Source organism: Humulus lupulus, chromosome 6 (assembly GCF_963169125.1).
Source record: "Humulus lupulus chromosome 6, drHumLupu1.1, whole genome shotgun sequence".
Taxonomy (NCBI): domain Eukaryota; kingdom Viridiplantae; phylum Streptophyta; class Magnoliopsida; order Rosales; family Cannabaceae; genus Humulus; species Humulus lupulus.
This window is the reverse complement of record NC_084798.1, coordinates 138,847,735-138,919,823: the sequence shown is the minus strand read 5'-3', so window position 1 is coordinate 138,919,823 and position 72,089 is coordinate 138,847,735.

Genomic DNA, 72,089 nt, shown 5'->3' with positions numbered 1-72,089 from the left:
TAGCCAGATCATTCTGACAAACCTTAATGCATGAATCAAAGGATTAGATGACATATATATGAGTTCATAGTAACCTCAAAATTAAGATCATCGTTTGATGTGTTTGATTAATACTATGAAACAATGTTTAAACAAGTATTAACAAATAACTTTTGGTCCAGTTCTATATATCACTATATATAAAGTACCTTCATTAAAGTGTCCTACTATACTAGTGACCCGGATCTAGGTCACTTGTATTCATAATACTAGCGAACCGTACTACCAATAATTAATCTAAAGATTCCATAACTTTATTTTACTGCAAACTGTTTTGAAGTTTATTAGAATAATTTCGATCCCCTCATACCAAAATGAGATTAAGACCACATAGATAAACTTTGAAATTTTCTAATATTTACTTAATATTATCAACATAATATCGGACATATTCTATATATACATAATAATTCAATTCAATTATTTATTTCATTTAAAACATTTGTCAACTGCAATTGTTTTAAGGGCACTATTCCCAACACCCCGAAGCCACAGGGCCTGGCGTTGTCAAAGTGGGAAAGGTGATAGGCCCCACAAATGCTTCGATCTAGACATCTTCCCAACAAATATACTCTTGTGCTCGATGAATGAAGTCGTCGAGCCTTCGGTATCCTCTCCGCTGGAGGTCATCCCACAACGGGGACCCCGCACAGATGCCCGCCTGTAAGGCCATTAATTGTTGGCCATCTTTGACTCTCTTGGTCCTCGCAGCTTCCTCCTTGAAGCGCTTGATGTAAGCTTTGAGATTCTTAAAGGGTCCCTGCTTTATGTTGACCAAAGCATTGACCTCAAAGCTCACCTTTCGAGAACTATGAATTATCTTCAAAATGAAGACAACAACTAATGCCATGAATGAATGGATCTCGGCCTGTGTTTCTTGAACCATTCATCTGTTGGTCCAGTCAAGGTAATTGGGAACATATGAAGCAGTTAATGTAAGTTTTGAGAGTCTCGAAGGGTCCCTGCTTTATGTTGACTAAAGCGTTGACCTCAAAGCTCACCTTCCGAGCTGCTATAAATTATCTTGGTCCTCGCAGCTTCCTCCTTGAAGTGCTTGATGTAAGCTTTGAGAGTGTCGAAGGGTCCCTGCTTTATGTTGACAAAAGTGTTGACCTCAAAGCTCACCTTCCGAGCAGCTATGAATTATCTTTAGAATGAAGACGAAAACTGATGCCATGAATGAATGGACCCCGACCAGTGTTTCTCGAACCATTCATTTGCAGTTCCAATCAAGGTAATTGGGAACACATGAAATTTGGCGTCTTCGGAGACACGATGCACTGACATCTATTTGTTGAACTTCGAGAGGTGGTCGGTGGGATCCGTACTGCCACTATAGGACGTAATGGCATGAATCTTAAACCTCGCGGTAATGAGGCTTCCACAATGTGAGGAGCACATGGCTCCCCGTCCTCCGAGTCGGAGTCATGGCCCTACCGTCGGGCCATTATGACCAATATCCTCTTCAAGCTCTCTAACTCCGCACGGAGGGGGCACAATCTAGGTTGGCACTTTTTGCTGGGTTATCCCTCTTTTGGGCGTTGAGGCTGTCCCGAAGGTCTGACTAGTCCTTCCTCCCGAGTTTGCGCTCAAAAGCCTTGTTACTCCTACGAGCATTCCAGCCTTTTCGTAGGTTAGTTTTGCCTCAGAATGCACCACTTTCCTCGAGATATGCTACTTCTGTTTCCCCGTTGGACTCAATGTTTTAATTGTTAACTAAGATATTGATGTCGCTTTCTCGGTTAATGGAGATGTTCTGCCAGTTGGCTCCTTGGCCATTGTTCTTGTGATGTTGACGAAGTGCTGGGGGGACAACACCTCCAGGCCTCACGCGTTCCGTATTGGTGCGCTAGGGCAGAACGCCCTGGGCTCCATCGACGCTGATGGCCTAGTGGTGTCTTCGGGGTCCTAGTCCTTTACCATTACTAGCTGGTCTCGGGGCTTGGTTATCTTCGGGGTTCCAACTAGCCTTCTTTTGCTTGAGAGCATGGTTGTTGTCGACCTTACCCTTGCCACAATCTTTGTGGCACAAGTGAGGCTCCAACTCCAGTTGGGTACACGAGGGACACGCCAGTTGGAGGATCTCACGCCACATTAGCGGGGTGCTCGGCAGGCACACCGGCTAGGTCGACAGGTGGCACTCCAACTGGGTGGGCAGGTGGCACATCAACTGGCTTCCTAGTTGGTACTTCTCCATGGAGGTCCACTCGCAACCTTTGGCCCGCCGGAGTAGCCCTCATGATGTTAACCATCTCATGTAGGGCGACGATATTACCCCCCTGGGTGTCGAGTTTCTGCTATTGAGTGGCCACCTGATCGCGAAGAGCCATCACTTTTGGTGTCTCCTCCGTGTCCATGGGCTAAAGATATTCCTCCTCATAATACTTGTCGTCTACACCGTCATACTCGGTGTTTTCATCGTATTCTTCCATCATCTCAAGGAGGTCCTGGGGTGGTGGATGATTATTTTCTCCTCCCTCAACCCCGGTTGGAGGAGCATCATCTGGTGCGTTTCTCCAAGTGGTCACCATGGCTATGTTCTTCAAGCTTTCTTCGCGCTCTCAATGAAAGCATCAAAATGTTGACTGTCTTTTTCGCTATCAACCTAATCTAAGAGTTTAAAGAAAATAATATAAAAGAACACAAGGAATTTACGTGGTTCAAGCTATAAAAGAGCCCTAGTCCACGAGTTTCTGATATTTAGTGAGCTTGAAGCTTGTTTGAACAAGTTTTAATGGTGGTTCTCAGGCAACGTATATATTGCACTGAGCTACATAGTTTCTCTTCTCAAAATCCGAACCTTAAACAAGGAGATACCCCAGCTCTATTTATAGAGGCTGAGGTCATTACTGTTAATCATCTATCATCAATACAAATTCCTCCATTCTTTGGTATTAATTCTAAATTAATACAAAAAGGGTTGCACTAATTAGAGCCTACAGCACAGGCGGATTGCACAGGGCCATTATAGAAAGTTGCGTACCAACTTTATGGGGAACATGTCTCTGACTGTTAGGGTGCAGCGAACGTTTGCCCATGTCAGGAGGCGTTGTGGGAAATATCGATTGTCGAGGGTACGATCTCGATACCACTAATCGAGGCTCACCAAAAGTTGTTAGAAGGACTTCTGGTGGCCCATGCCCGCAGTGAATGACACATGACAGCTACAACAGGTCCTAGGACAAGAATCCTAGACCTGGGAGATGGGCGAGTGAACAGAGCTTCTTGGGACGTGACTTCATATGGAGACATCCTCGCCTCAACGACAAGCCTGGGGGCGTGGCCTCACTTGGAGACATCCATGACTTGGAGATTGGTTCGGGACGTGCCCGAGACGTGACCTCACTTGGAGACATCCTTGCCACGAGGACAGACCTTGGGGTGCAGCCTCACTTGGAGACGTCCATGACTTGGCTAGATTGGGTTTCCTCAAGGAGTTCACACCCTGAGAACCTCATGACTTTCCATGTCGTTAATTACTCCTAATTGTCATGTATCTGATGGTGAAAACACGGACAACAATAACAGTTTACGGAGTATTTATTATTTATTTTTACAGTAACAATGTGAATTAACTAAGTTCTTAAACAATTGTAATTAAAAAGAAGGAAATACTTTGCATTAGATCAAGAAGTCATCATATCATTACCTTAACTCCGATAAGAGGTACACTTAAGGTAAGCATAATTAGTTTTTTAAAGGAAGTTTATATGAAATATCGAAAAGTGACCATTGGATCTATAAAACATTGCATATAAAATTTGGGAAGTATAACATAATTAATTTATTGGAGGATGTGTTAAGAATCAAGGAATATCCACAATCATATTCATAAGTCATAATATGAAAACATTGGATAAGAATTTCACTTAAAACTTATTTTATTTTTTTAAGTAATGAAAATATTTACATTTTTAAAAAAAAGCTAACACACTTACAATAGTTCTATTACTATTAAAATAGAAGATGGAACTCTATATATTTATTTTGTATTAATTCTCTATAGTACAATATATTGTAAATGATTTTTTTTTCTCTTTATAATTTTTTTTTTTCATTTTTAATATTAAGTATTTTTATACTTAGAAATTATTAAAACTTGATTGTATATCTTGATAAAAATAATATTCTTTGATCATTTGTAGTCCAATAAATTACTTGACATTTAATACTTATAAGTTATAATTTTGAAGCAAAAGAAAATCTATTTTGGAAACATATTTAGATTGATTTCTAATTATATGAGATTCAAAATATTAGTAATTTTTTATTATTTACACATGAGTGGATTCTAAATTTTATGTTAAGTGAAACTTTCATTATGTTTTGTGAATTTAAATTTAATGTTTGAAATGTTAATATTACTAATTGAAATAGTAACCAAACTATTTCGAAACTAAGTAACCAAATTAGAAATCATATTCTCAAGTTAGTAGCTTATGTGAGTAGGGTTAGTACCAAACAAAATATATTTAGTCATACTAGGATTTAATGGATTTCAAGATTTTTATCTAAGCATAACTCAATTTTCTTATAAAAACTTTTTATGATCAAAACTCGAGTAACTAAAATTCTTTTTTTAGCTGATTAAACTGTGTTAAAATAAGTGTTTAAATTTCTTAAAATATATTGATAAAGTGTTTTCAATGTCTTAAATTATATATCTTTTATTGGAAATTAAATTAATAAATCTTTATTAAGAAAAAGTGGCATTTATATAAGAAAGTGATATTTTTGTAAATAAAAATTAGCATACTTCAATGGACTGATATATATGTATTAGTAACCAATTGACAGGCATGCATCTTGAACTGCTTTCTCGGTTTAAAAATATGATTACATTAGAGTACCGAAAATGCTATTTTTCCAATAAAATTAACTCAAAACTAGAATATTTTCAAATAAATAAAAATCATATTTGAAAATATTAGTGAAAATAAATTTTATTTTGAATTTTTAGAATAATAAATATACATTTTCGAGCACTTATCATTTTTTGTAAAACGAAATTAATACCTTCATTTTTTATGTATACCTTAATTTTATTAATACCTTAATTTACTCAGCTTTAATTGTCGAACTTTAAAGAAGTAGTTGTTCTTTGTTAAATATAATATTTCATGTTACTAAATTATTAATTGTTAAAAAATTATTTATTTTTTTTATAGCTAATAACTAGTTGTAAATATGCATGTCCTAGCTAGAGAACGCTATTTGAATGAGTATATTACTGTTTTTTCTAATGACTAAATTGAATATTTTCAAATTTTAATCCTGCTATTTTATTTCGATAAAATTTGGACATTAATAATCATATTTTATTTCGTTATTTTGGTGATTCGGGACGCACATAGGTGATATGTTATAAGTAATTGTAATTTTTTTATTAATTTCTTTATTAGTAATTTTTTTGTAGTTTGTATAGTACGAGTGTGTTCGTTTGCTCATTCTATATATTTTATGTTTGATAATATACTATAGATACATATTAGCTATAAATATATTGATATTGGTTCTCTTATTCTTTCCATTTCTTATTTACATAGATCATGGTGAGATAGTTGCTGCAGAAATAAAAAGGAACGAAATTACCAAATAATAATCTGGGTTGAGTCGCGGACTAAGTCGCTCTCTTTAAGACGTTCGCGCCATTGCCCAGAGATGTGCAAGCAAACTATCAGCCCCGTCGTCCCCAGGATAAAACAGCCCAGTCAATACTGTATCGGACCTCCACTGCACCGTAGAGAACCGTCGTTTACCACACCCTTAATAATGCTACTGCTCGGAATAAACTCAGTGCAATTTTTTCAGATCGATAAATATACTGAGAGTGTTTTTTTTCTTCTGAAAAGTAATCGCTCTATTTTAAAGAAAAGGTGGATCTTTATTAACGGGAAAAAAACGTTTTATTAAAACGTGGGAGAGGAAGTTGGAATCCTGAAAAAGCTGAAGAGAAAAGGTCTTCAGTTTTACCAAATATTAATCATGTTTTTATTAAATAAAATAATACTTAATAAATAAATTTTTTCAAAAAAAATAATAAGGTGCACACCACACCAACCAGCCAGCTCAGCTCGGCTCAGTCGGACGGATGGCGGCGGCGGCGCGCGCGCGTGTGTGGTGGTCAGGTGATCCTTTGTGTGACTCCTCCCTCTTCCACAAAAGTGTGTTCCCCTTGGGACACAACCCCAATGCTCAAGTCCACTATCTATATACCCTTACAAATGAGTATTCTAAAACAATGTGGGACTCTTCCTCTAGGGAGTCATTAAAGCACATTTTCTATTTTTTAACAATTCATACTTATATAGATAAGTTCCAACAATCCTTCACTTGAATTATTTAAAAAATAATATTCATCGAGCAATAACCTAAGAACAATAAGATTGAACATAAACAAATATATCTTTCGACTTGAACCTTTGCATAGTGAATGCAATTTAGAATATACTAGAGTGACATGTAGTCTTGAACTCTATCTCTAACATTGCACCACGCACAATCTATCTAGGGTGTAGTCCAAAAGTCCGTGCTTTAATGGCCATGCACGTCTATCACAGTATAGTGAACGCTCTAGAAATTTGCAAAAAATTTCATAGGAAGCGGCCCCACTTCCACATTCACGTAGGTGAGTCTATCAAGAGTACTCCTGTAGCTCGGCACTCCACTCCACATAGAGTATAGATCTCATTAAGAGTTTCTATTAACTCATCCTTATGTCGCTTCAGGAATTCATGCTTCAAGTTAACTTTAAGTAATAGGATGATCTATCTCATGTCACATCATAACTTGTTATTATCCATTGAACCTATTTCTTAGGATCTCCAGTCTATAGGTCGGGTTACCATCACTTGTGATTCATCATTCTAAGGGCAATAGTCCCATTCCTTTTGATGTTTTAAGGACTTTCTCTCTAGCTAATCCTTTCGTCAAAGGATCAGCTAAATTTTCATCAGTGCGTATATGATCCACTCTTACAGCTCCAGTAGAGAGGAACTCTGTAACAGTACTGTGCTTACGTTGTATCTGACGTCTTTTACTGTTGTAATAACGGTTCTGAATTTTTACAATAGCCGCGGTACTATCACAATGGATCAACACAGCTGGTATCGGTTTTTCCCATAAAGGGATCTCAGCTAGCAGGCCTCTCAACCATCCTACTTCTTCACTAGCAGTAGCTAATGCTATCATTTCTGACTCCATTGTAGATTACGCCAGAATAGTCTGTTTTTTAGACTTCCATGAAACAGCTCCACCAGCTATGCTAAAAATATTGCCGCTGGTTGCCTAGGAGTCATCTGACAAGGTGTTCCAGTCAGCATCGCTGTATCCTTCAAGGAGAGCAGAAAACTTATGATAATGCAAGCCAAGGTTCATAGTTCTCTTAAGGTACCTCATGACCCTTTCTATAGCATGCCAATGCTCAACACTAGGTCTACTAGTAAACCTACACAGTAGTCCCACAACATAGGCAATGTCGGGTCTAGTACAATCAGTGGCATACCTAAGACTGCCAATGATGCTCGCATACTGTGTTTGTCTTACACCATCACCAATGTTCTTAAATAGCTTTACACTGGGATCATAGGGTGTACACGCAGGTTTACAGTTAAACTAATTGTTTTTCTTTAAAATCTTCTCAATGTAATAAGATTGATCCAAAGAAATTCTCTTTTCAGACCTAGTGATCTTTATACCAAGGATCACACTTGCTTCTCCTAGATCTTTCATGTCAAAGTTTTCACATAGCACAGATTTCACATCATTTATGACATGCAAGTTCGAACAAAAAATAAGCAAGTCATCCACATATAAACATATGATGGTGCAAATGTCGTTCTCAGATTTATAATAAATGCATTTGTCACTTTCATTCACTTTAAAACCATGTGAGATAACTAGATTGTCAAACTTTTCATGCCATTGCTTGGGTTCCTGTTTCAAACCATACAAAGATTTATCTAATTTGCAACTTTATGTTCTTGACCATGGATCACAAATCCCTCAGGTTGGTCCATGTAAATCTCTTCTTCTAATTCACCATTTGAAAAAGCAGTTTTAACATCCATTTGGTGCACAACAAGATCATGTAAAGAAGCTAAAGAATTAAGCACACGAATAGATGTTATTCTTGTGACAGGTGAGTATGTGTCAAAGAAATCGACATTTTCTCTCTGTCTAAAACCTTTGGCAACAAGACGTGCCTTGTACCATCAGGTTTCAATTTCTTTTTCAGAATCCATTTACATCCAATTGTCTTACATCGTGGAAGCAAATCAACCAAATGCCAGGCTTTGTTAGACTCAAGAGAGTCCATTTCATCATTAATGGGTTCTTGCCACAGGTCAACATCTAATGAGGTCAAAGCTTCTTGGAGGTTCGAAGGATCCTCCTCTAAAGTATATGCACAAAAATCAGAACCAAAGTCTTTAGAGACTCTAGCTCTTTTACTTCTTCTAGGTTCAGTTTCATTCCCTTCATGATGCTTAATGTCCCTAATCACAGGTATGTTACTAGATGATTCACCCCCACTATTTCTCAATTTAAATGGAAATCTATGTTCATAAAAATCAACATAATTTGATTCCAAAATAACATGGTCTTTCAAATCAAAAAATCGATATGCTTTACTATTAACAGCATAGCCAATAAACACACATTCATATGCTCTACTAGCCAATTTTATCCTTTTAGGATCAGGAATTCTAACATATGCCAAAAAACCCCAAGTATTAAAATAAGAGATGTTTGTTTGTTTATTTTTCAAGATTTCATAAGGAGAAATTTTGCTTTTAGATTTTGGAACTCTATTAAGCACATAGCATACAGTCAATAATATTTCTCCCCACCAATAATATGCAGCACCAGAATTAAGCAAAATAGCAACAATTGATTCAGTAAAAGTTCTATTATTCCTTTCGGCTTTGCCATTCATTTCATGTGAGTATGGTGCAGTTCCTTCATGTATAATTCCATGTGTGTTATAAAAATCAACAAGCATGCTAGAATCATATTCAACCTCTATCACTACGAAATCTCTTTATCTTTCTATTAAATTGATTTTCAATTTCAGTCACAAAAGATTTAAACATATCAAGAACATCACTTTTATTTTTCATTAAGTACACATATGTAAAATCAGAACAGTCATCAATAAAAGTGATAAAATAACGTTTTCCATTTCTGGTCAACGTTCCATCAAGTTCACAGATATTCTAATGAATTAAATCTAGAGGCTCAGTTTCCCTAGTCACAGATTTATGCGGTGTTTTTGTGATCTTAGCTTGGCTACAATAGTCACATTTTTCAAATTTATTTAAAGATAATTTAGGAATTCAGCCTAAACTACTCATATTCTTGATTATGCACTTGTTAACATGACAGAGTCTAGCATGCCAAGTATTAAAATTACACAACATATAAGCAGAAGCATTCACTTTATTAACATCAACATTCAATTTAAACATTCCCTCAGTTGCATACCCTTTCCCTACAAATATCCCATTCTTAGTTAAAGTAAACAAATCAGCCCCTATAGTCTGTGTAAACCCTGCCTTGTTGAGAAGGTAGCCCGAGACCAGATTCTTTCTCATCTCTGGAGTGTGCATGACTTCCTTAAGAATCACAGTTCTTCCAGAGGTAAACTTTAATTCCACATCTCCAATACGAGCAACAATCGTAGTGTGTGAATCTCCCAGCAACACTTTCTTATCCTCAGTAGCAGCAGTATATGTCTTAAACATATTTCGATCATAGCAAACATGGCGAGAAGCGCCAGTGTCTACCCACCACCCTTCTGATCAACCAACAATGTTGATCTCAGATATCATAGCCGTGAAAGGCTCTTCAGTTGTCAGGTTAGCCTGCGGAGCAGAGCTTGGGCTGAACCTGCACTTGCGTGCAATATGACCTGGTCTGTTGCAAACAAAGCACAGAAATGGAGCAGGTTCATTCTTCTTCTTCTTATTATTATTATTATTATTAGGGGGGTGTTGCTGCTGCCTGTTTTGGTTCCTTTGATGGTTCCAATTCTGATTCTTGTTCTGAGGTTGATTGTTGCGATTTGAGTTCTGCTTTCGATTCTGATTCTTGAAGTTTTTCCCATTGGGTTTCAGAACCGCAGTGGACTTTTTGTTAGTGTTGTTGTTGCTGGATACAACAAGCACTTCTTCTTTCTTGTCTTGTTTACGAGCTTCCTCCTCAATACGAAGGCAAGTGATCAGACTTTCTAGTGAAAATTCTTTTGTTTTGTGCCTGAGAAATTTTTTAAAATCTTTCCACGCAGGGGGCAGTTTGTCAATAATCACAGCAACTTGAAATTGTTCATCTAAAGACATACCTTCAGAAATTATTTCATGAGCGATTTTCTGAAGTTCATGAGATTGGGCTTCCACTGACTTGTCATCAGTCATCTGAAATTTGAGGTAGCGACTGACATCGTACTTCTTGGTTCCAGCCTCCTCAGTGTCATACTTCTTTTGCAGTGCATCCCAGATTTCCTTTGCATTTTTGTCAGAATTATAATAATCATACAAGTCATCAGATAAACCATTGAGAATGAAATTTTTGCATAAAAAATCATTTTCGACCCAAGCCTCTAATGCCTTAGTTTGTTTGTCCTTTTCGTCGTTGTCATCTTTTTCAGAGACAATAGACTTATCAGTAGTCAGAGCAGTGTTAACCTTTTTCATTGTGAGAAAAAATAACATCTTCTGTTTCCATCTTTTAAAATGGTTACCCTCAAAATGAAATGGTTTATTTAAGTCAACAACACCAGAGTTATCATCGGTAGTCATGGCAGAAACTTAAACATCTCAAAATTGTTGATAGTTGCTGCAGAAATAAAAAGGAACGAAATTACCGAATAATAATCTGGATTGAGTCGCGGACTAGGTCGCTCTCTTTAAGACGTTCGCGTCATTGCCTAGAGATGTGCAAGTAGACTATCAGCCCCGTCGTCCTCAGGATAAAACAGCCCAGTCAATACTGTATCGAACATCCACTGCACCATAGAGAACCGTCGTTTACCACACCCTTAATAATGCTACTGCTCGGAATAAACTCAGTGCAATTTTTTTTTGATCGATAAATATATTGAGAGTGTTTTTTTTTCTGAAAAGTAATCGCTCTATTTTAAAGAAAAGGTGGATCTTTATTAACGGGAAAAAAACGTTTTATTAAAACGTGGGAGAGGAAGTTGGAATCCTGAAAAAGCTGAAGAGAAAATGTCTTCAGTTTTACCAAATATTAATCACGTTTTTATTAAATAAAATAGTACTTAATAAATAAAAAATTTCAAAAAAAATAATAAGGTACACACCAACCAGCCAGGACGGCGACGGCGACATGCGCGTGGTGGTCATGTGAGCCTTTGTGTGACTCCTCCCTCTTCCACAAAAGTGGGTACCCATTGGGGCACAACCCCAATGCTCAAGTCCACTATCTATATACATTTACAAAGGAATATTCTAAAATAACGTGGGACTCTTCCTCTAGGGAGTCATTAAAGCACCTTTTCTATTTTTTAACAATTCATACTTATATAGATAAGTTCCAATAAATCATATATAAAAGATATATATGTATCGCAGGGAATACTTATCTCCAAGAGAATGTCTATTTTTTCAAGTTAACTACTTGAATACCATCTCCAAGAGTCGTGATCCTTTATATGTCATTGTTGTTGAGACTTGGAGAAGATGGTTGTTTCTCTCTCTAGGTGCCACTAATGTTTTTATCTCCGTCACATTGATGGGAAATCATTTCCAGCAAAAATATAATATTACTCACACTCATAATTACAACATTTTAATTGTTGTTGTTGTTTTTTTTTTATATATACATATATATATATATATTTATATATTTAATACTTTTCACTAGTAGTATGCATTGATTAATCAAAAGACCCTATTTATAAACATACTTAATAAATTATTATACACATATAAATCGATTCCAACCAAAAGAAGTTAATGAAATGATCATTTATCCATCTTGAAGGTGATGGGCGATCAAATTATTGGGGTTTGTAAACTTCTACTTTTACAAGTTTCAGAAGGGAAATTTGACTTTTTATGCTTAATATGGGGTTGTAATACAAAATAATGCTAGAAATTTTTAACATTACAAAATAATGCCAATTTATTTTATGATACCCAAAATACCCTCCTCATTTGTCGCTTCAGTTTCCCTCTCTCTTTTTCTCTCGAATTCCCTCCGCCTACACAGTTCCCTCTCTATCTTTCAGACGAAACCATCGACCACTCCCCACCGACGTCGATTCTGACGAGTCCCACACAACAATCGTCGCTCCACCGAGACCGCACGACAACCGTCGATCCCCGAGACCCGCACGGCGTCGATTCCCCCGAAAAGTAAACCCAAATCCCCGAGACCTCCCTCCTTCGCCTCCGTCCTCCCTGACCCACTATGGTCGATCTCCCTATATGTTTTTATGTATATATTTTTTTTGAATTTTCTGTTGTATATATATGTTTATATGTATATATTTTTTTTGAATTTTTTGTGTGAATGTTGTGACTTTTTTCGTTTATTGCATAGTTTACGAATTGTTTTGAGCATATTGATATGCTTTGTTTTAGTATTTTGGAATGGGTACGTTGAAAGACAACTGTGAGTTTTTGCCTGGTTTTATTATGTTGCTCGATGGTTCGATGGTGGGTTCGATGTTATTCGATGGGGGGTTCGATGGGCATTGATGTGCAGACATTTAGAGGGTTCGATGCACACTCGATAGGGGTTTGATGCATACTCGAACCCCTATCGAGTACTCATGCATACTCGATAGGGGTTCGATGGGTAGGCATTTCTTAGGTTTAAGGTTTGTGCTTCTGTGATTTGGTACATGCTCAATCATGCTTCGATGCATGCTCGATGGAGTGGTTTTTATGTTGGGTTCGACGATGGTTCAATGCAGGCTATACGGTTGTTCGATAGTGGTTCAATGGGTGTTCAGTGGGTACTCGATTGGGGTTCGATGGGTGTTCGATGCATGCTCGATGGTCATTAGATGCATGCTCGATGTGGGTTCGATGCATGCTCGATGCATTGGGTTTCTTGTTGGTTTTGATGGTGGTTCGATGCATGCTCTAGGGTTGTTCGATAGGGGTTCGATGGGTGTTCGGTGGGTACTCGATAGGCGTTCGATAGTGGTTCGATGCATGTTCGAAAGGGGTTCGATGGTTGCATGTATGTTTATTGATGGATTTTTCACGCGACTTTGTTTAACTATATTATTTTTATCTTTATTTTTTGCAGATGCCAAAGTTTATTTTACCTTTGACAGATCACTTTCCTGGACGAGTCACATATAGGGGCAATGGTTACTTTAAAACAACCAAGGACAAGTTTGAGGAGCTCGGGTTGATAGAAAGGGTGAAGGAATCCCCATTCAAACAATTTTTCATGGCTGAGAAGTTAGACTTCTCTGCATCTCTCATACATCAATTAATGTTGCGCAAGATCCAGTGCATCAAAGAGGATGAGTTGCATTTACATTTGGGATCTAGACCCTGCAGATTTGGTAGAGGCAAGTTTTCTTTGGTTACGGGGTTGAACTTCAATTCCGGGCCATCTAAGACTGATTTGAAGAAACACTTGACTAGTGACCGCTTAATCAAGGAGTACTTTAATGATGAAGAAACAGTGAAGATAATGCATTTGGAGGCTGCTTTAAAAAACTGCACTGTAGTTGAAGATGCCTACAATTTGGGCTTATGTTTCTTTGTTGAGGGGGTTTTACTTGCACGAGAAGGCAAGTTAAATGTCTAGATAGATTCGCTGAAGATGGTGGAGGACACTGAGTACTTCTTTACTTACCCATGGGGGAAGGTGTCTTTTAACAAGCTTATGGATTCATGTAAGAAAGACATGCATCATCAGAAGAGGAACTATGAGAAGAAGAAGGAAGTTAAGGGGAAACAGAAAGAAGCAAAATACAGTTTGTATGGTTATGTCCCTGCATTGCAGTATTGGGCATACAAAGCCATCCAGCAGATTGCATGTGAGTATGGTATTAACCATGGAAACCAGTTTCCGAGGATGCTCAGTTGGTCGAGCAATAAGGAGCGTCCTATTTCGAAGGCCGACCTTGCACCGATGTTCAAGAAGACGAGTGTATGTTCTGTTATATTATGTCAAAATAGAGTATTCTTTGGTGGTTTCAAACTAACTTAATGCTTTGTATTTGATGCAGTTGATTGTGTTGTCCATGTTGAAGCTCCGGCCTTCGGAGATAGATTATTATAGCGCTCTGACGGAGGGTGATGCTCCCTTGTATCCCGGGTTGGGCCAAGAAGAAGAGGTAGAAACTCCCACTGATTTTGAGAAGGTGGCGGAGATAGCTGCTGAGGTTGCGAAGGCAGCAAATATTTTTGTTGATGGCCCTAATGATGAGGATACCCTAGTCCCCATCGGCCCCACACCCTCGGCCCGAGCCCCATCGGTACACCCCAGTCCTGATCAACCTGATTTACGGGAGGTGTTGGAGAGGTTGGAACGAGTCGAGAGTCGTCAGGATACCATCCTAGAGAACCAGGCGGTCATCATGGATGCTGTCAATAAGATCTTGACATTCGTACAAGATCTTCCAAATGATTCTGATTTTGATTCCGACTCACTTGACCTCCCAGATGATTTTGTCTCACATGACATAGGCACTCCTCCCCCGATAGTACTCACAACAAATCCTGAGACCCCAGGTGTTGCTATTATAGAACCTGGGGATGTTGCTGGTGTAGAGCTTCAATTGGCCAAGAGGAAAAGACGCAAACCTAAGAAATTTGAAGACTACACCGACCCAACCAGAAAGAAAGCTCGTTTGGATGCGATTGATGATGTGCCATTAGTCCTCGACCCTCTAAAGAAGCCACTTGCTACACAGTACAAGACGGTCGGCAAGTGGTTGCTTGGAGATATTCCGAACAAGACGAAGAGGGATGTCCAAATTGGTGTGTATTGGCCGAGTTGGTTTCTGACGATGAAGACACCACAGTTTTGGATCGATGATGGGGTAAGTAATTTTATTAAATTTATTAATATTTGTTATTTGGTATAAATAGTGGGTTCAATAGGGATTTCGATAGGTTGATTAATTGCTTTCCTATCATTTTTGCAGCATATTGATGCGGCCAAGCATATGCTACGTAGGCTTCGACAGTTCTATCCCGGGGCGTATCGGCAAGATGCTGTTGTGATGAATATTATGTTCTCACAAGTGGTACCGGCCCGTTATGATGCATATCAGAATGCCAAGGAAGCGGATAAGAAAAGGTTTTTGTGGGATTCAGATGTGATATCAATGATTACGGGAATTGACAATCAATTTCTGGCATCGTGGAAGGGAGTAGACACTGTATATTGGTGCCAAAACTACCTACAAATGCATTGGTTTGCAGTTGAAGCCTCCATTTCTACTTGGACTCTGAATGTTTATGATTCGGATGTTACCGTGATAAGTGATAAACAACTGTAATCGTTTATGAAGTCATGGTCTACTTTTTTCCCATCGTTGTTATTGCAGTCACAACTTTTCAAGGACGACCCTCGGTTGACGATTCCACCTGGAGCTAAAAGATGCAAAGAGTTCAATGTGCACCGCATGCCAGTTGATTCAGTACCGCAAACCAAAGTCAGGTAAACAAAAGTCTATTTTTTATTCAAGTTTTTTAAATTAAATTCTATGTTGATTTTATTACTAATGCAATTTATGTTTTGGTTACAGTGGAGATTGTGGTGTGTACACCATCAAGCACATCGAACACTTATTGGGTAGGCTACCACTTGACACGATTTGCGATGACAACATGGAGTTGTTCAGAAACAAATGGACAGTTGACTTATGGTATCAGAATGTTAGACATTGAACATTCTCTTGTTATATTTATTTGCTTAAAATGTAGATTTTTAAGAAATTTTTTTGAATCGAGCATCTTTTTATTAACTACAATTAACGACCAAAATTCATTAACGACAATAAAAAAAGAAAACGACAAATAACCTTCAACTTCAAGTTTAAATAAAATACAACAAAAAATAAACTCAAAGTCGAGCTTTGCATGAGGATTTGTTGTGGCCATGACCACCACATCTACTGCACTTACGCATTGTAACTGGTTTTTCTCTGCCAGATGGCCAACGATTTGTCCTTGGTCTTCCTAGCTTTGGCTTTTTTGGCCGACCAACTTGTTGTTTCTCTATGGGTACACCAACTACCATATTCTTAATGTCATCTGGAAGTATCCAGTCATCCTCGTTCCCAGTTGGGTAAATGGTTTCTTTGTACGAATTCCTCCATGACTCAATGGTGTAAAACGGTGAACACAAAGAGTAAAGGTTCACTCCACGCTCTATAGCTGCTGCAGCTGCATGGGGACAAGGTGTGCCTATGAGCTGGAATACCCCACATGAGCATGATTTCGTCATCAAATTCACCTCAGCATCGCTGTCTGCACCAGTTACATGAAACTCGAATTTACCAAGGGCATAGACATTCATGAACCTTCCTTTGTTAGCATTGCTCGATACATCTGCCTCCATCAGGGTGGATAATTTGGTGGTAGTCTTCTCTGTCACACTACGTCGTTCAAAAAACCAAGACTGTAGTGTGAATCGAATGAATTCTAAAAAAATTGTAACTGGAAAGGTTCTTGCATCCTTGGTCTTGTTGTTGAAGCTTTCAGCGTAGTTGCTTGTCATTATATTGTATCGTTTTCCAGGAAAGAAAGGACGAGACCACTTATCGAAACCAATTCCCTCCAAATAGGCAGCTATAGGAGGATCCATTCGCTTAATATTTTCAAAATGCTTTAGAAATTCGGTCTTCTTCCATGCATAGGCTGCTGCCCACATCTCACTGTGACAGTGATCAGTCTTGAACTTGGCTTTCACATTCATACTGATGTGATGGTAGCATGCGCCGTGGTAGGCATCAGGAAAGACAGCCTCTAGAGCAAGAATAATACTCGCATGCCTATCTGACACGAAAGCCAAGCATCAACGTCCCCAATGGCTTCCTTCAACTTCGTCATGAAATATTTCCACGAGTTATGGTTCTCACTATCCACCAACCCGAACGCAATTGGATATAAATGACTATTCGCATCCAAAGCAATGACACATAGCATGTGGCCACCGTACTTATTCTTCAAGAACGTGCCATCCACACATATCACAGGACGACAAAATCTGAATCCTCTCCTACAAACTCCAAGGGCAAAGAAGCAATATAGGAAACGACCATCTTCAGTGACAAAATCAGTAATTGTACCTGGATTCTTTTACTGCAACATGTGTAAGTAGGATGGCAACTTGCAATACGAATCCTCATATGTCCCCCTAACATATGTAAGTGCCTTCTCTCTACATCTCCATGCCTTTTCATAACTCATATCAATACCAAAATTTTTCTTCATATCCTCCTTTATGTTGTTTTCCATGTAACTGGTCCCATCAACTGCGTATTTGTTCTTTATGAGGTGTCCAACAACCCACGGTGCAGCTTGACGATGACCTTTTTGTCGCACTTTTAGTGAGCATGTGTGTACGCTCTTGTATACCGTGATCTCAAACATGGGGGACATTGGTTGTTTTTTCCCTCTCAGTCTCCAACAACAGTCAGGATCTTTGCATGTGATATACCACACGTCAGTACCATTGGGGCACTCCATCTTGTGTGATCTTCTCTTGATACAATTGTCTCCCTCCACCCAATGTTATCTTCTGTCCTAGCAGGTTGATTACTGCTTCGAGCAGGTGCTCGGCGTCCTTGAGTTGGGAGGTGTGCCTGTGCAAGAGGCAGTCCTGACTCTTCTTCTACTTGTTGGGCTTGGGAAATGTCTAACTCCTCATTTGAAACATCTGCACTATAATACGAGTCATCCTCAGAACCATCATCATTATCTTCAAAGCAATTACCAACTGGATCATCATTCACATAGGGATCGTACTCATATGCCTCAAGCACACCTGTGGGACCTCCTTGTGGTATATCAAGCTGAATAGTAGCCATCAGATCAGTAACTGGAACAAAAGTGCCCACCTTGCTAAGATGCTTGTAACTGCTACCTGCAGGAGATGGATCGATACAGGTCGTGTCTTTTATGTTCACACTAGGAGAAGGATCTGATATGACATTCTTCTTAACTGGAGTCACACATAAGACTACCCGTTCATTCAAGCTTATTCCTAAGAATACACGAACTTGACGATCATTCTTCAATTGAACCGGTGCAAATGGTTGCTCGCCGCATACGTATGGCACCTCGAGTTTCAATTCATACACCTCTCTATCCACCTGAAATGTCTCGTGCAGTATGTCAAGTAGTTGCAAGTAAGTGACATCATTCTCTACTGGTATCACTTCACCTTCAGCATCCTTAAAATACCATTTCCTACCATGCATTTCCCAAACACCGTTGTAAGAAACAAATACGTAAACAGTAGAACCTGAAATAAAAAAACACAAATACCGTTAGCTGAAAAACAGATGGTAGGAAATGGTATTTTAACGATGCTGAAAAACATGACCATCGAGCCTGCATCGAGCATGCACGAAATAGTGAGAATGCACATTACCATCGAGCTTGCATCGAGTAGCTATCGAGTAACCATTGAGCACAACATGCAACGTAAAAAATGATGTGCCATCGAGCTTGCATCGAGCAGGCATCGAACATCCATCGAGCATGAATGAAATAGTGATAATGCACATTACCATCGAGAACCCATCGAGTAGGTATCGAGTACCCATCGAGTACAACATACAACGTAAAAAATGATGTGCCATCGAGCTTGCATCGAGCAGGCATCGAGCATGCATGAAATAGTGAGAATGCACATTACCATCGAGTACCCATCGAGTACAACATGCAACGTAAAAAATGGTGTGCCATCGAGCTTGCATCGAGCAGGCATCGAGCATCTATCGAGCATGCATGAAATAGTGAGAATGCACGTTACCATCGAGTAGGTATCGAGTACCCATCGAGCAGAACATGCAACGCTAAAATTGTTGTGTCATCGAGCCTGCATCGAGCACCCATCGAGCACAACACAAACCCAGAAAATTCCCAGAAAACGCAGATCGACAAAAAACCAGAAAAAAAACCCAAAAAAATGTACAAATATTGCCCAGATCTATTCGAAATGCTCAAAAAGTTTAAAGGAAACATCACTAATCCAAGTAGTTAAGAAAAAATTGCTTACCCATTAAATTCTTCTCCAAGATTTCTCAACCCTTACTTTGGTCTTGATCCCCCTCTACAAATGGCTTTCTTAGTGGGGATCCCAAGCTCGATGGGGTTCTACCGTGGTGCTCTTAGTGGTGGTGTGAGGTGAGGTGAGGTGAGTGAGAGTGAGAAAGAAACAAGAAGAAGGAAGAGAGGAGGAGGGAAGAGAGGAGATAGTTGTTTTTAGGGGTATTTTGGGTACTAGCAAAACTTTTGGTATTATTTTGTAATGTTAAAAATGCATAGCATTATTTTGTATTACACCATACTATTAAGCATAAAAAGTCAAATTTCCCTTTCAGAAACTATTGAGAAAATCACAATTGATATTTTGCTTAACTAACTCTACATTGGTTTAGACGATTAAAATATGTTAAACAATATGTAAAACAAAAATTAGTTTTCAAGTCTTAAAAATGACTTCATAAAGTATTTTCAATGTAAATAACATTACTTTTATTATATATCAATTTAATTAGCATGAGTAAGAAAAAGTAGTACTTTTGTAACAAGAAACTGTTATTTTTGTAAATCAAAATTAAGATATTTCAGTAGATTGACATACATGTGCATTTTTCACTACTTTGTTTAAAAATATGATTATTGGTTTCACTGTAGTGCTTGGTGATCAACTATATGCGGACTTGCATCTTGTGAGCTGCACTTGGGGGCGACGAGGTCCTTCTTATTTTCAAATTTGGGATAGTAACATAACTAATTTGGGAAATAAATAACCAAATTAGATATCCAGTTTATAAGTTAGTAACTTATTTGTGTGGGATCTAGTCAGTAATGTTATTTAACCTTACATAAAATCCTTTTTATGATTGGTAATACAGTTAAACTGAGTTTTTTTTTCTTTTCAAAAGTTTAAAAAGTTGATTTGATAAACTATTCTCCAAATTTTTAAATCCTATAATTTTATTATTAGATATCAATTTAATTAACACAACTACGAAAACAAAAAAGATTTTCGTAACCACAAAGCAATATTTTTATAAATCAAAGTTAAGATATTTTAGATGATTGGTGTATAAAGAAAGGTTAATGGATATGCATTTTTTATTGCCTTCTCTATTTAAATATATAATCATTAGCTGCTTTATACATTAGAAAATGTGAAGCAGAAAGTCTAAACGTTCACAAATAGCTATTTCTTATTCTAGTTAATTTTTAAATTAGAAATCAAATTTTGAACTTACTAGCTTAGCTAATTTGGAAACTAAGTAACTATATGAATTAGACATCTAATCCTCAAGTTAATAGCTTATTTATGTGCAATTATTTGATTGTTGGGAAAATCTTCAAATGAATTTGGCTTTTCAAAGTAAAATCTTGACTCTGGTGGTGGTGCTCTGGTAGTTTGATGTTGACGAATTCGAGGGGACAGTGGTGTCTTTTCTTTTGATTGCACCTATAATATCCCTTTTCAATAATGTACCATGAGAGTGCCTCCAATATTGTCCAACCCATGTTCTATAATTAGTAACTTTGCAGATGGACTAACTCGTTTAACAAATGTTTTCTGTGCTCCAGTTTCTTTCCTAACATCATGATGGGTCGACTTTTCTTCTTTTACAGATGAACAACTATTTATAGAATTTTTTAGTTTCCAAATCAGCTAGATCCTCAACCTGACCAAAGAACCAAAAGTAGTTTTTATGTGACTTGCATTATACAATTCTAATAAATGACTCAAACAATATGAGTAGAACCAATATCAGAGAAAACAAGTTTGTTATTCAGTAATCAAGAACTCAAGTTCGGCTCAAATACAATACAAAGTAATATATACAGAAGAAGCTGTAGTTAGTTAGGACACTAACTAACTAACCATTTGGGCTAATTAAACAACTTAGGCTAACAGAAAATATAACTAAATCTAATAGCCCCCCTCAAGATGGAGTGTACAAGTTAAAAACGCCCATCTTGGATACAATTGTAGAAAAAGGGGTAGGAAATAAAGCTTTAGTGAATATGGATGAGTTTTAAGGACCCTTGTTGAACCTTCTCTCGAATGAAGTGGCAGTCTATTTCGACATGTTTGGTGCGTTCATGATAGACAGGATTCTCACTAATGTGTATTGCCGCTGTGTTGTCGCAATAAAGGTAGGCTGGATGATTGTGAGATATGCCAAAATCCTTTAAGAGAGCAAGGACCCAAGTTACTTCAGAGGTTGCATTTGCCATGGCTCGGTATTCAGCCTCTGTTGAAGAGCGGGAAACTATTTGCTGTTTTTTTGATTTCCATGAGACAAGAGAAGAGCCTAGGAAGATACAATAACCAGAAATGGAGCGTCTAGTGTCTTGGAAACTTCCCCAATCAGCATCTGCAAAAAGGGAAACTTGAACATTGGTTGTAGATAGACTTGTTTCAGCATATGCTGAAAGATTAGGAGACGTATCTGATGGGAAAAAAAGACCCTGACCCGGAGTACTTTTAAGATATTGTAGAATACGCTGTGTAGCTTGTAGGTGAGGTACTCGAGGACAAGTCAAGAATTGGCTTAAATGATTAACAACATATGATATATCTGGTCTTGTTATTGTAAGGTAAATGAGTTTCCGAATTAAGCTTCTGTAAATAGTAGGATCTTGTATTGTATCTCCTTTATCTTTGCTAAGTTTTAGATTTGGTTCCATGGGAGTTGAAGCTGGTTTTGCTCCTAGGTACCCTGTTTCTTTTAGCAGCTGAAGTGTAAAGGGTCGTTGGGAAACTGAAATTCCTTTCTTGGTTCTGCCGATTTCAAGGCCTAGAAAAAAACGAAGTGAACCAATGTCTTTGAGCTTTAATTTAGAGTTTAAGGCTTGTTTGAATAGAGTAATGGCAGAGTTATTGTTGCTAGCAACAATGATATCATCTACATATACGAGTTTAGCCAAAAAAAATAAAGTTTGTTCTTTTTATGAAAAGAGAATGGTCTGATGCGGATTGATGAAAACCATCATTAATAAGTGTGGAACGTAACTTGTCATACCATTGTCTAGAGGCTTGTTTGAGGCCATAGATGATTTTGGTTAGTTTACAAACTGAGTTGGGTGGAGCTTTGTAACTAGGGGGAAGTTTCATGTATACTTCCTCATGTAAGTCCCCATGTAGAAAAGCATTATTAATGTCTAATTGGTGAATGTTCCAATTGTTCATAGCAGCAAGGGCAAGTAGAATTTTTAAAGTATTGAACTTTGCTACTGGTGCAAAAGTTTGGATGTAATCGACACCTTGCTTTTGATTGTAGCCTTTGGCTACTAAGCGTGCTTTATAGCGTTCTACTTCACCATTGTTTTTGTACTTTATTCTGTAAACCCATTTGCACCCGATGACCTTATGACCAGGTGGGAGAATGGTGACAATCCAAGTTTTGTTCCTTTCTAAAGCATCAATTTCAGTGTCCATGGATTTTTGCCAATGGGAAATTTTGGAAGCTTCAGGTATGGGTTTCTGGTTCAATTTCCGAGTATGCAGCAAGTATGGCAGCTCTGAAGGAAGATGTTAATTTGTCATATGAAAGGTAATTTGATATGGGGTGTTGGGTGGAAGAAGTGTGACATATGTAGTCATTTAAGTGGGATGGTTTCGTGGAGGTGCGCCCAGATTTAGTGTATAAATTTGAGGGGCTGGCAGCTGGTTCATAGACTAAGTTTTCAGCTGGTTTGTGAACTGAGTTTTCAGCTGGTTTGTGAACTGAGTTTTCAGCTGGTTTATAAAGTGATATTACAGCTGGTTGGGAAATTGATGGTACAGCTGGTTTGTGAACTGAGTTTTCAGCTGGTTTGGAAACTAAAGTTGCTGCTTTTATGTTAACTGAAGGTGCAGTTGGTTTCAAAATGGATATGTCAGCTGGTTTATGAATTGAGGTTTCAGCTGGTTTGGAAATTGATTTTTTTGCTTGTTTGTGAACTGAAGTTGCAGTTGGTTTCAAAATGGATATTGCAGCTGGTATGGAAATTGCTATTGCATCTGGTTTGACAGCTGGTAAGTTTATATTAATGGGAAGGATGGAAGAGTTGAAACAGAGATCAATTTCTTCCTGAGATGATTGAGACATAAAAGGGAAAATGGTCTCATGAAAAATTACATCTCTTGAATGATAAATTTGATTAGTTTGAAGGTCAAGTAGAGTGTAGGCCTTCATGCCAGGAGGATATCCAATAAAAATAGAGGCTTGACTTCTTGGTGAAAATTTATGTCTATGAGAATTTAGAGTGGAGCCATAAGCTAAGCACCCAAAACATCTTAAATGATCATAGACAGGAGGTTTTTTATAAAGTGTTTCGTATGAAGTTAAGCCTTTTAATAGGGCTGATGGAATCCGATTAATTAAATATGTACTGGTCTGAATGATATATGACCAATAAGCTAGGGGTATATGAGATTGGAAACAAAGAGCCTTGGCAACATTTAGAATGTGCTGGTGTTTCCTTTCTACCACTGAATTCTGTTGTGGTCTTTCCACACAAGAGTGGTAATGAATGATGCCTTTTGAGGCAAAAAAAGATTGCATTATCAACTCCTTAGCATTGTCTGAACGGACAGCTTTGATTGGAGTTGAAAATTGAGTGCAAATCATGTTGAAAAAGGAAGGTAGGACAATTTGTGCTTCAGATTTTGTTTTGAGCATATATGTCCAAGTAAACCTTGATTTGTCATCAACTATTGTAAGGAAATATTTATATCCTTCTATGCTAATTATGTGAAAAGGTCCCCATATGTCTATATGGATCAAATCAAAAATAGCTTCAGTAAAATTATTGTTAGAAACAAAAGGTAATTTCTTTTGTTTTGATAAGTGACAGACAGAACAATGGTGATTATGTTGAAAAGAAGAGTCAATCTTTTTTATTGAATGTATTAGAAATGTACATAGATGGGTGACCAAAGCGTTTATGCCACTGGTCTACATTTTTATGATGAAAATGAAAATGAGATTGACTAGAATTAACAAGGGGAGAGATCTCTTGATGCAAAACATAAAGTTTCCCTTGTTTTTCAGCTGTCCCAATCACCACATTCTTCGAAGGATCCTAAATGAGACATGTTGCAGATTGAAACAAGATCAAGTTAGAGGTGTTATTGAGATATTCATTGATAGAAAATAAGTTGATCTTGAAATCGGGGACATAAAGTACATTCTGTAAAATGATGGATGAATTGATTTTGACAGAACCAATTTTATGAACTGGTATTTTGGTGCCATTAGGTAAAATAACTTGCTTTGGAAAAGAAATGTTAGAAAAAAAAGAAAAACAAGGTTCACTGTAACAGATGTGGTGTGTGGCACCACTGTCAATTATCCATGAAAGAGAAAAGAGTTTATTACCAGCCATGTTTGAAGCAGCAGGTGGAACAACAGGTTCAGTCTTAGGGGCTGCTTGAGTTAGTTGTTGGCTGAGTAGAGAAATGAGATGTTGGCACTGAGTAGAGAGGTCAGTACGGACTGTAGTGCCTGGAGTGTCATCAGGAAAGGTGCTAGTGGAAGCTTGATTAGTAGCAGCTTTGCCTTTGTCTTGTTTCTTCTTGTCTCCATAATCAGGAGGAAAGCCGTGAATGAAGAAGCATTTGTCCACCAAATGACCTGGTTTGCCACAGTTGGAACAAGAGGGTCGAGGCTTCTTTGCACAGGATGAATTGTGCGAAGAAGGAGGACGAATGGAAGAGGCCAGTGAAGAGAAATTAGAAGAACCAAGAGTTCTTTGGCGCTCTTCTTGAACAATCATGGCAAACACTCTAGATAGGGTTGGAATGGGTTCATTGAGAAGAATCTGAGCTCGTACAGATGAATAGGATTCATTCAGACCTGTCAAGAACTGGAGGACCTGGTTTTGATTGTAGTAATCAAGAAGTGCTTTCATTGCACCACAGGTGCAAGTAGTATTGGGTTGGAACTCTTTGAGTTAATCCCATAAAGATTTTAGTCTGGTGAAATAGGAGGTGACAGATTGATCACCTTGTTGCAGACTTGTAAGTTGATTTTGTAATTGAAAAATTCTGGGTCCATTACCCTCATTGAATCTTTCAGCAAGATCATGCCACATATCAGAGGCAAAATCAAAGAACATTATGCTCTGAGATATTTCAGTGGAAACAGAATGTAATAACCAAGACATCACCATGTTATTGCAACGAATCCAAGAATTGAGAAGAGGATTACCAGGATCTGGGCGAGGTATTGAACCATCGATAAAACCAGATTTGTTTTTCGCAGCTAGGGCCATTGTGATTGTTCGCTTCCATGATTGATAGTTTGCTCCAGTTAGAATAGAAGAGACCAAAATCAACCCAGGGTGATCTCCGGCGCTGAGGAAGAAGGGACTGGATAAGTCTTCATGTGCGGGTCGATCAACTGAGGATGATGAACATCGAAGATGAACCGGTGGTGGAATGAAAGCACCAGGAGGAAGATCGCCAGGAGAGCCTATTGGAGTGGGAATTTCAGAGCCAATATTTGGGCGATTGGGCGGTCTTGTAGTTTGAGATCTCCGTGGAGCCGTCGATGAAGGATGGGAATTTGCAGCAGGAGGATTGTCGGAGATCAGCTCAGATTGGGAGTTCTCAGTGGGATGGATGCCATCTTGTGAACGAGTTGTTGGTCTGGCCATGGAAGCAATGCTGGAATGAGTAGAACCAATATCAAAGAAAACAAGTTTGTTATTCAGTAATCAAGAACTCAAGTTCGGCTCAAATACAATACAGAGTAATATATACAGAAGAAGTTGTAGTTAGTTAGGACACTAACTAACTAACCATTTGGGCTAATTAAACAACTTAGGCTAACAGAAAATATAACTAAATCTAATAGACAAGGAGAGTAAGGGCTAATAGATTGGCCAGTTTACAAGTTAGTACGATAATCAGCTGTAAGTTGAACTAAATGGACAATAAATGTTCTAATAAGATAAATAAATAGACGATAAGTGTATTGCCTAACTGTAATTTTATGATCTTTTTAGCTTTACAATATTCTTCAATAAAAAGTAATCTTGTCAAACAATTATACAATTGTTATACACTTACTGTTATTGCATATGGTTGTCCCACAGACACATCTTTTTAACCTTCAAGCACAAGTATTTTAGCCAAGTATCTATAACAAACATTTCACCCAAATTTTTTTTTAAAAGATAATCCTCTCAAAAGTGGACAATTAAAAAATTTATGGATCACATAAATTATTATAATTAGACTCCTATATTTATGAGTTAAAAAGAGAATGTTGCAATACCATATAAACCAAGAGGTTGAGAAAGAATGTGAATAAAGATATGCATGTTTAAAAAGTCTCATTTTTTGTATATGTATTTTTTGTTATGGGTCTTCGGGCCTTTGGAGTTCAAACTTGATATCACTAGCAATTAATAGCCCTTTGTACCTAAACTATAATGTAATATATGACTTCTTTTACTTACATGTATATTTCTTTCAACTTAGTCAATTGATTTTCATGATTTTTACATGTAATTTGGCACTGTGGCTTCGCGACGCTCTCAGGCTCCCGTAGTGTAGGCTAATATCATTGTAGCTTGACTATGTTTAGGTATTAGGCAACTTTATGCTTACCTCTTTTAAGTACTTGAGCGACCATTAACATTACGACTTTTGTCACATCTAATTTTACCAAGTTTCTTTGCGTATGTGGTTACAGGCTCCAAACCTAGGCTCGCACCTTTGTGCATATTTTGAGTTTTCGCGTACTTATCTGTCTGACACTAAGGCCCTGGGATGCGCTTAGGTCTTGTAGTACCCTTACTCAATTTTTCTTAGCTTAAGTTCATTCTTTTCTCAACTGTAAGGGACCCCTTTCAAGTTCCTCTTATTTGAGTTGACCTAAGTATTCAAAGCTATGATTAGAACCGTAGTCACGGGCATACGGTGGTCGGACACTATGTTTAAGATCTAGCAAACCTATTATCGACACTAAGGTTTTCAAAACGTTCTAAGGTACCTCTTTCAGGTTCCTTTTATTTAACTTTTGCTTAGTTCTTGCCTGCTAGAACTGTTGATTCTGAGTGGTTCGAGCCCTACTCATATGTCCCCCAAGTGATTAGAGATTAATTTGTAATCACTTGTCTTGGGTGTTCGTGCGAGTCACATGCGGTGCCATTATTGATGAATAATTTAAGCAATATCTTCCTGAAATACCTCATATCGTGTTTTAGGACCACACAATTTTCATTAAGTTTTACTCATTTTTCATTACATAAAAAAAAAAAAAAAAAGTAAAATGCGAGAAGTAAAAAAGTACAAATGTTTTGCTCAAATTTTCATTGGTAATACCGGCGAAGGTGCCCGACATTCCAGGCATATGGAACCATTTCTCTATTTAGCCTAGCCAATTTGTACGTTCCTAGCCTGATGACTTCTTCCACTTGGTAAGGTCCTTCCCAGTTGGGGCCCAACACTCCCACTCCTAGATCTTTGTCTAATGATGAGATCCCTATTGAGAACTACCGATCTTTTACTCTGGAATTAAAGTATCGAACGACCTTCTGCTAGTATGAAGTGACTTGAAGGTGCGACAACTCGCGGTATTCTTCGACCAGATCAATTGACTCCCAAAGTAGTTCATGGTTAGTCGTCGGGTCATAGGTAGCGCATCGATGAGTAGGAATGGCTGCCTCCACTAGGAGCATGGATTCGCATCCATATGCCATGGAGAGAGGTGTGTGACCATTTTATGTTCGAGCAGTATTTCGATAGGCCGAAAGCACTTGGGATAGTTCTTTGCTTACTCTAACCTCTTTTTTAGAGCTGTTTTGAGTGTTTTGTTCACAACTTCCACTTGACCATTCTCCAGGGGATGTGCTACTGCTGAGAAGCTTTCATGAATTCCATGTTTCTCGCAGAAATCTATGAAAAGGTTGTTGTCAAACTGTAAACCGTTGTGGGAAACCAATTTTCTCGGGGGGCCATACCAAAAGATGATTTTCTTGATCACAAAATCCATAATTTTCTTTGACATAATCGTTGCTAGTGGTTCAGCCTCCACCCATTTGGTAAAGTAATCAACAACCACCATGGCATATTAGACACCTCCTTTTCCCATGGGCAATGATCCAATCAAGTCAATTCCCCAAACTATGAATTGCCACAAACTAGTCATCTGAGTTAGTTCGTTGGGGGGAGCTTGGGGTACGTTGGCATATCGTTTACACTTGTCACACCTTTCAACGTATTCAAGGGAGTCATTGTTCATAGTTGGCCAAAAATAACATTACCTTAGGGTTTTCTTGGAAAAGATCTGCCCTCTGCCCCCCAGCATGATCACCACAAAAACTTGCAGAATGGTTAGGGTTTCCTCAATTGTTACACACCTTATAAGAGGCATAGAATGCAAACTCTTGTTGTAACATGCCAAATTACCTAATAAGGCTTAGGGCCTTGATTAGGGGGCTATGATGGAAAATTATGAAAATTACACGTTTATGTGTTATATATGCGTGTAATTATGTGATAATGTGAGTTATATTATTATATGACTTGATATGCATGTTTAGGTGTATCAATTAAGCATGTGGGCATGTTTCTTATTAGAAGATAATATTTTGTAATTTGGCCCGTTATGGGTATATTTGGCATATATGTGTGGACCACATTATTATGTGAATATATTTGGGTTACTCGACATGAGGCGATCCTGGGGAGCAAGTTAGAAAGAAAGTCATAACGGGAGCAATATTTGACTCGGTGAGAGTCAAGGGGTATTTTGGTTATTTAGCACATTACTGGGATATTGGATAATAGGAATGAATATTTGATGATATATTAGGAGTTAGTGAGATCAAGAGGAAATTATGAGAATTTGGACTATTTTACCCTCGGGGAATTTTTGGGATACCGAGCATTGGGATTTACTAGAGATTACTTAAGCTCGAAGTAACCTGTGAGAAAGAAAAATACGTTCAAAACACTGTTTCTCTCTCTCCCGTTATCCTTTTTTATCGTTCATCAAATTTTCGAAGAAAACTCGAGATTTAGGACTCAGATTCAAGCAAGGATCGAGTCATAGCGATTCTAGGAAAGATTAAAAGCTTATGAGCCAGAGGATTTAGCGAGAAACGACATAATCAGAGGTAATTTAAGCTTTGAATTTTCGATTTTCCATTTCCTAAAATTTCTTAAGTTTTGACTTTGGATTTTACGTTTTGAGGAGTTTTTGAATGATTTGAAACTTGGGTTTTGAGGATTTTGTGCCATTGAGATGAATGAGAACTTTGTTTTTAAGATTTGGGTATGTTTGGATAGGTTTTTGGATGGATTTAAAGTGGGAAAAATGAAGATTTTGGGCTGCTTGAAAAAAAGGTGGTTTTGGCTATTGGGGGCACTTTGGGCCGCGACACCTATTAGGAAGGCCGCAACCCGTGGTGTAGACAGAGAAAGGGTTAGCCCCTATTCTTGAGCAGGCTGCAGCTAGAATTTTTGGGGACGCAGCCCAAAAGAGGAAAAATGGCGAAAATAGGTTTTTAGAGATGGGAACTTAAACCTAAGGGCTTGGGATCGATCCTACTACCTGGTTTGGTAGGATTCGACATCTCAGAGGCTAGGACTCAGTTCGGAAGCCTTTATTTACTCATTATTGACGGGATTCTATAATTGGTTGTGAATAGGTTATCGCTAGGGGCTCGGGATCAGGATCGTGCTCGAGGGTCTTTCTTATTTATTTTACGCTTGGACTTGAGATAAGAAAGCTGCACAAATTATGTGATGCACATGATTAGGGCTTGGTCCGAATGTTGAATATGGTATTGACTAGGCATTGGTCCCTATAAATGGACATGATTCTGATTATGCCTATGATTATTGATGAAGCATGTTGAGTGTTCTATATATGGATATTTGTTATATGATGAATGTCTGTTAGCATTATATACTTGAGAAAAGCATTGACTTATGAGTCAAGGACGAAAATAGCGCGTCGAGCGCTAGTCGATATGATTAGATCTAATTAGGAGAGCATTACACGCTCGTTCGACCCAATGGTTATAGAAAACCAAAGCGCTTGACTAGCTTTATGGCTAGTTACTCAAAGCTAGGGCAAAGGACCCAGGTTGACCCTATGGTCACATAGCTAGGGAAAAGGGCCCCAGGTTGACTCTATGGTCATCTATTCAGGGCAAAGACCCCAGGTTGACTCTATGGTCATCTATTCAGGGCAAAGGGCCCCAGGTTGCCTCTATGGTCAACTGATTAGGGTTGCCAGCCCCAGAATGATTCCATAATCATTTATTTGTACATGTATGTATGCATGAGTAGGTTATTACTTCTTGGCATGCTAGATATACATCTGAATCTGTATATATTATGCATGCACTGGTATTAAGTTTTCTTGCTAGGCCTTGGCTCACGGGTGCTATGTGGTGCAAGTAAAGGAAAAGAAAAGCTTACCTAGCCGTTAGTTGGAGAGCATAGGTGGCGACGTGTACATATACATCCGCTTGACCACCACGACCAAGATTTCTCAGAGGGACTAGGGTGTAACCCTATTTTTGCCGCTTAGGTTGGCGGGTTGTAACTTTTGAGTTGTAATGACCATTTTCGAATTGTAAGCAACTTTGTAAAGGTTATTATTGGATCCCATGTATAGTTTAATATTTTTAATGAAACATCCATTCCTTTTAACCAAAATTTTTAATCCTGGACCATTAATCACACTTAGATGCACGTTTATGGCCTAATGACTCGTTTACCGAGTTAAGCACTATTTAAAATATACAGTGTAACAGTCTTGGCTATCCAGGGTGTAGGGTCCCAAATTTGCTAATAAGGCTTAGGGCCTTGATTAGTGTGTCGGGAAGGCAATAATTGATTTAATTATGTTAATATGTGAATTTAATGATTATGTGATTAGAAATGCATGTTTAGGTGAATTAAATATGCATGTGGGCCTCATTTGGCTATTAGGGGCATATTTGTAATTTGAACCCGTTGAGGGTGCGAGTTTGCACTTTGTGCGGTGTTTTCAGCATGAGGAGATCCTGTCCAGCAGTGTTAGTAGAGAGTCATGAAATTGGTGTTTAGTTGTGAAACTAGTAACTACTAGTGACCTAAGAATTAGTGTTGTTACTGAAATAATAAGTAAAAGGTGGTATTTCTACAAAGAGTGAAAGGACTAGGTTTCCCATGAGGTTTAGGAAAGAAGTGTGTTAGAAGGAGGGGTAGAATGGTCTTTTGGGCATTAGGTAGATAAGTCTTGGCTGAAGGAAAACTATACACGTTCAAACACTCTCATATCATATTCACCTAGCTTCTCAAGAGTTCTAGGGAGAAAAGGGCAAGATCAAGCTTAAGGATTTTGGTGGTTTGAGGAATTGGGAGTAGATTCAAGCCATGGAGGAAGATATACAACTACCAAGCCTTAGCAAATTCAAAATCCAAGAAGAGGTAAGAGCTTCATTTTCTAGTTTTGTGTATTGCTTGATGTTCTTGAGAGTTTTGAACTTTTGATTTCTTAATTTGGGTTTTGGGATAAGTTTTGAGGAACTTAAGCTTGAGGATTGAAGCTTGGAGTGGCATTGGAGGCAGCCTAGGGTCGAAATCTGATCTAAATGTAAGGATTCCTTCAAGTTTTGAAAAGTTTCTAGTTGGGTTTAAGTTTCTGTTGAATTTTAAACCATTGATTGAAATTGAGTTTAGGTGTGAGTTTGGCTTGTTTTGATGCATATATGTTGTGTATGTAGCGTTATTTGGAGTTTTGGGACCCTTTGGGACTTGGGTACACTTGGGGCATGGCTTGGGTGAGTTTTGGCTCTCGGAAAAATGGTGGAAAAACCCAGTTTTCTAGGTTCACGTAGGAGCTCCACGACCCTATTCTTCTGAGCCGTGACGCTGGAATGATTCAGGATAGGGAGCCCCTACTAATTGCCGCCGTGCCTCTATGGCTGTGGCACGACGCTAGGCCATTTTTCAAGGCCTTGGATTTTATGTTTTTAGGGTTTAGGCCAGGGGGCTCGGGGGACGTTTTCACCACCCCGTGTAGGGGAAATGGAAGATCCTGAGAGCATGGGATTGATTCCGGGGATTAATTATAAAATCGGGTAATAACGAGAATGTTACTTGTGGTGTGTGACTAGTTCACCGCTGGAACTCAGGATAGGATCGTTCTCGGAGGTCGTGATTTCTTGCATGACTGCTAGCACCCAGATTAAAGGTAAGAAAACTGTTGTAACCATAGAGCAGAGTGTGGCCTAATTGCTTGTATTGATGGGCGTAGCCATATTATTTGTATTGCGGGGGCCCTATTGACTAAATTGTAGGGCGTAGCCCTAATGTCTAAGTTTAGTATATGTTTAATTATATGTTGTTATTTTGTTATGCGATGTATATTTTTGAGTGAACGGCAAAGGCCAGGAACAACAAAAGCCAGGAATGGCGAAGGCAGCTAAGGACATCTCTATTTCAGAGATGAGATTAGTGAAGTATAAATGACAGATTTGTGTTACGATGGATTCTGATATTCAGCAAGAGATCTTGGATGAGTCTCACACCACTCTTTATTCTTTACATCCAGGTACAACAAAGATGTACCAAAATTTGATAAATCTGTATTGGTGGCCGGGAATGAAGAGGGATGTGGTGGATTATGTGGCCAAGTGTTTGACTTGTCAACAAGTAAAAACTGAACATCAGAGGCCAGCAGGGCTATTGCAGCCACTAGGAATTCCAGAGTGGAAATGGGAGGATATCACCATGGACTTCGTGGTTGGATTGTCGAAAACTGTGGGACAACATGATTCAGTGTGGGTGATTTTGGATAGGTATACCAAGTCTGCCCACTTTTTTCCTGTTAAGATAACTTATACTATGGAGCAGTATGTTGAATTGGTTGTGAAGGAAATTGTACGACTACATGGGGCTCCGAGGTTGACACTATATGACAGGGACCCCACCTTCACCTCCAACTTTTGGGAGAGCCTGCAGAAGGCTATGGGCACACAGTTGCAGTTTAGTATCGCTTATCATCCTCAAATGAATGGACAATCTAAGAGGATGATTCAGATACTGGAGGATATGTTGCAAGCCTGTGTGCTAAATTTTGGGGGATCTTGGAGTAAGTAACTTCCTTTGATTGAGTGTTCGTATAATAATAGTTATCAGGCAACCATCAGAGTGGGATGAGATGGGTGAGAGGAGATATCTAGGTCCTGAGGTTATTCAGAGGACCAATGAGGCGATTGAAAATATTAGAGCTCGAATGCTCGCCTTCTAGAGTCAGCATAAGATTTACTCAGACTTGAAACGAATGAGCGAGAGTTTCAAGTCGGTGACCACGTGTTTCATAGAGTTTCTCCCTTGAGAGGGGTGAAACGGTTTGGTGTACGGGGCAAGCTGAGCCCTAGGTTTGTTGACGGGTTGGAGAGGTAGCTTATAGATTGGCGATGCCTCCAGCTCTATCAGGGGTTCACAATGTGTTTCACGTATCCATGCTCCTGAAGTATGTACCAGATTCCACGCACGTGCTGAGTTATGAGAACTTGGAGCTGGATCAGGGTTTATCGTATGAAGAAAAGTCGGTTTAGATTCTTGACCGGAAGGATAAATTCTTGCGGAGCAAGACCATCGCCTTAGTGAAAGTGCTGTGGAGAAACAACAAAGTGGAGGAGGCGACTTGGGAACTTGAGACAGATATGCAGGATTGGTATCCTGAGTTATTTAGGTAATTTCGAGGATGAAATTTCTCTAAGGAGGAGATAGTTGTAGTGTCCCAAATTTTCTAATAAGGCTTAGGGCCTTGATTAGTGTGCTAGGAGGGCAATAATTGATTTAATTATGTTAATATGTGAATTTAATGATTATGTGATTAGAAATGCATGTGTTAGGTGAATTAAATATGCATGTGGGCCCCATTTGGCTATTATGGGCATATTAGTAATTTGAACCCGATGAGGGTGTGATTTTGCGCTTTGTGCGGTGTTTCTGCAATGAGGAGATCATGTCCAGTGGTGTTAGCAGAGAGTCACGAAATTGGTGTTTAGTTGTGAAACTGGTAACTACTAGTAACTTGAGAATTAGTGTTGTTAATGAAATAATAAGTAAAAGGTGGTATTTCTGCAAAAAGTGAAAGGACTAGGTTTCCCTTGAGGTTTAGGAAAGAAGTGTGTTAGAAGGAGGGGTAGAATGGTCTTTTGGGCATTAGGTAGAAAACTCTTGGCTGAAGGAAAACTATACACGTTCAAACATTCTCATATCATATTCACTTAGCTTCTCAAGAGTTCTACGGAGAAAAGGGCAAGATCAAGCTTAAGTATTTTGGTGGTTTGAGGAATTGGTAGTAGATTCAAGCCGTGGAGGAGGATATACAGCTACCAAGCCTTAGGAAATTCGAAATCCGAGAAGAGGTAAGAGCTTCATTTTCTGGTTTTGTGTATTGCTTGATGTTCTTGAGTGTTTTGAACTTTTGATTTCTGAATTTGGGTTTTGGGATAAGTTTTGAGGAACTTAGCTTGAGGATTGAAGCTTGGAGTGGCATTGGAGGCAGCCTAGGGTCGAAATCTGATCTAAAGGTAAGGATTCCTTCAAGGTTTGAAAAGTTTCTGGTTTGGTTTAAGTTTCTGTTGAATTTTTAAACCATTGATTGAAATTGAATTTAGGTGTGAGTTTGCATTGGGTTTTGATGCATATATGTTGGGTATGTTGTGTTATTTGAGTTTTTGGACCCTTTGGGACTTGGGTACACTTGGGGCATGGCTTGGATGAGTTTTGGCTCTCGGAAAAATGGTGGAAAAACCTAGTTTTTTGGGTTTTTGTAGTAGTGTTGCGACCTTGTTCTTCTAAGCCGCGGCGCTAGGATGATTCAGGATAGGGAGCCCCTGCTGAGTGTCGCGGTGCCTGTATGGCTATGGCGCAGCGCTAGGCCATTTTCAAGGCCTTGGATTTTTTGTTTAAAGGGCTTAGGCCCAGGGGGCTCGGGAGACCTTTTCACCACCCTGCGTAGGGGAAATGGGAGATCTCGAGAGCACGGGATTGGTTTTGGGGATTAATTATAAAATCGGGTAGTAACGAGAACGTTAATTGTGGTGTGTGACTAGGTTACCGCTGGGACACAGGAGAGGATCGTTCTCGAAGGTCGTGATTGCCAGCCTGACTGCTAGCACCTAGATTAAATATAAGAAAACCGTTGTAACCGTAGAGCAGGGCGTGGCCCTATTGCTTGTATTGAGGGGCGTGGGCTTATTGTTTGTTTATCGGGGCGTGGCCCTATTGACTGAATTTCACGGCATAGTCCTAATGTCTAAGTTTAGTATATGTTTAATTATATGTTGTTATTTTGTTATGCGATGTATATTTGTGAGTGAACGACGAAGGCTGGGAATGGCAAAGGCCGGGAACGGCAGGAAGCCGGGTGCGGCAAGGGGCTCGGAGCGGTGTTGAGCACATGGAGTGCAGGCCATTAGGGCAAGACCCTCCTAGGATGCTGGAGTTATCCTCTCGGTGAAGACCGCGAACCCAGGGCCTGGTAAAGCACCTAGGACGGCATGGCCGCTATGTGTTTATCCTGTCGGCTGTTTTGTTATATGTTATTGATAGGTATGCATATGTTATTTATTTTGTGTTGAGTTTTCTTGCTGGGTTTGCCTCACGGGTGCTCTATTGTGCAGGTAAGGGCAAAGGAAAGGTCGACCAACCATGAGTATGGAGAGCGTGGAGCGACGGGTACATGTTTGGCCTGCCTGACTGCCACGGCTAGGGTTATTTTTGGGAAAATGTACTGTAATAGTTGATTTGTCACTTAGGTTGACCTTAAATTTATTTTGAGTTGTAAAGTATTTTTTTAAACACTATTTTGGGATCTCAAATGTATAACTCTTTACGTTTTCAATGAATGACTACATTTTCATATCAAATGCCTTTAAATGACTTTTATTACAGTTTAGCTACACTTTTAACCTAAAACCTTGATTAGCGAGCTAATGGCACGCTGTTAACTCACTTAGTAACGACTCTAAGGAAGTAGGGCCTTACACAGGACGTTACACCTGTATAGTCTGTCGTCCATAAAAATGTATCGAGGAATTTTGTATCGCAACTTTTTGGTTGCATTTTTGTCGGTTAAGAGCTCTCTAGTGGTTATGTATTTCACAATTGGCCCCATCCATGTGTCTTCATACCAAACTTCACATACCTTCCATACCTCTTGAATACTTGGTATTGCCAGAAAATTAATGGGAACCACATTGAGGAGCTCAGCATCCTAAGTGGTCGCCAGCTTTGCGAGGGCATTCACATTGGAATTTTGTTCTCGGGGAATTTGGTTGATGGTATACTGGTCAAACATCTGTAGTAGCTCTCGTGCCTTGTCCATATAAGAGGCCATCTTGGTGCCCCTAGCCTAGTATTCCCCAGTCACTTAATTCAGTACCAGCTGTGAGTCGTTGAAAATTTCGAGTCTTTTAGCTTGTTGCTCTCGGGCCACTCTTAATCCTGCCAGAAGTTTTTCATATTCGGCCTCGTTATTTGAAGCCTCGAAACCAAACCTCAAGGTGTTGTGGACTCGATGGCCATCAGGTGATACCAAAATAAGGCCAGCCCCAGAGCCATTCTCATTCGAGGAGCCATCAACAAACAATTTTCAGATAGGCACCTTAATTCCACCCATATCTGACTCGTCGCATATACCTGTGCACTCGACAATGAAATCGGCTAAGATCAGCCCTTTAATTTTTGTTCTCGGGCAATACGTTATGTCGTACTGGCTGAGCTCTATTGCCCACTTTAGTGGCCTTCCATAGGCCTCTGGCTTCTGCAAAACTTGTCGCATGGGATGGTTGGTCAGCACCCTTATGGCGTGTGCTTGGAAATAAGGACAAAGTTTTTGAGAGGTCGCCACTACGCAAAAATTCTACTTTTCCATCAGAGGGTACCGAGACTTGGCTCCCAGCAATCTTTTGCTAATGTAGTATATGAGATGTTGTGCCTTCCCTTCCTTGCGCACCAAGGCTGTGCTAATTACGTGCTCAGAGATGGAAAAATACAAAATCAATACCTCTTTGTCCATTGGTTTTGAGAAAATAGGTGGTTGAGACATGTGAGCTTTGAGGGCCCTAAAGGCCTCCTCGCACTTCTCATTCCACTAAAACTGTTGAGCTCCTCAAAGTTCAATAAAAATGGTACACATTTATCGATCACCTTGGATACGAAACGACTCAAAGCTGCAATTCTTCCAGTCAAGCTATGGACATCTTTTCGTTTGCGAGGTGACGACATGTCAATGAGAGCTTTAATTTTCTTATGGTTCGCCTCTATGCCTCGCGAACTCACAATAAAACCCAAAAACTTTCCTGAAGCTACCCAAAGGTACACTTCCGGGGATTGAGCTTCATATTGAACTAGTGTAGAATGGTGAAAGATTCTTTCAAGTCTGTGACATGTCCCCCTTGAGGACATCAATTTTACCAACATGTTGTAGACATATACTTCCATGCTGCGCTTGAGCTGTTCCTTGAACATTTTGTTAACAAACCTCTGGTAACTCGTGCATGCATTTTTCAACCCAAACGACCTCAATTTATATTAGTACACTCATTTGTATGTGAAAAAACTGGTGTGTGTTAGGATTAATGCCCTAAAAGCATGTAAAGACATTTTATTGATTTAAATAAAAGTACAATTTTATTAGATTTGAATGTTATAATTGTTGTTTAAATTAATTGTATAATAATATCAAGAAAATTCCTTATTCATTCAGGAGAATATGATCTTGCATCAGTACTAGAAAATTAATATCATATATAATGAATAAAATAGTCAGTAACATATTAAAGTAAGGAATCTTTAATGAATGGTTACTAGTACGGTTTACTAAGAATACATGATGCAAGTGATCTAGATTCAGATTGCTGATGTGGATAGACATCTTAGTAAATGTGTTGTATGTAACATTGATTATATATGAAAGGACCGTGATAATTAATTATATTTATAAACTTACTGTTTGAAATAAAAATTTAATTCTTAATATAATAGATGATTATTTGTAGATCAGTCTACATCCTGATTATTCATGAACTCCTGTTTATGTTTATTAGATCTTTCGATTAACTCGTTGATGATTCTTAGTATAATGATGTTAATGACTTTTGTTTTGGAGATTCAATATCATGAGTGGCTGGTAACATGATTTATAATAATGGAATCTGTTGACGGTGAGAACTCGTCAACTAAGTTGAGTTGGAAAAATTATCAAGTCAAGGTCTCTAATGGAAAAGTTGTAGAAACTTAAACAATCACTCAAGACCAATGATAGAACAATAATGGAGAATTCAGTCTTTCATTCACACTCAAGCCTTTGCTCCAGTAAAATTTCCAAGCCCCTTTCAGGTGGTGTTCCAGTTCATTTTATAGTAGGCTCTAATGGCCTTAGGTACATGGTGGTCCAGGAGACCAAATGGTACATAAGTACTATGTCAGGGGAATGGCTTCAGAGGTTGTGGTCATACATCAGTACAGGAGCAGGTGTCAGGAGGATGTCTCCACTACTTGTCTGTACCCATGTCTGATGAGTGGCGGCAAGCGTAGTGGCACAGGTGGTAGTGGTGTCGACTCTGACCCTTCGCCGTAGATGTACGGGCCATAACTCTTACTCCATCAGTCCCACTGATACTGGTGTCCGTACTCAGTACTTGGTCGTACAAGTATGTCCCATTCGACTCGTACTGGAGCCTCTAAGCATAGGGGTCTCTAGGTGTAAGGAATGGGACCCTTGGAAGGCTTATTGATGGCGTGGCTCTCTTGGCTGCTCACGAGGCTAAGTGAGCTGCGGATGTGACCGCCATGAGGCCATGGGCGAGGCCACCACGGGGCCTATTTGGCGAGGCCCCTCCGTGGGCATGGGCGAGGCCACCACGGGGCCTATTGGGCGAGGCCCCTCCGTGGGCATGGGCGAGGCCACCACGGGGCCTATTGGGCGAGGCCCCTCCGTGGGCATGGGCGAGGCCACCACGGGGCCTATTTGGCGAGGCCCCTCCGTGGGCATGGGCGAGGCCACCACGGGGCCTATTTGGCGAGGCCCCTCCGTGGGCATGGGCGAGGCCACCACGGGGCCTATTTGGCGAGGCCCCTCCGTGGGCATGGGCGAGGCCACCACGGGGCCTATTTGGCGAGGCCCCTCCGTGGGCATGGGCGAGGCCACCACGAGGCCTATTTGGCGAGGCCCCTCCGTGGGCATGGGCGAGGTCACCACGGGGCCTATTTGGCGAGGCCCCTCCGTGGGCATGGGCGAGGCCACTCTTGGACCATGAGCGCCGAGGTACGGCCGAGCGACGCCATGGAGATGCGCGCGCGGTGGCCGAGCGACGCCAGGTGATGCGCGCGCGAGGAGGGCCTCGCGTCTGGGGCACGGCCGAGCGAGGCCACCTGGTGCATGCGGGCGTGGCCGAGCGAGGCCACCTGTTGTCCGGGCGTGGCCGAGCGAGGCCACCTGGTGTCCGAGCGAGGCCATGGATTCTATGTCGTGTAAATGGGGGCTTCATGGCATCAATCTCATATTTTCCCTTGGTGAGATTTTGAGCATCAACAGAATCCATACTTTCCCAATAGATCGAATACTGGTTCCCTTAAGGGTTAATTCTAGAACTGAATAGTTATTGAGCTCAAATCTATAATTTGATTATAGATTAATCATTCGCTAGTAAATTAATAGTACTTAAGGATAAATAGGTAATTAGAAGGGTAAAACGATAATCTTAACCATCTTTAATTAACGAACAAATAAATGGATGACAAAGCTACATTTATTGATTATATCAATGGACTACAAGAGAAAAATTTGTAAATATAATTCTATAAATACTTCGAGTGCAATTCCATATTTATAGTTGAGTAATCATAGAATTAATAAATAAATTATTAGATTAAAGAGCTTAATTAATAATCTGGTTTATTGGAGCTTCGTATAATAGGTCTATGGTCCCTAGATCACCTCTGTCCTACACTGTTAAGGGTAAGGATGTCAAAAGAAAGATTTGTAGAGAGAAGAACTAAATTGCAAAGGAATTAATTTTCCAGGGCAATGAAATAATTACGTGATAGTTATGGGCAATTGATTAATTATGAATCAATTAATTATTTAACTATATAGTTTTTATTTTGTAAAACTATATGTTAAAATTAATATTAATCATGTTTGGATTAATATAGAGAGATTAATAATTTTCTTATTTATAATAGAATATTTATTTATTTAAAACTGATATTTTAATATAAAGTTAATTTTGAATTGACTGATATTTATTTTGGAATAAATATATTATCTTAAATATTAATTAAATAAAACAAATGAAAAAAATTAGGGATAACCCTATTAGTGGCACAAAACATAGTCACTGTGCAATGAGTTGAGTGGTGCCACTCAGGGATAGAAATATCCCTCAGGTTTTGAGTTTTGAATTTCAAATTTAAAAATTCTTTTGAAATATGCTTTAAATTCAATAATTAATTAGGTTATAACTGATCCATTTAATTTTAAATAAAATAAAGATTAATTAATTAAGTTAATTATCTTTATAAAACTAAAAGAGCAATACTTTCAGGAAAGAGAATTATTTTTAAGCGATGAAAGTTGTTTGTCTGTCAGACTATCTTTTAGAATAAGAAAATGATAGATTTTTCTAAACCTGAAAAATCTATTCACAATACCCTTTCCCTTATCAAACCTCTCTAGCTCTCATGTTTTCAGTACATCTAGAGAGTTCTAAATCAACCTTTTGAATCTTACGTACCCTCACATGTCCTTGTGTGTTTGAGGATTGGTCTGGATGATCAAGGTGTGACCTTTCAGAATAAGGATAGGAAGATCGTTGATATATATAGTAAGATTAGTGCACTATTGATAGGCTACAAGAGGTAATCTCTAATATGTTTTTGTTTGATTTAATTTATCTATATATGTATGATCCTAGTCGGTATTGATATTTTTTTTAAAAAGATCCATTCCGCTGTGTATCTTGTTTTATCATATTTAATTCCAAAAGTGTGTTCTTCATCGTGGATATTTATATAGAATTTGTAGTAACCAGAGTATGTGTCCATGAAGGTTAAGAGTTCATGCCATGAAATGGCATCTACCTTTTGATCGATACGGGGCAAGGGAAAATAGTCTTTCGGGCATGCCTTGTTGACAACCGTGAAGTCTATGCAAGTCCTCCAAGTCCCATTGGGCTTTCTAACTAGGACTGGGTTCGCTACCCTGACTAGGTACAGAGCTTCTCGGATGAAATTGTTGGACAATAGTTTATGTACCTCTGCTTTCAAGGCTTTAGAACGGTCGAAATTGATTAACCTTTTTTCTGCTGGATGGGGGAGGTGTTTTCGTCAATAATGAGGGCATGGTTGATCACATGTGGACTAATGCCGACCATATCAGCATGGGACCTAGCGATGACGTCATGGCTCTTGTAAAGGTTTCAGCTTAAGCCCCTTCTGATTTTGACCACTATGGAGGGATCTTTTTCATTTAGTTGTACTTCCTCTAGTTCTTCCCCTGACTTTACAATCGAACGTTCATCTCCCATATGAGGATCCATATCTTCTCTTCTTGATGAATCTCGAGGACTTTATCATCAATTTTGGGTGCCTCCGTCTCAGGTATTTCTTCAATTAGTACCATGCCCGAGGTACTAGGATGGTTTGGAAGTCGGACTGACACATTATAACATTGTTGAACCTCTTTCATGTCTTATCTGACTATTATGACTTCATACACGTATGTTTGATGGAGGTAATGGCTCTGAATTCTACCAAGGTCGGTCGCCCTAAGATTACATTATATGTCGAGGGGAAGTCGACAACTATGAAAGTTTAATACTTAAATGCCTGCCTTTGGGCCTCACCCAAAGTAACCAATATCTTAATTTTCCCACCATGAACCACTCATTCTCCTGAGAAGCCAAACAACAGAGAAGTGCATAACTGCAAATCTCAGACCTTGAGTCCTGTCTTGTCGAAAACCCACTAAAAAAATATATTCACTGAGCTTCCATTATCGACGAAGATGCTTGCCACTATCTTGTTGGTTTTATGAGTCTCAAATACCAAGGAATGATGATGAGGAAAGTGAACCCTCCAGACATCTTCCTCGGTGAAAATGATTGCTTGGTCGGTCATTCTTGGCATCTGTGTAGGAGATTGGCTGTAACGCCCTGGTTACCCCAAGATAGTTACAGTGAACTTTGAACCGTGAATTTAACTCGCTAACCGAGTTCTTTGGTTAAAAACTCGCTTCTAGGTGTTATTAATAGGTTAAGGTGGAAAACCAACCAAAATGAAAGGATACATTTTATTTAAAACATAAAACTGTTCATGGGCCCATAAAAAACGTTTACAAGTTATCTACAATGCAAAATGGTCATTACTGTATAAAATTTACAACCCGCCGATCTAAGCGGCAAAAATAGGGTAAACCCCCTAGTTCCCTTGAGAACACCTTGGCCATGGTGGTCAAGCGGCCGCATCTATACACATCGCCACCTAAGCTCTCCACTCAAGGCTGGGTGAGCTTTTCTTTCCCTTTACCTGTACAACATAGCACCCATGCCAAAGCCCAGCAAGAAAAATCAATACTACATATATATAATATCAAACGATGATCATGATAATCATCCAGGACATATAGTCCTAAACTGATGAGTGACAGATGTATAAGTCACTAACATGGGATTCTGCACCCTTTACAAATGAGTGACCGAGTCACTAGCTTAAACAGAATATGTGACTGATGAGAGAGTCACCAATGTAAACCAAATGAGTGACCATTGAGTCATTACTGTGGGTTCCGTACCCTTAGCCATGTGACGATAGGGTCACCTGGGCCTTCTGGCCCTATCTCTAACTAACTACTCATAGGACTAGGCAAGCGCTTTTAGTTTTCATCGAACTTGGGGTCGGTCCGGCATTAATGCTCATGATGAGTCATTCAATGCAGATGTTGATTAGATCTAATCTTTCATCGGCCCTGCGTTGATGACGCTTATGCCGCTCCTGACTCTTAGGTCAATAACTTACGACCAATGCTCAAAACTACTGTCGAACTTGACTAGTAAGTCACAGCTTCACAACTAGTTCTGACACCATTGCCGATTCTGACTAGTAAGTCAGTGCCATTCCAAAGTAAGCCATATTTTCTAAGCATTTGATATGCAATCCATGTCCACATTTAAACACTCAACATGCTTCCATAATAACCATGCATGTCACATATGGGGTGCAGTTTTCTTACCTCTGGTTCGAGCGAGAATTAGTAAAAGAACGACCCTTGAGAATGATCAACCTTTTAGTTCTTTGACGGTCACCTGGTCATAACAAATTATGGGATTCCATCAATAAAATGAGTATTAAAAGGTTCCCGGACCAAGTCCTAACCTCCGGGATGTCGAATTCTACTAAACCGGGTAGTAGGTTCGATCTCGAGCCCTTAGGTTTGAGTTTCTATCACTTAAAAGCCATTTTGGCCAAATTCCCATTTTGAGCCATAGCCCCAAGCACTTGAGCTTCAGCCCCACCCAAATCAGGGGCCCAAAACCCTCTCTGGCAGCATTAGAGATGATGCGCTACAAGCTAGAGCCGCAGCTCTAATAGCCCCTCACCACCAACTTCTCCTTCACACAGCTTGAGCTACAGTGCCCAAGAACAGAGCTGCAACTCGATCTGGAACCCAGATTTTCCCCCTTTTTTTCTCAAACCAAACACAACCAAACCTTCCTCAAATCATTCCCAAAATCAACACCAATCATCACCACAACACAACCAACATTCCAACAACAAAACCCAAGTTTTGAACCACCTAAAACCACACCAAATACCCAATTCTATAATCAAAACTCTCAAGCTTTCCACCAAACCAAAAACAGAGAAAATCTAGAAATTTCATGGCTGAATCTTACCTCAAGCTCAAGATTAAACCCACTTCAATGGTGGAACACAATCCTAAGTCCTCAAGATCCACTTCCCTAGCTTGAATCCTCAAGAAAAACTAAAAAATTCAAAAGAAAAAGAGAGAAGAAAGGAGGTACGGGAGGAGAAACTTGATACTCAATTTTTGCCAACCTTCTACAGCCTTCAATGGTTTAAGTATATCTTAGGGTGAAAAGTCTATTTTGCCCCTAGGTCAATTAAAGTAGTCTAAAGGCTCCCAAGGGTAAAACCGCCATTTTCCTCCTATCTCGTTAATCATAATTAACGCTCTCCAATTGTCGTTATTTCCAATATTCTCAAACACCAATAAATCATATCACGTTACCCTTTAATTCTCAGTAACGCTCTAATCACCAAATTACCTCGAGACTCGCCCCAAGCCTCAAACTTAAACTTGTCATGACCAAACCGCTAACTTGCACTCAAAGATCGTCTCATGCGGAATGGCTCGAACAAATCCACATTATAATGTGGCCTCATCAATTAATCACAAACATGCACCAAAATATACAATTATGCCATCAACTGCCCAAATTACCAAAATGCCCCTATAATGTAATGTGGACTCACATGCATGCATTTAACATCATATGATAATATAATTCACATAAACATGCATATAATCATTTAATGGCATAATAAATCAATTATGGCCCTCCCGACCTACTAATCCAACCATTAAACTTCATTACAGATTTTGGAGCATTACATTGGCCAAGGGCATAAATCTCCTCGTCATGATTGAGGGCTTGGGCATATCTGTTCCGTGCAGACCTTGATTGTCCTCCTAAGTGTGGTCCTCCAAATATGGTATTTACTCAGCCATTGGGTCTTGGAGGGATCAGAGGTGGCTGTCCTTAGTCCCCAAATGGCAAAGCATTGTTGACTGCAGGGTGCCCAGGCGCTACCGGGGGAGGGGGGGTGTGGCGTCAACTGCAAGCCCTCAGCAACCTATGGCACTTGATGTGGAACAGTTGGAGCTCCTTGTTGCTGCCCCCGAGCATAGTGTCGGAGATGTCCCAACTTTAGGAGGTTCTCGATCACATCTCTAAGTTGCCGACACTCGTTGGTACCATGCTCAATGTCATTATGGTATTTGCAAAACTTGGAGGGATATCTCTTCTCTCAATCTCTCCTAAGCGGTTGAGGCTTCCGATATAGGATTTGCCTCTCTATTGCCATAAAAAGGTTTTTGCGGGTCTCTATCAATTTGGTGTATTTAGCATACTCAGGGGTATATTTGTCTTCTTGGTTGTTGTTGCCCCTTTTCCCGCTCCCCTAGTTATTACTTTGTATATTTGGATGAGTTTTGGCCATTGGAATGGCGCTAAAACTGGATTAAGGGGCATAAAAGCTATACTGGGAATTGGGGACCCCTTCAAAATTTACTGTCAGCATCTGGCTATACTTTGGGTCTATGAAGTATCATGTTGACCCTGATTTTGGGATACTGACACGGAGTCAAAATACACTTGACGTGGATGAATGCGTTGAAAAGAACGTGATGACGAAAATAATATGAACACGATATTTTATAGTGGTTCGGCCCCAGGATCTAGTAATAACCTACGTCCACTTAGATTGTTATTGATGTGAGATCCAAAGGAGTGATCAAAGAACTAGGGTTCAATGAGTTTCACCAACCTCTGAAGAACAATACAATATGACTGATATGATAACTCTAATCTCCAGTGATCTAGAAGTCAGAAAAGAAAGAAGGATCCTCTTCCCTAAGCCCTCTTCTTCTATTTATAAGCTAAGGAAAGATTTACATTGATTTGTTACAGATATTATTTCCTAAATAATCGGATACTCAGGAAATCATGGGAGATAATTTCGGATTCCATCATAACTGCCTAAGATGTCCTCCGCATATTACGTGCATACGACCAGACTGATCGTATAAAGAAACCGATCGCATGATACTGAATATCTCCCTGGTCGATAGTCGAGCACAGATTATGCCAGATGTCAGCCACGTGTAATTAATGCCTTCCAAATCACACTTCTTGATTTTTGGGATAACATTTGCCCCCCAAGTTTGTTTAGTGCGACCAGCAATAAAGAAACTTAAGGGAACAACCGTTCATATTCCCATGATGTCTGTCAGAATCCCCGTGCATTTTCGAAAACTGTGATATAATTATGTCTAATCAAGCCTTTTCGGTTTCCAAAAAGGCAATTCGATGGCTTATACACTTCCCCACGTTTTGAAAGTGGGAAGTGATGATTACTGCCTTTTGGCTGTCCCTTCAATCCCTATAAATAGGCTTTTCTTCTCTTTTAAGAAATTTTTACCCATCACCTTTGCCAATATTTTCAAGAACTTGCACCAGAGTCCAGAGCCTCGAAAACCAGTCCGACGTCTTGCCGCCGGTCTACCGATTCAACTTTCCATCTTTCTCCGAATCTCCATTTTCGCCCAGGTATGAACTTCGTTCTTTAAGCTTTCTATTACGCCATGCATGCGATTTCTGTACTCGGCGACCTCTGCGTTCTTGAATAGGGTTTCAAGAGTTTCTTGGTATAAGCCATCTATTGCTAGGTACAAATGCATTTTTATGCCTTGTATAGGTTAGGTCGATACCTTGATATATAGAATCTCTAATTTGGGACGTTAGGTTGACGAAAGATTCAACCTTTAAGCCAGGTGAAAAAACTGAAAATTTTTCCCGCCCTTCACGAGTCGAAAAAGTTCTTTTCAAAAAACATTTTTCTTTCCTTTTTCTTTCTATCCGTCTTTTAAACTACCCACGTTGAAGTTAGTGTAGGACTGGGATGCCGCTGGTTATTAAGGCACGAGCAACGTTATCCCAGCTCCTCCCATTACTTCGCGGATTGTGTCTTATCTCCTCCATTGTCTGTTTGCAGTTCATATGCAAGACCTTTGGGGGGGGAGAAAGACCTATCAAAGACGAACTCTTGGCCCAACTGCTCGAGGGCGAAGAGAATCCATCCACGCTGATTCCAGAAATTCCATTTTCATGTTCTAACCCAAATCCTCCACTAGCTCCTACTCAAAAAATGGCCAGAACAAAAACCAAGGCTAGAAAAAGACGCAACCTCAACTCTCCAAGTCAGCCTTCTGCTGATGCTCCCTCGACCAGTGGTCGAGGCGAATTCCCTCCTGAAACCGAAGTTCAGAGGCGTGCCCGTCCTCACCATGCCGACCAGCAGGCTGTCGAGTGGCACATGGTATCCCCAAGTACGGTGACAATTCGCATGATCAACAACTATATAAATAAATACAATCTGACGAGGATAACCCTAGTCAGACCTTCCATCGACCAGCGAGCCAACCTTCTAGGGGGGGCTTATAGCACCTGGTTGAGATACCATATCGAGGCGGATGCCACCTTGCCTCTTCATTCATTTTTCCAAGGGGTGGCAAACTACTTTGGGGTGGCCCCTTTTCAAATTACCCCGAACTGGTATAGGATGCTGGCCGCGCTCTATATCCTTTATAAACTCAAGAAATGGCCAGCTCCTTCTCCTCACGAGGTCAATTATCTGTTTGATCTCAAGTCCAACCCCAACCAAGATGGTACGGGGTTTTTCCACTTTTGCCACCAGGAGACCGGACGCACCTTTCTGTCTGAGACCACTCATATCTCCAACGTGGGGAAGTATCATATGGAGTACTTCCTTACGCCCGACATCGCCGCGGACAATCTGGCCTTCACCCGAGGAGGTAAGGAAAATAATGATCCTTAAAACAGTAGTTCCTGCGCTTTAAATCTTTCTTGTCGTAATACTTCACTGTTCCATTGTGTTCCAGGTCCATGGTTACGCTCGACCCCCACTCCAGGAATGGAGTCGAGGGCAGCACTCTTAGCCAGTACGCCAAATGCTGCTAAGAGTGTAAAAAACTTGATCAATGAGGCTAACCTTAGGTTGGCTGGCCTTAAAGGCTCCCAACCTGCGACCAATGAACCCGTGGCGGGTGGTGTTCATGCTGATGTGGGAACTGAGCAGGGACCCGAGCAGTAGCCTCAGGTGCCTCCCCCTAGTAGGAGGCCAACTGGGGTTACTATCAGGGAACTGTTGTTCCCCACCGAGCAGAAGAACCGTCGGTCCCCAAGGGCAAGGGGAAACAAAAGGCTGCCGAACAGTCCGACGACTCGTCAGATGTATACGGTACATCATTCTCATTTTTGAATAATCTGCCAATTCCTTCCCATCTATTTGATGGGGATGGCAACTTTAGGAATGCCCCTTCTTTAAATTCAAATTTCTTCCAGGAACTAGGTAGTCCTGTAGATAATGTTATGACCAGTAGGTGTAGCTCGGGTATTTTACTTGTAATCCTTTCACATCGATCTCTGCCCCTCGTGATCCTCTAATCTAATTTGTTCAAATTGTTTTCCTTTGTGCAGGTATGGAATCTGTGGGCTTCTTCGATCACTACCATGCTGCTGCTGATTCTTCTGTCCCGAAGAAGGACAGTAAAAGGGCTCGACGGGAAAGTAGCAAAACCCCTTCAAAGAAGGCCCGGACAGAAGATACCCCTGCCACAGCCTCTTCCAAGGAGTACCTATCACATTCGCCTGCCCCCGAGAAGCAGACTCCCGCGCCTGCCAATCCTCAGTCTTCCTCAAAGGCCGCAGACAAAGAGACCTTGGACCACTTTTCCGAAGGCCCCCTGTCCAGCCACATAGTTAGCATGGCCAGGGAGAGAATATACCGGCTCTCGAAGCACAAACACAGCCAGACCGCCATCAATGACACTGCCACAATGGACATCAACGAAATCATTAACAAAGGGCTGAATGAGATAGCCAGCGTAAGTCGTCTTTTGCTGCTTTGTCATTTATGCTAAACTTCCTTTCCTAACTCTTTTTTTTTTTTAGGGGTTTCTGTCTTTGACTGCTAGCTGGCGCCGTGCTGGGGCAATGGTCTCTCGAGAGAAGAACTTTGACTCTAGGCTTGCCCAGGCTAGGCAAGCACTTGAGACTGAGAACACAAAGCTGCTCGAGGAGAACCAGGAGTTGTCTAAGCTGAACGAGCAACTATGCGAGGACCAAGCCACTCTTACCCAAAAGCTTCAGGAGAGTCAAGGGACCCTGAAGAAAGCCAACGCGGAGCGGAATAAATGGAAGGAGAGTGCTGTCCTCAATACCCAAGAGTGTAAGTAGTTCAGTCTTGATCTGATCGCCAGCAGAGGTGAGGCGAAGAGGCTCGAGGAACGGGTGCAGGAACTTGAGGGGCGCATTAAGGAGCTTGAGGGGTGCATTCAGGAGCTTGAGGAGGATGGGGCCAGAAATCTGAAGAAGTACAAGGAAGCCACCTTCCTCAGTTTCTATGATCTCTGGAAACATAACCGAGGGGTCAACATCGACTATCTCTCCGAGCGGCTGCAAAGAACGTTGATGGCGCAGTGCACTGCTCGGTTGGAGGCAGAGGAGAGAGCCAAGGCCAAGACCCCTGCTGCCGATGCTAAGGCCGATCCTCCAACTGATAAGAGCACTCCTAACCCAGAAGACCCTCCTGCTCCCCAGTAATTTTCTTTTTATTTTTACAATTTTTATGGCCCATGGGCCTACTTGTAAAGACAATTTATTTTTCATTGCTGCGGGGGCAGCTTTTTACTTATACTTGAACAATTACATCCAAGCAGTACTGCTCATGGTGTAAAGGCTTTTTTCTTTTAATCACATATTTACATCTGAGCACTAATGCTCGTGGTGTAAATGATTGCCTTCCCGATATTACAATGTTTATTATAATACCTGTTCGCATGACCGAACTTAGCATAGTACTTTGGTTTGATTTTCTCAAAAAATACTCTAATTACCGTAGCATGCTTTCACTTATTTTGTTCATGTGTTTACATACCTCACGGTATGCTTTGCTATCGATGTACCTTATATGCCCCCCAAGTGATCGAGGAGTTTTAGGTCCTTGGTCACTTGCCGTGACCACGACCTGTTCAAACATTTCTGCTCGGTAGGAAACATAATACTTATAATACAGCAAAACAACACACGTAATGAACAAATACTTGTAAAAATAAATTCACAAAGGTTGGCAAGAATGACTGGCTGCGCGCAGTCCCTTATAATCTCGTATTAAAAATGGACTAAACATGTCTTTACAAGTGATCCTAAAAAAGGATCTCACATTTATAAGCGATATGCCATACAACGTGGCTAACCCTTTTTTCAAAACTTGTAAAAAGTAAAATTTAATACAAGCCAGTCCTTTAAAAAGGACTGTTCACTGATAATACTTGCGCAGGTGTTCTCAATTCCAATAGTGTGGAATGAGATCTCCGTTTAGGCGTGCAAGTTTGTAGGTGCCCAGGTGAAGGACTTCTTCAATCTGGTAAGGTCCTTCCCAATTGGGTCCGAGTATTCCAGCAGTGGGGTCGCGGGTGTTCAAGAAAACTCATCATAGCACTAAGTCACTGACGTTGAATTTCCTTTCTTTTACTTTCGAGTTAAAGTACCGGGCGACCTTTTGCTGGTAGCAGCTACTCGGAGTTGGGCTTTTTCTCGTATTTCGTCAATTAAGTCTAGGGACTCCATCATTAGTTGGTTGTTCTGGTCCTGGTCGTATGTAATGCGTTGATGTGAGGGGGGATCAAACTCGATAGGTAACATGGCCTCATATCCGCAGGCTAAGGAAAATGGGGTATGACCTGTCGCTGTTCGGTGAGACGTTCTATACGACCAGAGGACCTCAGGCAGCTGCTCTGGCCATGCTCCTTTAGCATCTTCAAGTCTCTTCTTCAGGGTGTCCTTAAGAGTTTTATTCATGGCCTCGACCTGCCCGTTTGCTTGTGGATGCGTAACTGAAGAAAAGCTTTTGATAATCTCGTGCCTTTCGCAGAAGTCGGTGAATAAGTCGCTGTCAAATTGGATTCCGTTGTCTGAAACAATCTTCCGAGGCAAACCATAGCGGCAAACAATGTTCTTGATGACAAAGTCAAGACTTTCTTGGTTGTTATGGTATTGAGCGGTTCAGCTTCGGCTCATTTGGTGAAGTCATCGACCGCCACAACGGCGTACTTCACTCCACCCTTTCCGGTTGGCAGGGATCCAATCAAATCTATCCCCCATATTGCAAAAGGCCATGGACTCTGCATCTGTTTCAACTCATTTGGAGCTGCTCGTGGAATTTTGGAGAACCTTTGACATTTATCGCATTTTCGTACAAACTCCATTGAATCTTCGTTCATAGTCGGCCAGAAGTAGCCTTGCCTTAGAATCTTTTTTGCCAAACTCTGCCCCCCAGTGATCTCCGCAGAAACCTTCATGTACCTCCTTCATGAGCTCCTTAGCTTTTTCTGGTGTAATGCACCTGAGTAATGGCATTGAATATCCTCTTCTGTACATAATACCATCGACCAGTATGTACCTAGCAGCCTTCCTTTGTAGAGTTCGGGCTTTGTTTCTATCGGTTGGTAGTGCAACATTTGTCAGATACTCCAAGTAAGGCACCACCCATGTATCTTCCATTCGAATTTCCATATTGGCTTCTATTGCTCGTATGCTTGGCTCACTCAACTTTTCTACTGGCACAATGTTCAAAGTATCAGCATCTTTCGCGCTCGCGAGTTTGGCTAAGGCATCTGCATTCGAATTCTGATCCCGCGGTATTTGCTGGAGGGTATACTTCGTGAACTGGGCTAGCAGGTCTTTGGTTTTATTCAAGTAGGCCACCATCTTTAGGCCTCATGCTTGATATTCCCCAAGAACTTGATTCACCACCAGCTGTGAATCACTGTAAATATCAAGCGTCTTTATGCTCATGTCTTTCGCCATTCTTAACCCAGCGAGGAGTGCTTCGTATTCGGTTTCATTATTTGACGTGGTGAATTCGAACCTAATGGCACAGTGAAATCAATGCCCTTCTGGTGTTATCAATATCACACCTGCTCCTGCGTGAGATTTGTTGGACGACCCATCCGTGAATAACTTCCACGAAGGAGCTTCATCTTGAGGCTTAGGCACACTAGGCTATTCGAACTGCTCACTGTCTGGGAGTTCGGTGAACTCTGCAATAAGATCGGCCAAGACTTGCCCTTTCACTGCTGCTCGCGGTGAATATGTAATGTCAAACTGCCCTAGTTCGACTGCCCATTTTAATAAACGCCCAGCCGCCTCTGGTTTTTGGAGGACTTGCCGAAGGGGCTGGTCGGTTAAGACTGTGATAGGATGGGCTTGAAAATAAGGGCGTAGCTTCCTTGAGGCCAAGATTAAACAATATGCTAACCTCTCGATGGGAGGATACCGCAGTTCTGCTCCGATCAGTCTCTTGCTTACATAGTAAACCGCTTTTTGTACGCCTTTTTCCTCTCGTACTAGTACCGCACTAGCAGCAACTTCAGTGATCGCCAGGTAAATGGACAAAGTTTCTCCTTCGATTGGCTTTGATAAAATGGGAGGTTGTGCCATATGGGCTTTCAAGGCCTGGAAAGCTTGCTCGCAGTCACCTGTCCATTCAAATTTCTTATTGCCCCTAAGTAGATTGAAAAAGGGACGCATTTGTCTGTTGATTTCGAAATAAATCTACTTAGGGCTGCAATCCTCTCGGTTAAACTTTGTACATCTTTGATCTTTTCTAGCGATTTCATGTCGATCAGGGCTTTTATCTTGTTGGGGTTGGCCTCGATTCCTCTTGAATTTACAATGAACCCCAAAAACTTCCCTGATCCAACTCCGAAGGAACATTTGAGAGGATTTAGTTTCATCTGGTACTTGTTCAATACATCAAAACATTCTTGTAAATCCTTCACGTGTCCTTCCGCATTCTTAGACTTTACCAGCATGTCGTCCACGTACACCTCCATGTTTATCCCGATCAGCTCTTTAAACATGTGGTTAACTAACCGCTGGTAAGTCACACCTGCGTTTTTCAGTCCGAAGGGCATTACTTTATAACAGTATAAGCCCATATCGGTCCGAAAGCTGGTGTGATCTTCGTCAAGGGGATGCATGCTAATCTGATTGTAGCCCGAATATGCATCCATGAAGGAGAGGATCTTGTGTCCTGCAGTGGCATCGACCAACTGGTCGATTCTTGGGAGTGGGAAGCAATCCTTTGGGCAGGCTTTATTGAGGTCTGTAAAATCCACGCAGGTTCTCCATTTGCCGTTAGGCTTGGGAACCAGCACTGGATTGGAGACCCAAAATGGATAAAACGCCACCCTGATGAACCCATTCTCCTTTAACTTTTCAACTTCTTCTTTTAAGGCTCTCGATCAATCCTTATCGAGTAGCCTTCTTTTTTGTTGCACGGGTGGAAAAGTCTTGTCTATGTTCAGGACATGGCTGATAACTGCAGGACACCCTGATGTCTTTGTGCGACCAGGCAAAGACTTCCTGGTTCTTCCACAAAAATTCCACCAGTGCATGCTTCGTGGTTGGTTCTAGGTTTTTCCCGACCTTCACGAATCTGGTCGGGTCTTTTTCGTCGAGTTGGACCTCTTCCAGGTCCTCGACGGGTCCAATGTTCTCTTCAAAATCCCCAAAGTGAGGATCTTGATCTCTATCCTCACTTTGGGTAACACCCTATTTGGTGACTTCATCACCGGATTTGGCTTGCGCATCAATTTCCATCTGCAACCTATCTGAGGTAGTGCTCTTTGATGTTCCCTTTTTCGCCTTCATGACTGGGGCGTTGTAGCACTCTCTGGCCTCCTTCTGGTTTCCCAACACGCATCCTACCCCTGCGTCTGTCGGGAATTTCATGGCTAAGTGCCACATAGAGGTGACGGCCCATAGATCAACCAGTATAGGCCTCCCAATGACGGCATTGTACGCCGAAGGACAATCAACTACTATAAAAGTAGCGAGAAATGTCCTGGTAGCAGGCGCTGTACCTGTCGTCACTGGTAGTCTGATTGATCCTGCGGGGGAAAGTCCCTCACCAGAGAAGTCGTATATTGTCTGGTTGTAGGGCTCCAGGTCCTTAACGGACAACTTCATGCATTCCAGCGAAGACTTATACAGGATATTCACCGAACTTCCTGTATCGACCAGCACTCTCTTCACCATCATGTTGGCCATTTGAATATCCACGACCAGCGGATCAGAATGTGGGAACCAGAAATGTTGGGCATCGCCATCAGAGAAGGTTATCTCGCCCTCTTCTGACCGAGCCTTTTTTGGCGCGCGGTCCTCCAAAGTCATCATCTCGATGTCCTGGTCATGGCGCAGAGTCCGAACATATCGTTCCCTGGCCTTTTCGTTGTTTCCCGCGAGGTGCGGGCCTCCACAAATGGTTAACAATGTGCCAGTCACGGGGGCTGGCTGCAAAGGTGGCGAGCGTTGGCGTGTGGGCGCTTGCTCGTTGCCACCTGGAGCTTCTTGTTGGGAATTTCCCGAGGCCCGTACATATCTTCCCAAGTGTCCTTGTCTGATAAGGAACTCGATCTCATCCTTCAACTGGTTGCATTCATTTGTGTCATGTTCGTAGTCGTTATGATAATGACAGAACTTGGTAGTGTCTCTTTTCGAAATATCCTTCCGAATGGGGGCAGGCTTCTTATAAGGCACACTGGAACTCGTGGCCTGATAAAGCTCTCCCCGAGACTCAACTAGGGCAGTGTAATTAGTGAACCGAGGTTCATAATGGTTACCCTTGGCTCGTTTATTGTCGGAGGTGGAAGGCTCATTGTGTGGCCGTTTTCCACCATTCTTGCCATTGCCGTTACCGTTACCGTTGCCCTTGTCGTTAGGTTTAGACCATTGGCGGCTTTGGCGGGCTCGGCAGTCTTCTTATCCTTGCCTGGAGGCTTTCCATCGTCGGCAATGGTATCTTCGAGCTTGATGTAACGATCAGCCCGGCCCAAGAATTCCTGGGTAGTTCTGACCCCATCTTTTCGAAGGCTTTTCCAGAGAGCGGTGCGACGCCTAACCCCTACGGTTATGGCCATCATTTTGCCTTCGTCCCCCACCTTTTTTGCTCCAGCTGCTGCTCGGATAAAGCGCTGGATGTAGTCCTTCAGTGGTTCTCCATCCTGTTGGCATATTTCAACCAGCTGGTTTGCCTCGGTCGGATGCACTCAACCTGCGTAGAACTGTCCGTAAAACTCCTTTACGAACATCTCCCAGGAAACTATGCTCTCAGGAGGGAACTTAAAAAACCACTCCTGCGTGGCATCAGAAAGTGTTGCGGGGAAGATCCTGCACCGAGCGTCCTCAGACACTTTCTGAATGTCCATTTGTATCTCGAACTTGTTGACGTGAGATACCGGGTCAACGTACCCATCAAAGTTCAGAAGCGTAGGCATTTTAAACTTGCTAGGAGTCTCTGGCATAGCTATCCTCTGGACGAAAGGAGTGCCTTTCCTCCTGTCGTGATCGATGTAAGATGTTCTTCCCCCGACAAGCTGTTGCACCGCCTGGTTGAGGGCATCTATCTGGGCCTGTACAGCGACAGGAATCGCTGTGGCCTCTGTTGCTGGGGGGATGTTCTCACCATGCCGCTAGCGACGATCGTTGAGCACATCTCTCAAGTCCTTGTCTCTTCTCCGCTGCTCACTAGCTCCGAGCTGGTTGAAGACGTTATTTTGTTTGGGCTGCCCCCCAGCATATTGTCTGTTGGGTTGGTCGTCTTGAGGTATCTGGCTTCTGCCTCCGCCTCCATCTCTGAATATTGATTGGCTATGGTGGGATCGGCTGTTCCCTCGATTTCCTTCCCGGGATGAAACGTCCCGAGCGTTAGAGGGTGGCCTGCGTTGGTCGTTGGGTTCCTGTGCATTATCATGTCGTGGGGGACCTCGGACCGCAGAGCCTAACTCCGAGTTCCTCCTGTTACCAGGAGGATGCTTTCCTCTGTTCGGAAGGTTCGGCTCGTCGCCCCTATGGCGTCTAGGACTACGAGGCTGATGCCTGGTCATATTCTGCCTCTGATGCGGGGGATTTCCGCGACCAGCTTGAGATGGAGGATGTGCCTCAGGGTCCAGTGGGACATCGTCATGGGGCACCTGAGGCTGTTCGGGCCTTTGCGGACTCGAGGGTTGGATAGATGGGCTAGGATTAGGACCCCTCTGTGTTGGTCCATTCGTAGGCTGATCAGGCTGCGAAGAAGGTGCAGCCTGATTCCTAGCCAATTGCAACGCTTCCTCGAGGGCTGCCATGGTTTCGCTCTGGCGACGATCCATCTCTGCCTACCTCTCACTTCACTCCAGGCGCTACCGTTCAATTTCTTGCTGCTGCCGCGCCATGACTTCGGCAGCACTTTCCTGGCTGGCCCTCAAATTGGCCAGCTCTTCGTGCAATGCCCCCAGAGTACTTTTTAGCATCGCGTCATCCATTTCTTCCTCCTCAAATTCTAAATACGGCTCATCCTCAGCCACGTTGGGAGGAGGAGGAGGAGGCGGGTTAGATGGTGCAGCACCGACTGCCTGTCCAGTTTTCCTGGTAGTTTTCGCCATTGGTTTTCTCAACGGTGATATGTCAAGCTCTCAATGAAAGCACCGGAATGTTGACCCTGATTTTGGGCAACTAACACGGAGTCAAAATACGCTTGATGTGGATGAATGCGTTGAAAAGAACGTAATGACGAAAATAATATTAACACGATATTTTATAGTGGTTCAGCCCCAGGATCTGGTAATAACCTACGTCCACTAAGATTGTTATTGATGTGAGATCCAAAGGAGTGATCAAAGAACTAGGGTTCAATGAGTTTCACCAACCTCTGAAGAACAATACAATATGACTGATATGATAACTCTAATCTCCAGTGATCTAGAAGTCAGAAAAGAAAGAAGGATCCTCTTCCCTAAGCCCTCTTCTTCTATTTATAAGCTCAGGGAAGATTTACATTGATTTGTTACAGATATTATTTTCTAAATAATCGGATACTCAGGAAATCATGGGAGATAATTTCGGATTCCATCATAACTGCCTAAGATTTCCTCCGCGTATTACGTGCATACGACCAGACTGATTGTATAAAGAAACCGATCGCATGATACTGAATATCTCCCTGGTCGATAGTCGAGCACAGATTATGCCAGATGTCAACCACGTGTAATTAATGCCTGCCAAATCACACTTCTTGATTTTTGGGATAACATATCCTAAGTTAGGAGTGGAGGACCTGGGCATAACACTCGATCCTCCTGGCAACCCTAGGCTTGCCTGGAAAAACCCCTGGCAACCCTAGTTAATAAATACCTAGGCTTGCCTGGAAAAATTGTCAAGTCGATGGAAACCCTTTCTTTACATGTCTTCCCACAAAAGAGTTCGAGGGAGGGTTCCCAGCTGTAAGGCCATCAACTAATGTCCATCATCTACCCGTTTTGTTCGAGCAGCCTTCTGGTTGAAGCGATTTATTTATTATTTCAAGGATTCACGAGGTCTTTGTTTTATATTGGCTAGCGCATTGACTTCAAAGTTAACCGTCCTTGCAGTCATGAATTGTCGTCTGAACTCTGAGGATAGCTCGGACCAAGACTATATGGTACCTGGCTTATACTTCTTAAACCATTCACTTGCTACCCCAGTGAGGGTTAACAGAAAGCATGTGCAACGCGCGTGTTCAAACACCTTATGTATCATCATTTTCCTATTGAATCTTGCCAAATGGTCAGTAGGATCTATGGTCCCATCATAGGGGTCCATCATGGGCATCCTAAATTCAAAAGGAATAGGCGCCTCGACTAGGTGGCGAGATTAGGGCTCGCCCATCCTCTTCAGAGTCCGAGTCCCTTCATTACCGTTTTAGGAGCTTATCCATCTGTTGTCGTATTCTTGCGAGTTCAGCGACAACATGATTATCCCCAAGTTCTCGTGCCACTGTAGGTCGCGCTGCTCGGACCTACCACCTCGATCATTGCTGGGCACAACCCTGCCTTTGCAAGCGTTCAAGCCCTCTATTAGATCGTGCTACTTGTATTATTGTTGACCAAGTGATTGAGCGCCTCTTCGATCACCATTCAATCCTTCTCGGAGATCAGGGTTTTCGGGAGGCAAGTACTATTCTTCCTCATCCAGGTTCTCATCATACATGAAATAGTTATTAACAGAAATACTGGTGTTAGGATAGTGTGGGGGGAGCTTGGTCATTCATACGGACACCCAGGCCTGGGTTTTCCCTAGACTACTGAGGATAGCACGAAGATGGTTCTTGAGCTTCAGGTCGCATACTCATCGACCTCTGGGCCCTACGCTGAGGCCTTGGTCGTGGTAGAGAGTTTCTGGGCTCTTGGACGAGTTTTCGAGCACCTTCTTGAGCTCTTTGAGCACAACTTCCCCTGGCGCTAGGCACCAAAGGGACCACCGAGGGTACTTGATGGCTTGTGGGGCCTCCAGAGCCGGAGGATTCATGGGGAGCCCTTGCCTAGCCAGCATAGCTTGCATGTTCATTCACTGGGAGCTGGAGTCGGAGGTTATCCATCATGGGGGCCATGTTCGTTCGCTAGGTTTCTAACTCGGCTTGTTGTGCTGCCACCTGGTTTTGAAGATCGACTAATTTTGAGTCTTGAGGATGTGTAGTACAGGAAACATCATCCTCAAAGAGGCAATCATCATCAGAAACAAAGTCATCTTCTGTCTCATTGCCACCATACTCATCATTAGAATAATACTCGTCTTCGGCTGATACCTCATTCTCCTCCTCCGTCGGTAGATCTGCGACAGGAGGAAGGTCATCTGGCCTCTCCTGACACTGCGGCACATCAAGATTTACTCGAGACCGATTTTGCGTATCCACCATGGTCGAGGTTCTTCTCTAGATTTCTACAACTCTCGAAGAAAGCACCAAAATGTTGACCTAAATTTCTGTCAATTAAATAAAATGAGAAAAATAGCTAGTAAAAAGAAATGAATCACACCACGGGTTTTTATGTGGTTCAACCGTTAACGAAGCCTAGTCCACAAGTCACTTGTGTAAGAGAGAGCTTGCCGAAATCACATGCTATTAAGGGTTTACAACTCGGGGCAGAGGATAGTCTCGCTCCAAGGTAAAGTTGGAGTCCAAATACTAGGTTTTCAGATCCTTACAAATGACCCCTCATGCTATATTTATAGGTGGCATGAAGGGAGCTAAAGAGGCTATCAGCCTTTAATAAATTTACATTCTATTCCCCCATTCTTTGGGGATTATTCATTACCTAATAGATATATTACACATGTCACCCGACCATAGGCCTATTTGGCAGTTCCCTAGCCTAAAAAGTAGGTGGTCCCAAAATCCTGACGGAAAAGGCGCCTGGGACAACTATTTAGAAATGTGGTCCCCAAAATCTCTGAGAATCTCATGAGGCCATTATGGAGACTTCCCGAGCTCTCCGAGGATTCACCATGAAAGTGTTTTCCCTGATCCAACCTCGGAGCTCCCCGATGAGCTATGCTTCAGGAATTCATGGAGAGTTCCGAGGTCCTTCCTTGGAGGTACAGAAGATTGTATACCATTTACTTGTAAGCCAGGTAGTCCCCCTTCGAGAACTTCTCGGAAAGTATTTTACATACATTTCCACGTGTTGTTAGATGCTGACGTGGACGGTAGGCCAAAACAAGCCTAGAACAGTAGTGTTCTACAAATTGGTTTGAGGTTATAAGAAGTCTAATGAAGATTTGATATACGTAGTGGGAAAAACTCTTCTATTTTATTTTTCATTTTTGTTCCTCACAAACCAAAAAAAATGTTGACCATAGAAAACGACCTCACCAAGAGATATAATTCTTTCCAAATCCATTGTGAATTGATATGATTTGGTTATTGTGAGTTTTAATCTAATAACTATTAGCACAATTTGGTTACTATGAGTTATAATTTGGTTAGTTACCAAATCAATACTCACCATTACCTGTAATTTATATTTATAATTTGGTTACTATGAGTTACCAATAATTAATATTTATAAAATAGGTAACCGTCATTACAATACGATACTCTTAGGTACAAAACTTGTTACTAACAAACTCTTAGTTACAAAACTTGCGTACAAAATTTAATATCCTTAATCTCCAAGAATACAATCCTAAATCATAGTAATGGTTATTATGAGTTATGATTTGGTTACTATAATTTATTATTTAGTTATTATGTTGAACAAACCCCAAACCTTATATAATGGGAACTAAATCAAAATGGTGACACATAGTAACCAAATTGTAACTCATAGTAATTAAATTATAACTTATAGTAATTAAACATAAATAATGTTTGCCTAATAAATTACTATTATTACATATAGAGAGTAATCGATGATAACCTTGTTGAACATATATGCTACTTTTACTTATGCAATTTGAAATTCTGTAATTTATGATTACCAACTTTTTATTTAATTAACCAAATTAATTAAATGTGGAACAAACAAGTTGGTACAACAAACTAGTATTTTGTAACTACAGATCATGTTCCTGCTACTACAAAATATCAAACCAGTATGATAAAATAGAAATGAGTGAGTAATGAAATGACACACAGAGTTTTTTACATGGTCTCAATATCCTTTATGATATTACTAGTCCATGGGGCCACGCCTAGAGATAAGATTCATTAGTCAAATTTCACAAGTACAAATTAATTGACTTAAACAAAACTTAGACTCCCTCTAATGGTTTTACAAAGTAATTGACTTAAACAAAGTAATCTCCTTAAGACACCAAGGTTTGAACTCCCTTGAAATTGCTTGATGAATGCTTGCTTCCTCCCGATGCAAGACTTGATGAACCATCTCCCGAATGTTGTTCTTCACGTTCTTCTCTTTGAGATTTTTCTTAACACATAAGCAATTATAAAGACATAGAATAACCAAGGAATAGTATAACAACTATCCTTTACAAAAGAAACACACTCTTCCAAAAGTATAAGAAATTAAGGAGTGCAAAGAGAAGCTTAGGGTTGATGCTTTGGTCTGTATTTATACACAAAATATGTAACGCCCTGGTTAGCCAAGACCGTTACACTGTGTGTTTACAAATGTGCAAGACTTGCTAATTAAGTCATTTAGTTAGAAACGTGTTACTGAAACTACAGTTGAACTAGGGTTAAAAGATTTTGGTCATAAAAGTTTCATTTCTTATAATTAAATATTTTTACATGGGATCCTAAAAGTAGTAACGTTAAAAGACAGTTTACAAAATTTCGGGATTAAAATACAGCTACTAGCCACTCTAAGGCAAAATAGACAATTAGGCTTTTCTCGTCCTGTTCCACTCCTCGGCTGTGGTGGCCGATCAGCTGATTATGTACATTCAGCCCCGAAGCTCTCCATCTCAGGACTAATCCAACTTGCCCTTGCCTTTACCTGCACCACACAGCACCCGTGAGCCAAGGCCCAGCACGAAAACACAATAACAGAGCATAATCATTAAGCAACAACTAGATAACTCATACAAAATAAACATGTACTCAACAGTCCAAACATTCATGTTATTCAAGTATTCAGCATACCAAGTACATCACTTCATATCAATAATCACTTCACATATAATAATCAGGGTTAACACCCATAGGCCGCACCATCTATTTATCCCACTGACTCCGACCCGCTTAAACTGAGCTCAGTGAATATTAAGTTGTCCTCAGCTACCAGTGGCCGAGCCGCGCCCTGTACGCAAGTATTATTTAAGGCACACTTAGGCCATTTATCACATGTCCCATGCGTAATACCATCTATGACATCATACAGATATAGGGAGCTCTTAGTCCCATCACAAACACGTAACCGGGTGCAGTTTTCTTACCTTTAGATTTTGATAGCTTTGTTCAATTTGATCCTCAAGCACAATCCCGTCTGAGCCCTAGCGTAAACCTAGTCACGGCCACAAGTTAGAACCAACTCCAAACCTCAATTCCAAAACCAAGCCTCGGGACCAATCCTGAGCCCTCGAGAATCCCCAATTCCACCAAACGGGGTGGTCGAATCAAACCCCGAGCCCCGGGCAAAAACCCTAAGAAACAACTCGAAAACCTCTTTCTGGGAATAGGGTAGCGCTACAGCACCCTAAGGTGGGCGCTACAGTGCTACAAGCAGAGCCATCAGGCTCCCAGACGCCCAAGCCCAGTGCTGTAGCACCCTAAGGCTAGCGCTACAGCGCTAGTCACAGCTAGACACTACCCAGTTTTTCTCCTCTTCGAATTTCCTCGAGCCAAACCTTTTTAAAACTCAACCAAACCTCAACCAAACTTCAAAACAAGCCTTCCAACATCCTCAACTCATCCCAAACAACCTAACCACCAATAATTCAATCACATGCACCCCAAAACACAAAATTCACCATGGCTGAACCTAGAGCTCAAAACTCAACAAGAAAAACAACTGAAACCACAGAATTCATGTGACCAAGTTCAGAACTTCTTACCTTCAGCAGAGTGATTCAACCTTAGGCTATCCTTCACTCTTCCTTAACTTTCACTCCTCAAAAATTCATCCTTAATTCCCTAGAATTCCCACCAAAACTCAGCTCAAAATCCATATTTATAGTAGGAACCAGATTCTGAATTACAACCTCAAGATCTTACCTCAAATGATGAGTAATCTCTGCCAATTCTCCAAGAAAAATCAAGGATCCTAGGTTTGAGTCCTAGCCTAAGCCTTCTCTGAACTTTAGCTCCAAATTTCCAGAGATTTGGTGAAGAGAAGGCCAAACCGTTCAAGAGAGAAAACCCTACTTTTTTCCTTCTTTCCATTTCCTTCTTTCTTTTTCTTTTCTTTCTTCAGACTTCCAACACATTCTACAAAATCCACTAAGGCATAAAGTTTAATAACACTTATCTCTACTTTGAACTCAAATGACCAATTTGCCCTCCCACTTAAAACTAAGCTTCTAAACCTCCTAAGGGCATTTTAGTCATTACACCCAATTCCCGCTAATTCCTCGAGTGTCTCTAATATTTACCGCTTACTTCCCGACACCTAACTAATCACCAATTATATTCCTCAATATAAAAATAGACTCCAATATATTTCCTAAATTTCTAGAAATACCCCCATGCTCGCCCCGAGCCGGGTATAAATCCCCGCCGTGACTTTTTCGCTGAATCGCTCACTAGGATCGCCTCGGGTCACAGATTACAAATATATCCACATAATAATGTGGTCTCATAAAATATCGCAATTATTTACATTTATGCCATCAACGGGCCAAAATTACGAATATGCCCTTTTAGCCTAATCAGGGCCTGCATGCTTACTAATACACATAGTCATGTATCACAGATATTCAAATAATCATATAACATGCTTTTAATCACTAAATCACATATAATCCAGTTATGCCCTCCCGACACACTAATCAAGGCCCTTAAGCCTTATTAGTAAATTTTGGTCATTACAACTATCCCCTCCTAATGAGAATTTCGTCCTCGAAATTTACCTGAATAACTCGGGATACTGATCTCGCATCGCTGTCTCAAGCTTCCAGGTCGCCTCCTCGACCCTACTATTCCTCGAAAATATCTTAACCAGAGGAATCATCTTATTCCGTAGTATTTTGTCTTTCTAATCCAAGATCTGTACCGGTTGCTCCTCATAGGATAAATCTGTCTACAATTCCAAGTCTTTATACCTCAACACATGTGCCGCATCTGAGATGTACTTCCGGAGCATAGAAACATGGAATACGTCATGGACTCCTGACAGTGATGGTGGCAAGGCTAACCTATAAGCCACCTGACCGACCCTTTCCAAGAAGTCAAAAGGTCCGATGAACCTAGGGCTTAACTTGCCCTTCCTCCCAAATCTCCTTACCCCTCGCAATGGTGAAACTCGGAGAAATATGTGGTCCCCAACCTGGAACTCTACGTCCCTACGCTTGGGATCAGCATAGCTTTTCTGTCTGCTCTGTGAGGCGAGCATCCTAGCTTGGATCTTCTCTATAGCTTCACTTGTCCTCTGAACCATATCTGGCCCCAGATACTTCCTCTCACCCATTTCATCCCAATCTCGTAGGGAGCTACTCCAATTGTTGATTGGTAACAACTGAAAATTCAATCAACGGGAGATACTTACTCCATGATCCCTCAAAGTCGATCACACACACTCTAAGCATATCCTCCAACACCTGAATCGTCCTCAATTGAGTCCCCATAGCCTTCTGCAAACCACCCCAAAACTTGGAGGTAAGGATAGGATCTCGGTCTGACACTATAGACTTAGGAACCCCATGGAGACGTACGATCTCCCTCACATACAACTCCGCATACTGATCCACTGAATATGTCGACCTCACTGGCAGAAAATGGGCTGACTTGGTGTATCTGTCCCCTATCACCCACACCGAGTCATGAAGCCCTACAGATTTGGGTAAACCTCCCACAAAATCCATCGTAATATCCTCCCATTTCCACTCGGGAATACCCAAAGGCTGAAGCAACCCTGCTGGTCGCTGATGCTCAACTTTCAACTGCTGACAGGTTAAACATCTGGCTACGTACTCCACTACATTCTTCTTCATCCCGGGCCACCAATATAACGTCTCTAGATCTTGGTACATCTTCGTGGTACCCGGATGAAGTGAGTACGGCGTTGTATGAGACTCATCCAATATCTCTCGTCTGATCTCCTCATCATTCGGAACACAAATCCGTCCTTGATACCAAAGCAAACCAACCTCAGAGATAGAATAGTCCTTAGCTACTCTCGCTAATAGATTCTCTCTAACCTCTTGTAATTGAGTGTCTACCAATTGCCCTTCTTTAATCCACTCTAGTAGAGTCGACTGCAAAGTAATATTGGCCAACCGGCCCACGACCAATTCTATCGCTGCTCGGACCATCTCTGCAGCTAACTCTCTCGAGATCTGGGTTGAACTATATAACTGACTTGGGCCTCTCTAGCTCAATCCATCTGCCACTACATTGGCTTTCCCCGGATGGTAAAGAATATCACAATCGTAGTCTTTCACCAACTCTAGCCAATGTCTTTGTCTCATGTTCAGGTCCTTTTGTGTAAAGAAATACTTCAGACTCTTGTGGTCGGTGTATATCTCGCACTTCTCCCCATACAGATAATGTCGCCAAACCTTCAGTGCGAATACCACTGCTGCTAGCTCCAAATCATGGGTAGGATACCGCTGCTCATACTCCTTTAGTTGTCGTGATGCATAAGCTATGACCTTCTCGTCATGCATCAACACACATCCTAAACCCAACCTCGACGCATCCCTGCATACAACAAACTTCCCTTCCCCCGAAGGAAGACTCAACACAGGCGCAGTAATAAGTCGTCGCTTCAGTTCTTGGAAACTTTTCTCGCATTTGTGTGACCAAATAAAGTTCAAATTCTTTCGTGTCAATTCTGTCATCGGTGCCGCTATCTTCGAGAAGCCTTCCACAAATCGTCTGTAGTAACCCGCTAGACCAAAAAACTCCGCACCTCTGAGGCATTCCTTGGCCTCGGTCAATCCCTAACTGCCTCCACCTTAGATTGATCCACCTTAATCCTATCTGCACCCACAATATGTCCAAGGAATGCCACTTCTGGTAACCAAAATTCACATTTCTGAAACTTGGTGTACAGCTAATGCTCCCTCAATCTCTGCAGAACCTGTCGAAGATGAATCTCATGCTCTGCCTCTAAACTGGAGTACCCTAAGATGTCGTCGATGAAGACAATAACGAACTGATCCAGAAAGTCCTTGAAAACTTTTTTCATTAGGTCCATAAAGGCTGCTGGGGCATTGGTCAAACCAAACGACATGACCAGAAACTTATAGTGCCCATACCTTATTCGGAAGGCCGTCTTCAGTATGTCCTCATCCTTGATCCTCAGCTGGTGATAACCAGATGGATGATCAATCTTCGAGAACACCGTCTTACCCTGCAGCTAATTGAACAAGTCGTTAATCCTTGGTAGGGGGTACTTATTCTTGATAGTCAACTTGTTCAATTCCCTGTAATCTATACACATTCTCAAAGTCCCATCCTTCTTCTTCACAAATAAAACTAGAGCATCCCATGGCGAGTAACTAAGCCTGATGAACCCCAAATACAGAAGCTCCTGTAACTATATCTTCAATTCCTTGAATTCTGTCGGTGCCATTCTATATAGTGCCCTCGAAACTGGCTCTGTCCCTAGCGCCAACTCAATAACAAACTGAATCTCCCTACGCGGCGGAAACCCAGGTAAGTCCTTAGGAAACACATCCAAGAACTCGCAAACCAATCTGGTCTCTTCCGGTCCTGTTGGTGAAACCTGGGTGGTATCCACCACACTAGCTAGGAAACCTATACATCCTCCCTGTAATCGGTCCCTAGCTCTCAATGCTGAAATCCTGGGTATGCGGGGTCCATGCACCACTCCCACAAAGACAAAGGGATCCTCGCCCTCCGGCTCAAAGGTCACCATCTTCTTCCTGCAGTCAATAGTAGCTCCATATCTAACCAGCCAATCCATACCTAAAATCATATCAAAGTCCTCCATACTCAACTCAATCAAGTCTACTGACAACTCTCTACCATCAACTATCACTGGCAGTGCTCTAATCCACCTCCTAGAAACTACCAGTCCCCTGTAGGCAAAAGAGTCCCAAACCCTGAAGTACAATACTCACTAGGTCTACATAGTCTTTTAATCCCCTTACTAGAAACAAATGAATGTGTTGCACCAAAGTCAATCAATATAGTAAAAGGAGAGCCAGCGCTAGAAAGCTGACCTGTCACTACCGAGGAACTAGCCTTGGCCTCTGCCTGCATCAAAGTGAACACTCGGGTTGGAGTCAAGCTGTCCACTTTCCCTGCATCTCCCTTCTTCAGTGTCGGGCAGTCTTTCTAGAGGTGTCCCACCACCCCGCACATAATAGGCCTTAGCCCGACACTCACCCGGATGGTGTCTTCTGCACCTCGTGCACTCAGGATAAGTCCTCCATGAATCACTGCCTCCCTGACGACCACCCTGAGTACCTCGACCTCTCCTATCAGGACCAGGAGTGGTCGCTGCCCATACCAGAACCAGAATATGGAGGCACCGCCCTACGACCCTCCCATCTTGCTGCACTCTCCCTCCATATCTTATTTTCTGCCTCATCAGCGGTAAGAGCCTTCTCTACAGCCTGGGAATAAGTTGTCTCTCCAGGAACCGTTGTAATCCTCACATCTCGGGCTATCATAGCATTAAGCCCTCTAATAAATCTATCCTGCCTAGCTGCATCGGTAGGCACAAGGTCGGGTGCGAACTTCACAAGCCTGTCAAACTTTAGGGCATATTCTATATCTGTCATGCTGGCCTGAACCAGCCCCACGAACTCATTTACCTTCGCTGACCTGATGGCAACATTATAGTACTTCTGACTGAATAGGTCCTTGAATCCTTCCCAAGTCAAAGCAGTAACATCTCTGGTCTGTGATGCCACTTCCCACCAGATTCAGGCATCCTCTCTCAACATATATGTGGCACAGGCCACTTTGTCATGTCCCTCTACCTTCATAAAATCCAGAATGGTAGTAATCATGGTCATCCATTGTTCAACCTTCAATGGATCAGGTCCTCCCTCAAAGATCAGGGGCTGCTGTTTCCTGAACCGCTCGTACAACGGCTCCTATTTGTTCCCAACCTCTATTGGCTGTACTATTGGTACCACTGCAGGTGGCACAACAGGGGCAACACTCCCTGATGGAGCCTGCTGTTGCAGAATTCGAATCTGTTCATCCTGGCTCTGTATCTGTGCTTGCATGTCTGCCATAAGCTGCTGCCAGTTCTTAGGGACTGGCAGAGGGGTCTGGCTCTGGTCATCATCTCTAGTCTCAGACCTGGTGCCGGCTAGTCGTGTAGATTTTCTTAGACGCATAATTATCCAAGTCAATCCACAATCAATTACTCGGTAGTCAGACTAAGATGACATGGTAATAATCCTTTCATGATCCACCACTGGGACTCAAACATTCACAAGCAATCAAGATATAATAGTTTATCCAAATATTCAAATATTTTTATTCACATGCATAGCAGTGCTGATAAGCACGCCTCAATATCATCATGCAATAGTCAAGGGCCAGGCCCTATCAGTATCTCATGCTCCCTATTAATCAAGCAGATATCAATAGTCATATTTCATTATATTCATTTAAGCATATAATCATGTATGCACAATTACAATACCCTGAGTTGAGCTTGTCTTTCGCGGTGAATATACATGTCCAACCAGTCTTTAGGAACCCTTAAACCTAGGACACTCTGATAGCAAGTTGTAATGCCCTGGATAGCCAAGACCGTTACACTGTTTGTTTACAAATGTGCAAGACTTGCTAAACAAGCATTTAGTTAGAAACATGTTAATGAAACTACAGTTGAACTAGGGTTAAAAGATTTTGGTCATAAAAGTTTCATTTCTTATAATTAAACATTTTAACATGGGATCCCAAAAGTAGTAACGTTAAAAGACAGTTTACAAAATTTTGGGATAAAAATACAGTTACTAGCCACTCTAAGGCAAAATAGACAATTAGGCTTTTCTCGTCCTGTTCCACTCCTCGGCCGTGGCGGTCGATCATTTGATTATGTACATTCAGCCCCGAAGCTCTCCATCTCAGGACTGATCCAACTTGCCCTTTCCTTTACATGCACCACACAGCACCTGTGAGCCAAGGCCCAGTAAGAAAACACAATAACAGAGCATAATCAGCAAGCAAGGACCAGATAACTCATACAGAATAAACATGTACTCAACGGTCCAAACATTCATGTTATTCAAGTATTCAGCATACCAAGTACATCACTTCATATCAATAATCAATTCACATATGATAATCAGGGTTAACGCCCATAGGCCGCACCCTCTATTTATCCCACTAACTCCGGCCCGCTTAAATCGAGCTCAGTGAATATTAAGCTATCCTTAGCTACCAGTGGTCGAGCTGCACCCTGTGGGCAAGTATTATTTACGGAATCCTTAGGCCATTTATCACATGTTCCATGGCATAATACCATCTATGACATCATACAGATAGAGGGAGCTCTTAGTCCCATCACAAACACGTAACCGGGTGCAGTTTTCTTACCTTTAGATTTCGATAGCTTTGTTCAATTCGATCCTCAAGCACGATCCCGTCTGAGCCCTAGCGTACACCTAGTCATGCCCACAAGTTAGAACCAAATCCAAACCTCAATTCCAAAACCAAGCCTCGGGACCAATCCTGAGCCCTCGAGAATCCCCAATTCCACCAAACGGGGTGGTCGAATCAAACCCCGAGCCCCGGGCAAAAACCCTAAGAAACAACTCGAAAACCTCTTTCTGGGAACAGGGTAGCGCTACAGCACCCTAAGGTGGGCGCTACAGTGCTACAAGCAGAGCCATCAGGCTCCCAGACGCCCAAGCCCAGTGCTGTAGCACCCTAAGGCTAGCGCTACAGCGCTAGTCACAGCTAGACACTACCCAGTTTTTCTCCTCTTCGAATTTCCTCGAGCCAAACCGTTTTAAAACTCAACCAAACCTCAACCAAACTTCAAAACAAGCCTTCCAACATCCTCAACTCATCCCAAACAACCTAACCACCAATAATTCAATCACATGCACCCCAAAACACAAAATTCACCATGGCTGAACCTAGAGCTCAAAACTCAACAAGAAAAACAACTGAAACCACAGAATTCAAGTGACCAAGTTCAGAACATCTTACCTTCAGCAGAGAGATTCAATCTTAGGCTATCCTCCACTCTTCCTTAGCTTTCACTCCTCAAAGCTTCAGTCTCAATTCCCTAGAATTCCCACCAAAACTCAGCTCAAAATCCATATTTATACTAGGAACCAGAAACTGAATTACAACCTCAAGACCTTACCTCAAATGATGAGTAATCTCTGCCAATTCCCCAAGACAAATCAAGGATCCTAGTGTTGAGTCCTAGCCTAAGCCTTCTCTGAACTTTAGCTCCAAATTTCCAGAGATTTGGTGAAGAGAAGGCCAAACCGTTGAAGAGAGAAAACCCTTACTTTATTCCTCCTTTCCTTTTCCTTCTTTCTTTTTCTTTTCTTTCTTCAGACTTCCAACACATTCTACACAATCCACTAAGGCATAAAGCTGAATAACACTTATCTCTGCATTGAACTCAAATGACCAATTTGCCCTCCCACTTAAAACTAAGCTTCTAAACCTCCTAAGGGCATTTTAGTCATTACACCCAATTCCCGCTAATTCCTCGAGTGTCTCTAATATTTACCGCTTACTTCCCGACATCTAACTAATCACCAATTATATTCCTCAATATCAAAATAGACTCCAATATATTTCCTAAATTCCTAGAAATACCCCAAGGCTCGCCCCGAGCCGGGTATAAATCCCCGCCGTGACTTTTTCGCTGAACCGCTCACTAGGATCGCCTCGAGTCATAGATTACAAATATATCCACATAATAATGTGGTCTCAACAATTATCACAATTATTTACATTTATGCACTCAACGGGTTAAAATTATGAATATTCCCTTCTAACCTAATCAGGACCTACATGCTTACTAATACACATAGTCATGCATCACAGATATTCAAATAATCATATAACATGCTTTTAATCATTAAATCACATATAATCTAGTTATGTCATGCCAGCACACTAATCAAGGCACTTAAGCCTTATTAGTAAGATTTACACAATTCTAGACGCATAACAACCACTAGGAAAGTTTCCAAAATAAACTTTCAATCACAATTAATGCAGCCAAAATCGTTGGAACAGACAGAGATTATGTAGTTGCAAAACCGTATGAATCTGGACTTATTCATGGTCAAGTTCATCGTTTGACTAACTTTGAGTAGTTACCCATTCTTTACTGATTGAGAGCTGTCTAGAGATATATTAAGTTAGCTATAAAACAGAGAATCAATTAGTTAAATTTGGAAAGAAAATAAAGTCTAAAAAGATATTGAGAATAAAAAGACTTTATTCTTACCAAAAATACAAACCTAATAAATAAGAAATATCAGAAATTAAAAGCAGTAAAATCAATGATATTTTTTTTTATAAAACAGAAAATAAACACACTAAATCAAAAATATTTGTCAAATCTTAAATTTTCAAATATGTATTTTACACAATATATATATATATATATATATTTATATAAAGTAACACCAAGTTATAAAAAAAATATAGTGTAAGTTAAATTCATCTTAACTATTCCTTTATTTTTTCAATATTTTTCAATGACATTTACAAAAATTGAATTCACAACATTTACAAACTAATTCATGATTAAAACAATACATGTAACAAAGATTTACAAAAATAATTTTGTAACTAAAAAAGTATATTTTTAAACTAACATTTACAAAACTAATTTGTGAATTTGGTTAACTTGTTTGTAACAAAAGATTTGCAAAACTACTTTCGTGACTAAAAAATAAAAATTTTGTAACTAACATTAACAGAAATACTAAATTGCATATAAAAAAGAAAGAAAAAACTGATATGCAATAAATGAATACAAAAAATTTAAAATAGAAATAAATGACTTATATATTGATCGAATACATATATAAAATGTGAATCGTATATAGTTGTAGTATATACTTGCACATGATGAAATTAAGGTTGGGCTTTTGAGGTGGTACATATATAAAATTATATTTTAAAAAAGCAATTATGTATATAATTATAATTTAAATAAAAAATTATACTTAGCTTAGTGGTTATTTCTTTGATCATTAAAAAGAAAATTGGTGGTTAAAAATCATAATCCTTACTTTTTTTAGTAATAATAAATTGGGCCCAAATATGAATTTAGAATTGGATTGGAATGAGGAAACAATTTAACCCGAATTTAGGCTCGGCGTGGTAAGAGGCACAATCCATTAGTCTATGTCTCTGGGCCATGCTAAGTCTACCCTTCCTAAATATGGCCGACTTGGTGCAACATGCCCAAATTTCTAAGTCAGGCTTATGAATAAATTTTACTCGAAAGAAATTATAAATAAATATAAAATAGATAATTATAAAAGAATGAATTTTGTTTGTCAATTTTAATGAGTAGGTATAAATATATAACATTAATTATTGTTCCA